Here is a 72,089-nt window from a genome sequence, read left to right as displayed (position 1 = left end):
AATAAAGATAGGTACGAGTAATAAGGCGAAAGGAAATAAGCGGCACCATCTTTTATATATATCGAACTAGGACCACTATCAGTGAAAATTGAGAATTGAGATGAGGGCGTAAAGAATGTGGTTTCAAAAAAAGCGCCATTTTTCATGACTATAGTTGTACGCTGACAATTAAGTATCGGCAAATTAAATTTTGCTGGTGGAATCACGAGCTTGGAAAATACAACCGATTATAAATCTAATTTAATCATGCGCCGAGGTCCACCAATTCGATATCAGGGTCAGCCTAGTCAGTCTTATCAATTTCGTCGGGATAACGAATTCTTTCTAGGCCGTGTACAGTTTTACCCTAGCTATGCTGTTATAGGTGGCTTTAAAGTCGATGAATAGATGGTGCAACTGATGTCCATATTCCAACAGTTTCTCCAGCACTTGCCGCAGAGAGAAAATCTAATCCGTTGCTGATTTGCCTGAAGTGAAGCCTCTTTGGTATGGGCCAATGATATTCTGGGCGTATGGGGCTATCCGGCCTAGCAAGATAGCGGAGAATATCTTATAGATGGTACTCAGCAACGGGATATAATCTATAATTGCTGCACTGTGTGATATCTCCCTTTTTATGTATGAGGCAGATAATGCCTCTTTGCCAGTCGTCAGGCATTGATTCGCTGTCCCATACCTTGAGCACAAATTGATGAACCACTTGGTGTAACTGGTCGCCTTCATATTTAACCAATTTGACTGTAATTCCATCGGCTCTTGGCGACTTATAACTCTTTAGCCGATGAATTGCACGGACTGTTTCCCCTATACTTGGTGGTGGCAGTATTTGTCCGTCGTCTTCAGTCGGCGGGACCTCCAACTCACCGATGTTCTGGATGTTCAGTAATTCAATAAAATACTCAACCCATCGTTCTAATATGCCCATTCTGTGGGAAATTAGATTTCCCTCTTTGTCTTAGCAGGATGAGCACTGAGGGGTATAAGGCTTCATCCTGCTGACTTGTTGGTAAAACTTGCGCGCCTGGTGCGGTACTCCCTGTACTTTCTAGTTCACAGACTTGTTGGTTCCCCAGGCTTCCTTTTTCCGTCTGTGAAGTCGCTTTCCGCTCGACAGAGTTCGTGATAAGTCTCTCCGCGTGCCCGCGTTTTCTGAGAATTCAACATTACTCGGAATGCAGCATTCTTCCGTTGCGTAGCTAGCTTACATTCATCGTCAAACCAGCCGTTCCAACAACCATTTCGTGCGATACTGTTAACTGAATAATCCGCAGTCCGTTATCATTGGTATCCCTATGTAAGCTATGGGAGCCGACATATCGCCTGAATATGGCCTCCGCCCCTACTTAACTGTTTAAATCCCCTAGTATAATTTTGATATCGTACTCAAGACATGCTTCGAGAGTCCGCTCAACTGCCCCGTAGAAGATATCCTTCTCCGACTCTGCAGTCTCCGCTGTAGTTCTGTACAGGGAGCGCACGTTCCATGAGAAAATGGGCAAACCGTTTATCTGTTGTCCGGGGCTTCGTAACATTGGTTTTACGTGTAGGGTTGTCAGCCCAACCCAACCCCCAACCTGGAGGACCAGTTGGTACATTTTTTCCCGTTTTTAGGCACTGGAGACTCGTCTTCATCCTTCTCCATCTGCATTTTTTCATAAAGAAAGAACTCCCAGCGATCACCACGTGGAGATGGAGGTAGGGTTTGGTAGTAGAGCTGTTGGTGTTGATTCAGCAGGCGTTTCCCAGGTTTTATGCTCCATCGTGGGTACCAATCCCCGTTTTGCCCTAGGACCTATACTACAATTTCACCGCTCGTTGTAGGAGGATGTAAATAGCAGATCTACAGTAACTGCAAGTGCAGTGATGAACAGTCGAGACCAGCGGCTTTACTCCGTTTGTGTGCAATGATGCCCCAAATGATTGCTCTTTTGCTTAGAGGAATAATCGGTATCCGCATGTTGGGGTGCCATTTCATCCACAAGAGGGGGATCTTTAACGGATCTGATACGATTAATAACCGTGATGAAGGGATCCTTTCATCTCTTGGACTTTTAATCATCGTGGATTCGAGGATTCGATCCTTAACGTCATTCACAGGACCATCGTAAGATTTTCGACCGCACGCAAGTTCTTTCGTGATGCGGTATATATTTCTGATTCTTAAATCATTGCGTTCCTTGTCATTTTTCGCTTCCCTCACCAGCGCAATAGCAAATTCCTGGGATTTCACACGATATCGGAATTCGATCGCGTCACGCTCGCCATCACTCGCTGCGGTCAATAGAGCCCTCAATCCCTTCGTTCATCATTCCGCTGCCACGATTCTGCAGTCAGGCAAATCTTATGACGCCTCTTCGGGACTTGGGCGACGGCTTGCATAGCACTCGAATAAAGGGCATTTGTGATGGTGGCTTAATGTTCATCGATATACTCAGTCTATCTGTTATGGCTAGTTCTCCACCGTCGAGACACAGCTGGATCATACGATACAAGTAGCCAATGTTGAACTTGGGGGCTCGCAGCACTTCTGCGAGAAGTCACGGACGCAACACGCAAGCGAATACCAAATGGTGATCCCCCTCGAGGCCAATCACAGCGTCTCTCTTGTTGCGCACATCCTGAGGACAATCTATTGCTGATCCCAAAGTAGTTAAACTGGTTGCTCATACGATGCCGATCAGTTGAAACCCAACTGAACTTATCGCTATGCTCAAACAATGTGCCACCAATGTCGAGACAGTGGCAGCTTCTGAAATTCACAAACCTCGTACCATTATCATTGCAGTCACCAAGATCGTGGTTCCCCATCACATATCCGAGGAAGGTGTTGTCACAGCCTACCTTGGCATGCAAATCACCCATAACGATCACAATGTCACCTTTAGGAAGCCTCTCCTGAACTGCGTGTAATTGCTCGTAGAAAGTATCCTCTTCCGCTTTCAGGGTATAGAAGTACATTGCCGGTTAGGCACGGAGTGCCCAGCTTATATTTTTGGAATTCTCGCTTAAACTGAAGAAAGTGAGCATTCTGGGGGTCCTCGATACCGTTGCCACGATCATTGCTGAAAGGCAGGCTAGTAGTAAGTAGAACGTCCTATTAATAGGTTCTGTGTGTTAGACCGAGATCGAGATAGCACGCAAGCTTAAAAACTTCGAGCTTTCGAGTTTGTGCCTTGGGCACGGGTGGGCTTTTGGATGGGTTTGCGCCTTGGGTATGGGTGCTTTAGTTGGATGTGTGCTTTTGGCGGGAGTGTATCTTGAATAGATAGTCTGTGTCTTGGAGATATTAAGCTCTTTTGGTGTTTTTCTGGGACAGGTACTTCTGGTGTGTGAGTTGGATGGCATCAAGCTGTTTTCATGAGTTTCTGGGTTATGGAGTTTTAATGTGCGTCTCGGGAAATGTCAAGCTTTTTGTGTGTTTCTGAGATAGCGATCTTTTTGAAGTGTTTTTGGGGAGTTCCAAGTTGCATTTGGTGACTTTATGGGGGTATCGCCTTTTAGCGTGTTTTTTGGGGGTTATCAAGTTGGTTTGGTGTGTATTTGAGATAGCGATCTTTACCGACTGCTTTTTGGGGAGTGTCAAGTTGTTTTGGGTGTCTTTATAGGGAGGTATAGACCTTTTTGGTGTGCTTTTAGGGTTTATTAAGCTGTTTTGATGTATTTTTCTGGGTATCGGTATTTGTGGTAAGTGCCTTTGTTGATGTTGCGTTTGTAGGGTTACGGCGGGAGGCTATGGTGCGGACTTCAGGAGGTAGGATTCGCTATAGCCTTGAGGCGGTCATGGCAATACATACCACGATCTGTCTAGCATATATCTTCGATTGAAAGAGCAACTCATTAGAGCAAAAGATGGGAAAGAGGAATTGTACAATAAAGCTGCTCCACCAATTGGTGTTTTACATTCGCTGTTCAGACAATGTACAATACAGTTAAATGGTAAGCTAATAGCGCAAACTGACCGCAGTTATCAATACAGAGCGTATGTTGAAAAGTTGCTAAATTATGGGAAGGATACCACCGAAACCCGTTTGAAGTGTGCCGGATGGTATCTCGATGAGAGTTGAATGAATAAATAATTGAAAGTGAAAAGCCATCTGATTCCAAGGATATAGTAAAAGATCCAAATTGCTTGCACACAGTAATGTCGTGGAGTTTATGGGAAAAGTTCATGGATCGGTCGAGTTCAATCTTCTTCGTAGTAAAAAGAACCCGAACATAATGCGCAATACGATTCCAGCTGCCAGCGCTCTTCAGCATCTCTCTGACAATGTTGTCTGGAGAGAGCTCCCCTGCGTCTGCATAAAGCTGCTGGCGGAGGCCGTCCCACCTCTCGCAAGAGAAAAAGATGTGTTCAGCGTCATCCGCCACTCCATTGCAGAACATACAATCAGGAGATCGCGCCTTCCCAATCCTGTGCATGTAAGACTGAAAACCTCCATGCCCACTTAGAAGTTGGGTAAGGAAGTAATCAATCTCATCGTGCTTTCTGTTCAATCATGGGTCTAATTTGTCGATGAGTCGCGCAGTCCACTTGCCCCTTGGCTCATTTTGCCAAGAAAGTTGCCACTCGCTAAGGGTCCGTTGACGTTCTTCACGGGCAACCACTTCTCTTAAGTTTTCGCCCTTACGGCGATAAATAGCTTTGTGCTCCTTGGCAAGGAGGGCAACGGGGATCACTCCCGCAATCACCATCAGAGCCGGTTCGGAGACGGTGCGATAAGCAGACGCCACTCGCAAAGCTGCCGCCTCTGCACTTGAGCGAGGCGTTTACGATGCACCTCCTTGTCAAGGGCATCAGCCCATACCTCGGCACCATAGAGAAGAACGGACTGCGTTGCTCCCATGAGGAGACGTCTCCTAGTAGATATAGGGCCCCGGACATTCACCATTAGCCGACTCAAGGCCGCGACTCCAGCTGCAGCCCTGTCCGCTGCTACTTTGATTTGCTCGAAGAAGCTCATCTTCGAGTCGAGCATTAAACCAAGGTGTTTAATCGCTGGTTTTGACTCTATAATCAACTCGCCGATCGATGTGGGACGCAGGGTCGGGATTCTCCTTCTGGTCAGGATGACTACTTCGGTTTTTCCCAGCGCAAGGTTGAAACCGTGAGCAGCCATCCATCCGCTTACCCGTCGCATCTTCTTCTTTTTCTTCAGCCTTTGTCCCGTTCACAAGCGGGGTCGGCTCGTCGTGATCGTCTTCGCCATTTGGCTCTATCGAATGCCTGATCTGGGTGCAATCTCGAGGCTTTCAAATCCCCATCCAGCATATCATCTGCCTTTTAGTTGTTTACCATCGACTTCGATGTTCAGACCAATCTTGGCAAGTGAATTCTCGTTTGCACGAATTGCGTGACCATACCATCCAAGTTGCGAGAGAGGCGCAACTTTTCCACGATCGGTGCAACCCCATAACGATCGCGGATATCCTCATTTCGGATGTGATCTAAACGTGTGACGCCACTAGTCCAACGTAGCATCTTCGTCTCCATTACCGCAAGACGCCGTTCATTGTCTTTCATGGTCGGCCAACACTCAGAACCATAGAGAGCGACTGGACGGATGACATTGCGGTAAATTTTAGATTTGAGACGTTCGTTGATACATCGATTACAAAGGACACCAGTTGTGGAACGCCACTTCATCCAGGTTGCGTCAATGCGTGAAGCAATTTCATAACGCAGTTCTCCATTGGCTGATAGCGTTGACCCGAGGTATTTAAATCGCTCAGTTCTGGGCAGATCACTGCGGCTGACAGTAATTGTGCCTGTTTCATGGGGATCGGTCGTCAAAAATCCAGTTTTGTTTAAATTCAATCTGAGACCGTGTTGCATGAGGCGATCATTCCATTTTTGAACAAGTTGCTCGAGATCATTTTTGCTATCAGATGCTAGGAAAACATCATCTGCATAAAGCAGTGTGTAGGGCGCTGGACGTTGGATATCCCGTGTGACGGTGTCCATAACAAGGACAAAGAGGAGTGGTGAGAGGGCACTTCCTTGAGGAACACCGACAGAGACATGAAGCGGTTTTGATACACCCGCCATACTTCGAACTTTACTTTTCGGTTCGTGGTAGAGCAATTGAACCCAGCGCACGAGTTCTTCTGGCACGAAGTGTTGTCGTAAAGCATGCCAGATGAGTTCGTGTGGTACACGGTCAAACGCTTTCTCTAGATCCAGAAAGGCAATGTAAAGAGGGCGATGCTTCTCACGGTGTTTCTCCATGAGCAACCGGGCAGCGTGTATTGCGTCAGTAGTTCCGCAGTTCTTGACAAATCCGACTTAATTCACGGTTATTTCAACGATTTCGCGAATACGATTGTCAAGAATGCGTTCAAAAATCTCCATGGTATGGGAAAGTAAACGGATCGGACGGTAATTTGAATATTCTGCTGGGCTACCTTTCTTTTTCCATATTGGAACAGTGGTACTTTCTTGCCAGTCAGATGGTGTTCTTCCTTCCTGAATAACCCGGTTAAAGAATTCACTGAGCCACAGTGTTGGGTTCCAGCTCTTCGCTTTCCAGAGCTCAGATACGATGTCGTCAGGTCCTGTTGCTTTCCCCGATTTCATTTGTTTTATTGCCTCCTCGACTTCAGTTGCGCTGACTGGTGGAACTGCTCCAAATGTCGGTAATGATTGTGGAAGTGGAGGGTGAGCAAATTCTTCAGTTGAAATCTGCTCTAAGTATTCTCACCATCTATCCGTTGCGGCTCGACGGTTGGTAAGCAAAGTACCGTTCTTGTCATTAACACAACAGAAGTGTTCGATATCCTGTGTGCGTTCATTACGGCTTTTAGCAAGTCGATACAGATTTCTCTCGCCATCCCGAGTGTCCAGTTTATCGTAAAGATTTTTGAAATGGTTCGCTTGGGTGACAGTGACCGCTTTCTTTGCTTCCCGGTTGGCATTCTTATAAATTTGCTAATTAGCAGGCATTTTATCGTCGAGAAATTTGTGGTAGAGGCATTTCTTTTCACGGACCTTACCCGTCGCATCAATATGCCAAGTTTGCTTTGCGCCTGTTCAACAGTGCGTCCGACAACAAGTGCCGCAACGTCGTCTGCATAACCGACCAGGCGCGACTATTCGGGTATATCGAGTCTCAGCAGACTATCATAAGAAGCGTTCCAGAGGTCCGGGCCTAGAATGGATCCCTGTGCTACTCCATCCTCCTCTGGCCCTCTAGCGTCTCATAGAGCAGGGAGCGGTCTTTCAGATAATCCCTCAATCCGCAAGAGATAGCTCGGCACGTGGGGCGATGCAAAGACACTCTAAAAAAGCTTATCGATTGCAAGCCGAAATTGCTCACTACACACAAATATATGCGTACACTGTGAGCTGTACTATTCTCCATCAAGAAATTTAAATATTTATATATGCTTATATCGTAACCATACCGGTGGTCAAAGGGTAGTATAGGTCCCAGGGCGAAACGTGGATTAGTACCCACGATGGAGCATAAAACCTGAAAAATGCCTGCTGAACCAACACCAACAAGTCTACTACCAAACCCTATCTCCATCTCCACGTGGTGATCGCTGGGAGTTCTTTCTTTATAGAAAACTGCAGACGCAGAAGGATGAAGGCGAGTCTCCCGCGTTCAAAAACGGGGCAAAAAGTACCAATTGGTCCTCCAAGTTGGAGGTTGGGGGTTCCCCTATTCGCTGGTGACCGCTGGGAGCTCTTTCTTAACGAAAAGCTGCAGACGAAGACGGAGTAGGTTTCTTAGTCAGCCAAAAATGAAACCTGCCGTTATCAGCTTGGAAAGCATAAGCGAACGGCTATGCATTTTGTGCTTGCGAAGCAAAATTAGAAACATAAGCTTCATCAACGTTCACGCCCCTACAGAGGAGACTACAGATTCGGAGAAGGATACCTTCTACGGACTGCGTGTTATTCAATTAGCAGTATCACATGAAATGATTGTTTGATGTACCTAGTTTGCGCGGAAAACGGTCCACAAACAAAGGTGAGCCTTTCCAGACGGGACCACTTTCAACCAAATTGATGACCACACCTACCCGCCATCGTTCGCAGTTACCTGAAATGCGCTTAAGTTCCCCCACCATTTCGCCAAACTGAGAACCTTGGTTTTATTGGTTCATGACCCGGTGAGATAGCAAACCCATGTTATCAGCGTAGACGAAGTGTTTAAAGAAAGATATCATAGTCCAATAAACCCCTTCATGTCCTCTGGACAAGACAACACTAAGAACGTCACCGATAACAAGAAGAAATAATATCGGTGACAGAATGCAACCTTGGCGGACTCCGCGTTCGACCTCAAAATTCTCCGAGATTTTGCCACGGTGCAGTACATGATATTTTCCGCCATCATATATCGCTCTTCTTCTTTTCTTCAGCCTTTGTTTCGTTCACAAGCGGGGTTGGCCTGTTGTAATCGGTTTCGCCATTTGGTTCTATCAAATGCCTGATCTGGGTGCAATCGCGTACCGCACCGTTGTTTCGGCCGGCCCATTGATCACTTGCCATCGACTTCGATGTTCAGACCAATCTTGGTAAGTGAATTCTCATTAGCGCGGATTACGTGACCTCTTTCGTAGTGTTTCTATCATCGATGCAACCCCATACCGATCGCTCTTCGTCTCCATTACCGCAAGACACCGTTCATTGTCTTTTATAGTTAGCCAATACTCAGAACCATAGAGGGCGACAGGACAGACAACACTGCGGTAAATTTTAGATTTGAGACGTTCGTTGATACATCGACCATAAAGATCACCAATTGTAGAACATCATTTCATCCAAGTTGCGTTAATGCGTGAAGCAATTTCATAATGCAGTTCTCCATTGGCTGATAGCGTTGACCCGAGGTATTTAAATCGCTCAGTTCTGGGCAGATCACTGCCACTGACAGTGATTGTGCCTGTTTCATGGGGATCGGCCGTCCAGAAACTCAGTTTTATTCAGATTCAATCTGAAACCGTGGTGTATGAGTCAATCATTCCATCGAGATCATTTTTGGTATTAGACTAGGAAAACATCATCTGCATAAAGCAGTGTATAGGACGCTGGATGTCCCGTGTGACAGTGTCCATAACAAGAACAAAGAGGAGTGGTGAGAGGACGCTTTCTTGACGAGCACCGACAGAGAAACGAAACAGTTTTGATACAACCGCCACACTTTGTACTTTACTTTTCGGATCATGGTAGAGCAATTGAACCCACCGAACGAGCTCTTCTGGCATTAAGTGTTGTCGTAGAGCATACCAGATGAGTTGGTGTGGCACACGGTCAAACACACACATCCAAAAATGCAATGTAAAGAGGGCGATGCTACTAAATGCTAATTGGCGGGCGTCTTATCGACGAGAAACTTGTGGTAAAGGCGTTTCTTTTTACGGGCCTTCATTTGAACCATAGAAACCATTCCAAACCATTCCAAAGCCAAGTATCTCCGTTGATGTACCGCTTGCCGGGCTTCATGACGCCGAGGATTGCAGAGGCCGTTTTGTGGATCGTGTCTTTAATAACAATTAATCGCGTAAGTGTGATAATTTCTTATTTCTTCTCACGAAATCGCCACCATTTAATGCGCGGCGGGCCGGTGCGTTCCTGACGCTTTTTTGTCGGTGGCTTTTTTCGCAGGATGGCAATCAACAGCCGATGGTGAGGTACGATGGTTTCATAGGAAACGGCTTTGCAATCAAATGTAGGAAGATGAGACAATTTTTTGATGAAACATGTGTTCATAAACACAATGTCATGGGTGTCCACAAAATCGATTATACGCTTGCTACCCTCATTGCGCTCTCCACAACCCTTTCCCTCAAGGTACCTGTTACTGTCTGCCTATTCACCTACACGACCATTAAAGTCGCCGGAAATAATGATATAGTCGTCAGCAGGCACGTTACAGGTCTTTCCACCGAGAACTTGCCAGAAGGTGCGGTGCGTACGCGGTGAAGAAGTGAATAGTGCGACTAGCTGATATAACGATGAGCTTTATCAACCGGTCATCAAATCGTTCGACTTCTTTAATGACATTAGAACCGTTTTGAGTTTAGGGGCTACCGAAATAGAGAAATTTATAGCCACTTTTACCGCGTTTGGGTTCTATGTCGCAGCTTTTGTCATCAGACCATCGGGTTTCTTGTAGAGCGCAGATATCAATGCGCCTTTTCGGAAGGGCTCTTGCGAGTTCCTCGGTCTTACCAGATAGGGCGCCGGCATTTAGCGTGCAGACCCGTATTTGTTTTGCTCGGGCTAACTTACTTACTTCCTGACGGGGGCCCGTCCTGCCGCGTTGACTGAGATGGACGCCCTAGCATTTTTCCGAGTCTTGTTACTAGATCCGATCATGTTGTTTCCAAAGACATTGGATTGTCATCAAGAGAGATCAGGTAGGATTCAGCATAGTGGAAAAACTCCAACTATATTTTAATTATCTCTTGCCCTTATCTCAGCATTTTATTTTTGTTTTACTGAGGATAGTACAAAGTACGTTGCCTCCTGCTTTACCTGGGCTTGGGACTAGCATTCTATGTGAATAGCATGGCGGAGTTGTCATCATATATCGCTCTGATAATGGTTATTAGTTGCTCCGGACTCCCCCTGCCTAGAGCACACCGGGTACGCTCCCTGTGGAAAGCCTTCTCTAAATCGATAAAGAGCAGGTGAAGGGAAGATCGAAATTCAGCGCACTGTTCCAAAATATTCCATAGGGCGTCGATATGATCAATGCAGGATTATCCGGAGCGAAAGCCAGCCTGCTTTCTGTTGATCAAGCTTTCGAGATGTCCTTTGATGCGTTCCAGGATTATTTTAGCTATTATCCCAAATTATTTCTCTTCTACTTGGAGTAACAGTCCTTATCGCATGTTACGTTGGCCTCACCGAATGTGATACGGTTAAGGACTGTGCTGAAATGCTCTTTCCACCTCTTCAGTTGCTCGATATCGTAAATGAGAAGTCGGCCGTTTACTTCATTTACACGAGGCGGTGAGGTTGCAGAAATCCACAAACCTCCTACCATTATCAATACGGTCGCTAAAACCGTGCTTTCTCATCGCATATAGCAAGGTGCACCCAACACGATCACAACGTCACCTTCAGGAAGAATCCCCTAAACTGTGTGTATTTAGAAAGCATCCTTCTCCACCGCATTGGAAATCTCCGTTGGTGCATAGCACTGTACAATTGTGATGGTCTTTAACCTGGACCGACCTGTGAGAACCCGGTTCTTAGGAGAAGGGAGCGCGCTTTTCAGTAACCGTCAGAAACAACCCGACGCCGTTTTCGCGTCTGCTCCCACGTGGCTTTCCAAAGTGCAAAAGTATACTGCCGCAAGAGGGAGACACTATTCGCCAGAATTAAAGAACAAATCCAAATAAATCCTCCAAGCGCTCATTTCCGCGGATTGAATAACGTCTAGAGCATTAAATTTACTCCAATTGCAAAATTTGTCATTCTATTTATTAGAGAACTAGCTATTTTTTGAACACCTGTGCATTTCCGCTGCGAGGTAACTTTAGATTTTACCTATTGAATTGCAGTAAGTTGCATTCCAACGGCCAAGAAATAAAGTTTAATTCAAAACCATTCTTGTTTGATTTAAGACACCATAACTCCCACGCTTCCGGGTCATAGAATTTCAGATTTGGGGAAACATTCAAACCGTCACTGGCCACTTCCGAAATCAACAGTACTGCCAATCAAGGACGGATGGTTCGAAAATCCCGAACTGGTCAGCTGTCCTAAGGTATGGATTCGCGCAGCCCACAATCCACAAATGATCATGACGTTTCCCAAATTTGATAGACCATCTGACAAGTCGTCAACGGAGAGAACTTTTTGTTTCGTATCACATCGCCGTATGTCAGAACGTCATTTCACGCGAAGAGCAATCTTGTCGTTTCGTGGTTTGCACTTATTTACCCCAGCCTCTGCATCCTAGACAATGCGACAATCACCCTCCGCGTATCACTGAAGCAAAACACTTAGTTTAAAATAAGGAATAGGAACCCACATGAATGCCAGTACGATTTGTCGTCCGAAAACGACGAAGAAAAAACGAGCAGAGAACCACATCCACAACAGCAACCCGGAAGCGGATTATTGCCGCTGTTTTGTTTACGTGAAAAGTCTGAAAGCTTGCTGTGAAAATATTTACCAAACGGGCGAGGAGTAAAATGTGGTCGTTCTTTTCGCGCGACTCGACAAAAGAGTTCCCATACGAAATCGGGGAACAGGTGCCTGGCTACGAGACACGTTCAATCTGGAGCCTTCATAAGGCCAAACGCAAAGGCACCAACGATGAAGTGTCCGTGTTTGTTTACGACATCAAGAATGGATCCGAAGCGAAATTCGAGATTGCCAAGGCATTCCTCAAGCGCCTGAAAACGCTGCGACATCCGAGTATACTGCAGTTCCTGGACAGCTTGGAGACGGACAAATCACTATACGTTGCGACTGAAGCGATCGAACCTCTCGGCATTTACGTCACGAACTTGCAAACAGATGGACCACAGAAGGACTTGTACTTGTCATGGGGAATATTCCAAATCACTGTAAGTTTACTTGGTTTCCAAATCCAAACTTTTTATTTCCAGAGAACAATCACTTGAAATTAACATGAGCATCTTGTGTCACAAGGAAACAGCAACGAGTTTCCTATCAGAATTCAGCTGTACCTAAGCCAGGAGCTGTGTCAGGTTGTGGTGCTCTTGTGCTGTGAGTGCAAGGGGGTAGTATATTTGGCAACCGATGTGTCAATCGCTGGGTGTTTATGTTCCGCTTATCGAGAGGCTTCTCAACTGAAGGGAGAAATCCCTTTTTGGTTAGATAGATGTGGAGAACGCATTAATCGTCTTCATAAAGTGATTATGATATGAAATCTGTTTGAGGATGAAAAGCAAATGACGCTCGAATGGCCGCTATTGTCCACAGTCATTCCGTATTACATTCGTTGGAACAAATGTACACAGTAAGCGGGTAGACAACCGGTCGTTAATCAAAGTGAAACTACTTTGGCGTTGGTAATAAAATGCACGAGGGACCTGTGTCTCTCCTTACATCTAGGAGGCAGAAGCTAAATTTGGGGCATAAAGCCAACTCCGATTCAAATTTGGACTTCCTTGAAACTGGCTGTTTATTTGATTTTCTGTTGACCGACGTCAAACATGAAGTGTTTGCATTCCGTGCACTTAACAAATAGTTCCATGTAACCATTCCTTTTTAGATAATGTTTACTTACGACAGATTACTAAACGAGGAGAACAAGAGAGTGGTGGTTTCACCCCGAAAGTGATTTCCAATAATTAGAAAGAAACGAGATTTTTGTCTTGATTTAAACATTTTTTGTTCTACAAATGCAGTTTTCGGGAATGAGTTGCTCTTTTATCAGTGCGAGTTCTACTGAAATACTTTGATCATTGGATATCAATATTCAGAGAGAAAATCTCTATTGAAAGTTAGTTCTATTTTTATAAACTTAAATTAGTCAATATAAATAAAAAAACCTAAAACCGTTTCCGTTAACCTGACTAGAAAATTTATTTTTTGCAAATCCTCCTTGGGTGGTTTTCAGAACCTACAATCGAAAAATCTGAAAAATCACAAATGTGTACCTATATAAAATCTAGTCCTCAAAATACATCGCATTCCAATATTTGAGAAATGGTATGTTACTTCTTCTTTTTCTTCAGCCTTTGTCCCGTTCACAAGCGGGGTCGGCTCGTTGTGATCGGCTTCGTCATTTGGCTCTATCGAATGCCTGATCTGGATGCAATCTCGAGGCTTTCAAATCCCGATCAACGAATTGCATGACCATACCATCGAAGACGCCTCTCTCGCAACTTTTCCACGATCGGTGCAACCCCATAACGATCGCGGATATCCTCATTTCGGATGTGATCGAAACGTGTGACGCCACTAGTCCAACGTAGCATCTTCGTCTCCATTATCGCAAGACGCCGTTCATTGTCTTTTATAGTCGGCCAACACTCAGAACCATAGAGAGCGACTGAACGGACGACATTGCGGTAAATTTTTAGATTTGAGACGTTCGTTGATACGTCGATCACAAAGAACACCAGTTATGGAACGCCACTTCATCCAGGTTGCGTTAATGCGTGAAGCAATTTCATAACGCAGTTCTCCATTGGCTGATAGCGTTGACCCGAGGTATTTAAATCGCTCAGTTCTGAGCAGATCACTTCCGCTGACAGTGATTGTGCCTGTTTCATGGGGATCGGTCGTCAAAAATCCAGTTTTGTTTAAATTCAATCTGAGACCGTGTTACATGAGGCGATCATTCCATTTTTGAACAAGTTGCTTGAGATCATTTTTGCTATCAGATGCTAGGAAAACATCATCGGCATAAAGCAGTGTGTAAGGCGCTGGACGTTGGGTTTCCCGTGTGACGGTGTCCATAACAAGAACAAAGAGGAGTGGTGAGAGGGCGCTTCCTTGATGAACACCAACAGAGACACGAAGCGGTTTTGATACATCCGCCATACTTCGAACTTTACTTTTCGGATCATGGTAGAGCAATTGAACCCAGCGCACGAGTTCTTCTGGCACGAAGTGTTGTCGTAAAGCATACCAGATGAGTTCGTGTGGCACACGGTCAAACGCTTTCTCTAGATCCAGAAAGGCAATGTAAAGAGGGCGATGCTTCTCACGGTGTTTCTCCATGAGTAACCGCGCAGTGTGTATTGCGTCAGTAATTCCGCAGTTCTTGACAAATCCGGCTTAATTCACGGTTATTTCAACTATTTCGTGAATACGGTTGTCAAGAATGGGTTCAAAAATCTTCACGGTATGGGAAAGTAACCGGATCGGACGGTAGTTTGAACATTCTGCTGGACCACCTTTCTTTTTCCATATTGTGGTACTTTCTTGCCAGTCAGATGGTGTTCTTCCTTCCTGGATAACCCGGTTAAAGAATTCACTGAGCCTCGACTTCAGTTGCGCTGACTGGTGGAACTGCTCCAAATGTCGGCAATGATTGTGGAAGTGGAGGACGAGCAAATTCTTCAGTTGAAATCTGCTCGAAGTATTCTCGCCATCTATCCGTTGCGACTCGACGGTTGGTAAGCAAAGTACCGTTCTTGTTATTAACGCAACAGAAGTGTTCGATATCCTGTGTGCGTTCATTACGGCTTTTAGCAAGTCGATACAGATTTCTCTCGCCATCCCGAGTGTCCAGTTTATCGTAAAGATTTTTGAAATGGTTCGCTCGGGTGACAGTGACCGCTTTCTTTGCTTCCCGGTTGGCATTCTTATAAATTTGCCAATTAGCAGGCGTTTATAAAAAAACCCTTAAATTCATTCTAGAGAAACGAAATTTTATATGAGTATATAATAAGGCATAATACTGAAGATTTTACTGTTACTAACAAAGATGATCGTTGGCATGGCGTATTCAAATATAAATGTAGAAGTGTAGTGCTTAGCTGTATTAGTGCCACCATAAAGTGCTGCGAAGTTTGTGAGAAGGTGAATATGTATACATATTTACAGACGGTGGCCCAATTAATAAAGCCACTCATATTTTTTAGCTAATTTTATTAAGATGAATTTTTTTCCATTTTAAGAGGGTCACCCCGTGTGAAGGTAGTTTTTTGTTTTGTGGGCTTTTTTAAAAAATTTTTTGTGAAGAACTGGATAAAGATACAAATACGAACTTTTTACCATAGATTTGCATGCATAGTAATTTTCCTAGCCCGATTGCACAGTTCATTATTGAAATACAGAGCTATTTATACACCCATCTCCAAAAAAATGTGTTTTTCTGCTGTCACGCTAGATGACGCTGTGATCATCTTAAAGACAAAAAGTAAACGGCATTCTAACGCACAGAGTTAACTACAGTTCGCAAACTAAGATTATTAAAAAATATTAAAAGCTAAATTTTTGATGCTTTGTTTGTTAAACTTTTTATTGTGAATTTTGGTGCTTTTTCATGACTTTTCCAATGATTAAAAAAAAACTACTTGATGAGTCGCAATTATCCTAGTTTGCGGACCGTAGAAATATAATTTCAAAGAATTTCGTTAGATAGATTTTGGGCTATGGTGGCAGCCACTTTTCAATATGCAGTTTCGAGAAAAACGCATTTAAAAAGTAGAATGCGATTTTTAGCCATAAAACCTTAACTGGCCATTAATCTGCTATACGTAGTCCATAAACCTTAGGTTTCTTCAAAAACCACATGTACAGCCTTGGCTTCAATTCTTGTCCTTTTAGCAAAGTCATTCGAACGTCATTCGGACCGATAAATACGAGCTTTATTATGGCGATCGACATAAATCTGGCATGTGACTTATCACATTTTTAACACTATAATTTCCGAACGACTCCGAATATCAAAAAATCACTTTGCCCATATATTCTACATTATATCTAGAAACAATTGACGCCGAAAAAAAAATCGATTCCACGGATCCGACACACGGGATGATCCCCTTAAGTATGTATCACTTAGTTGCCATTATTATTGTGTTGAAAGATGTGTATTTCTACTACACTTTATTATATTTTTGTTTTTGAACGTAGTTTACAATGAACATTACCATTTTGAGATATAACAACTGTTTGGACATACATTGTTCTGCATTGGTTTTGAGATTATTTAGGCTGATTTTAATTAAGTTTTGTAATTTTTACGACGTCATATAAACAGTACTTATTTATTTTTTTTAGAATAACTTATGTATGACACATTTATATATATTTTTTTTTATTTTATGGTATAAATTTTTATTGCGACGAAAAATTAAGATCTCTCCTGCGACCGCGGTATAGACAGAATCAAAGAAAAATTGTTGTAAAATTACAATTAACACCAAATAGGTGGCAAGTGGGGTCGTAAAACGTTAACCTTGTCCAGTGATGAGCAAAAAATAAGATGTTTGTGTTGAAAACTGAAAAGCTTCTATTATGACCATAATAAGATAGGTCCTTTGTGCCCGCATTTCAATATCAAAAAGGTCAGCTCGATGTCACATGAAAGAATTGGGTTTTTCATATCATCAAAGAAACCAGTTCCCATTCCTGCAATGATGAAAAAGTGGCTCAGTTGATGCAAAAAACATTTAAATTGGATTGTTGATGATTGGAAAAAGCTGCCTTGTTCCCTTCATCTTGACTTTTAGCAATGAAGGGGACAAATGGTTTCCGAAATATCGGTTTTTGCAGAATTAATATATATCACTAGCGAATAGAAAAAAAACAAGTCTTAATTATTTCAAATAACTAGACTTGTTTTTATTAAACTTGGCTTCCACATAGTCTTAAAGAATATTGAATGTTAGGAATAGTCAAGCATTCATATAGCGTTACCGTCTGGTTAATAGTTAGCAGCAAAGTGGAGGGTACCTGCGATTTATCCAAAAGACCATGAAGCAAGACCAATATATAAATGTCATGGAAAACTGTCATATAAAATGACACAACCTGTTGTTGAAGCTGTCTCTTGATACCTGTCAAGAACGTATGCTGAACTGCAAATCTTAATCTCGAAGGATCTCGCCAGTAAATGAAAAAGCTTTCTCTCCGTCCTAAGTTAAACTTTCCTTTTAGTAGAGAAAATAAACTACAAAGGTACGCAGCCTTGCGAGCCATGGTTTGCTGTTAGAACTCGGGCGCTTGGTGATGTGTTTATCTGTGCAGTGTACATACAATCTCCGATTATTGTATTGACATAACAAAGTTCATTTAAATGAAAAGTTTCGTCTTAATCGCTAGGCTAAACAATTAATCTGATATGCGTTTCCGTTAAAACTCTTCTTCCGAGTTTGTTTTCCGGCAAATGATAGGTTTCCACCCGGGAAGTTCAATATGATGCGGACTGCTGTCTCGTCCTCTTTGTTTCCAAGTCTGCATTTTTCGCCTCCATTATCTTACATCGTGTCTAGATTTACTTACTTACTTACTTACTTCCGGCTGCTTCATTCCACTGTCCATCTCATAGTATTATTTGATATGCCTATAGCCCATCATCAATTGCTTAAGCACTCTCCAGTGATCGAAATACAACCTCCCATCCCAAAAGTGATGCTTGGGACCTCTTTCTTGCTAGTCCATCCACCCTCTCCTTGCCAATAGTATTTCTGTGCCCCAATATCGATTTATTTTTTTCATTTTTAGCCACAAGGATTTTAAAATTTTGCTGAGTAACACACGTAACAGTAACACAACGCAAGAATTATAAACTTGCGTAATCTCTCATTAGGAAACAGTGATCTAGGGGTTCCGAAATGTCCGCCTCAAAGTCACCTACCTCATGTATCTCAGCTCCAGTCTTGTTTTGTGATGCAAATCCATCTGTATATTAAAGTATGTGGCTGTTCAGAAGGTCGAATTATGAACACTTAGAAACGTTCATATATTGCCGTTTGAACTGTGAAACAAAATAAGTTATGATTAAAAGATAAAGGAATAAATTTACCCAAAATACATTTTTGTTTTGTTTTAAACATATGTATATATGTATATATATATTTCGGGAGCGACATACCCCCTTCTTCTGTACGAAAGTAAGCTTTAGTTTGGGTAAAGTTACTCCTTTTGTATATTAATTATAGGCTGGACTAGAAGCATCAGACCAAAATTTAATCTCCCAATAAATTATACTTCCAAAAACATAAAATGGCCGATTTTAAATAAAGTACTTGTATCTAAAAGTTATTCAGATTTTATCCATCCACCTTTATTTCATATATACTCTGAACACAGCATTCAATGCGTTAAGAAAGAAGGGGATTGCCCAGGTTTGCTTAGCGAATATCTTGTGCTAAAACTTTCTTCGTAGGGTTTCACCTCTCATAAATCTTTAGTTTTAAAAACTTCCAACCATTTTGAGTTGAATTGATAACAGGAGACCTGGGTGGCCAAGAAGGAGCCACGACGTTTTGATTATACAAAAACCCCTTGTTAAATTTCACGGCATAGCAGGGTTCATTTCCTTACATAAAGATTGTAGAATTTCCATTTACTTCCATTAATTTTAAAGGTTTTGTGTAAAATAGGACTTATTTTCGGAAATTACCCAACCCCTACCTCCCACATGCCCCCCCCCCCAGAATTATTTACGCTTTAGGAAATCTAGGCCTCAAAATGTGTCCTATTCCGATATTTGCTCAAAAAAACTTAATAATAGTCTATTACCAACAACACAAACACACTTCCACATTCCACGTCCTTCAATGCTCATTGAAATGTACATTTACTAACAGGGATTTTTCACAAGAGGAATAGCTTTTTTGGTCCTTAGTCTACTTGAAACCAATAGCCGCCCAAGATTACGTTAACTGATGTACAAGACTTCGCGCATCAGCTGTCGTCGTCTTTTTAAGGTTTTGTGTGGAACAAAACCTTATTAAAATCGATTCATTGTCTGATGTCCCTATGCTATTGTTAATATATTTTAGAGAATTACTCCAAAATCCCCCTTAAGTTCATTCTAGAAGGTCGAAGATTTGTATTCCACATGAATTTGGTGTACTTCAAGACGTGTATGAAGCCATTGTCTATAAAGTGAAATCAAATGAACGCGGCGTGCATTTTAGTTTTCCTTTTTAACTGTTTTAGTTAGTTGTATATCAATTACTCGAGACAGACATATGTATATTTCAATAAAGTTTTTAGATAGTGTAAATGGGAATATTCAGATGCGTGCGATAATTTATATATATACGCATCAGTATGCAGTAATAGGCGATGTTTGTTTGTTTAGGATCAGCATAATATTTACGTCTTCAATATGTACTGGACGTTCGGAAATGTATGAAGAAATATTTTGAATTTTTCCTCACATAAAAGTGGATGGAAATATTCAATAAAAGCCTTCACATATGTAGAAAAAATTGGCTCTTTTTTCCATCTGGAAAATTCTCGAGTTTTTTTTTTGGCGTCTCATTGTGAAAAGCATGATAAACTTCAATTCAAATGCTCGACTTCACTAATTTGTTTTGAAGTCCCTATATGTAAGATGTTCATACAGTTTATACTGACTTTCCCAAACCGATTTCGCAGATTTTGTTTGCCCTCGTATCATATTGGGTTGGGGAAAAAGAAATGTCGTATTTTTGATCGAAATTTGACGCTTTATTTAACATACTTAGAATTATCTGATTTAACTCGAATCTGCGACGTTTTGTTCGCAAATTTGTTGCCACTTAGAAGGCAACTTCATTATCCCCTCCTTATTTGCAAAAAAACTCATACAGCCAATTTCCACAAGCCTCTTTTGAGGCCAACTTAGTAGCACCAAGAGCGTTTTGCATGGACCGGAAGAGATGATAATCACTTGGTGCCAGGTCCGGACTATACGATGGGTGCGATAGGACATCCCATCCAAGCTCCCGTAGCTTCTGACGGGTCATCAAAGATGTGTGAGGCCGAGCGTTGTCCTGGTGGAACACAACACCATTCCTACCGACCAATTCCGGCCGCTTCTGGTCAATCGTCTGCTTCGAACGGTCGAGTTGCTCACAGTAGAGGACCGAGTTGAGCAGCTCCTAGTGGATGATTCCCTTCCAATCCCACCAAACACACAGCAAAACCTTCCAGGCCGTCAATCCGGGCTTGGCGATGATTTGGGCCGGCTCGCCGCGCTTCAACGACGATCTTTTTCGCTTGAGGTTGTCGTACGTGATCCATTTTTCATCACCATTCGCTTCAAAAATGATCGAATTCGTTCCGGTTCAGCAGTGCATCGCAAGCGTTGATTCGGTCCAAGAGATTTTTTTGCGTCAACTCGTGTGGCTCCCAAACATCCAGTTTTTTTTTAATCGAATCTTCTGCAAATGGTTCCAAACGGTTTTTTAGTCTCTACCCAGTTCCTGGGCAATCGAGCGAATGCTCACATGCCGGTCTACTTGGATGATTTGGACGATTTTATCGGTTTCTACGACGATTGGCCTACCAATATGGGGTGTATCTGCGACATCCACTACACCAAAACGAAATCCATCGAACCAACGCTGTGCTATGCGAATCGTTACACTTTTGGGCCCATGAACTTCACACATTTTTTGGCCGCCTTCGTTGCATTTTTAACTTTCAGGTAATAAAAACGTAAAATATGACGAATTTCTTGCTTGCTTGGTGGGCTCCATTTTTGACGCGCTATAACTTGAGACTAAAACGTACGATCACAACACTGTCAAAGAGACCCTTATAGCACAGATTTTCGTCTTCAAATCGCCGTATAGTATGACCCGATGCGATAAGTACAATACAAGATATATTTAAGTGTCGTGATCTATTGACAAAATACAACATTTCTTTTCCCCAACCCAATATTTTCTCTCTCGATTGAGGTCTTATATATATAGTGAAGTTAGTCGAGTCTCTTGCATTGGTTGCTTCCGGATTCGTTCCCCCAAAACTTCATTACTAGTTCATGCTGATTTCAAGTTTTCATAAATGATATACGTTCGTTGTCCGGATGGCCGGTTAGAGCGCAAGGTTGCGGTTCGGATCTCTGGACGAAATCAGAATATCAATCACGAGCGAGCGCAATATTGATCACATGGCCTGCAGTGTATCGTATCCGTGTAATGTACTGTTACGGTCTCGAATGAAGTGCTCTTTAAGGTCCAGATCCAATTGGATTGTCGCGCTAATGATTACTATTTTCATTTGAAATGAATTTTAAAAGGATTTAAGGCTCACACTTTCTGTTGTTGATGATATAGAAGCTGCGTTCATTCAAATATCGGCACACTCTCTTTTTGGTGCCTTTTGACTAGGTTATTAGTATAAATAAAATTTTTTAAACCAAAAACCAATAACATCCAATCGCACTGGTCAAACGAGAATCATAAACATAGGAGGCTACAACTTTAAGTCAGTTGATAATTTCTCCTACCTAGGGTGAAAAATAACAATCGATAACAGCTATGACGTCGAAATCCGCGCACGATTGTTAGCCGCGAACAGAGCCGATTTCAGCTTACAAAACTGTTTCACTCGAAACGTCTTACAAGAAAAAACAAGAAAAATTGCGAACTCTTGGCCACGTTCGAGATATAAATCCTCCTCCTCCTTTTTTGCTGCCTACATGAGAAGAGAAGAGAAGATTCCATAGCCTACATAACGACGAAATCTATGAGCGATAATATGACCGTCTGGTTGTAGATAAAATCCTGGTTAACAGGCTGCGATGATCGGATCACCTAATCCGCATGGATGGGGATGATCCAGTCCGGAAAGTCTATAAGTACAATATCTATGGTAGAAAACAATAGGTGGCAGACCCTGCCGGAGATGAAGCGATGGTGTAGGTCAGAATGCTAGACATCTTTTGGGGATATCGACTTGGTGGGCCTCAGCGCAAAACCGAGATATCTGGAGTTGCTTACTAAGGCAGACCAAGACCGGATTCCAGTTGTTGCGCCGTTGATGATGAAAAAAAAAAAATTAATTGATAATTTTAGTGAAAATTATGTCTGAACAATCGTCCACTAGCTCCATGAGCAGCCTCTAGCAGTGTTTGACAAATGGGACAAACAAATGAAAACTTTTTTAAAAATCCGAGAAAAAACTTTTAACATATTTTTTCAGAATATATCTACAAATTTATTTATGTTAATTTCAATGCCCGAATTCAATAATAATTATTACAGAGAGCCTTGTCATTTTTGAACAATGATGGTAATTTACGGCATAACAATGTGTCCGTATGGTCAGTTTTCGTGAATGCTTCAGGTGAGTGGAAGCTAGGAAGTTTGGAATATGTTTCCCCAGTTGACGGAAATCCTATGCCACCGGTAAAAATTCCGCCAGCTTTAGAGGTCTACGATCCGCCAGAAAAGCAAGATCCGAGTAAATTGAAAGCTGCAACAAAATGGTAGAGTGACATTCTATTAATGAGATTATATCTTTTAAAATGCATTATTTTATTTGTAGTTCGACTGATATGTGGGGCCTTGGATGTCTAGTGTGGGAAGCTTTCAACGGACCATTGAAAGCTCGTGGAAATTTGAAAGATATTGATTCGATACCGAAATCACTTACAGCAGTATATTGTGAATTAGTGGGTGCGTCGCCCGCTAGTCGACCAAATCCAGCTGATATCATAATGCGATGTAGGAAACCTGGAGGATTTTTCAAAAACGATTTAGTTGATTCACTATTATTTCTCGAAGAAATTCAAATTAAGGATAAGGCCGAGAAAAATAGGTTTTTTAGTAATCTTACAATGCATTTAGATAATTTTCCAGAAAACGTTTGCAAGTACGTTTATGTGATATTTGAATATAAGGATTTATTTATATTATAATTTCTTTTTTTTAATTTTTCAGACATAAGATACTTCCGCAACTAATTACTGCTTACGAATACGGTGATGCCGGTTCTGCTGTGCTAGCTCCAATGTTTAAGGTAAATAAAGACCACTTTTTGAATCCTCAGTTCAATGTTTTGCCCATTGAAATTCTCGCCATCATCTTCGGGTCCGAGTGCTTCAGCTCACCTCCGGTTTAACCGAAAAGCTTGCGCTCATCGGCTCTCCGGGAACGTGTTCCATTGCCTGGCATATCACGCACTGTAGTTGTTGCTCTTGCTCGATGTGTGACCTATCTACTCCCACTTGCGCTTTCTGTCCACGATTATTTGGCCGTATACCGACGAAAACCAGAATTCTACGTTGACAGGACGTAAATAAATTGATGAAAGCTTGGAGCTGCCGAGTACATACTACTGTCGGTAAGCTGCGTGGTACAACCTCAAGTTGATGTTGGTGTTCAGATACTTGTATTTTCATATTTTGGACAAAAGGAGAAGAGGGATTTAGCAGTGTTAATGCACGACTGCCTACCTAAATATATGACTCATGCAAATAAGAGCTACCATCCGTGGATCTGGGAAGCTTAGCTAATAGTTTTTCCGAAATATTTCCTGCATATCATTCTTGAAACAGTCACTATTGACTCAAAGTTTTCGTGAAATCGATGAAAATCGGAGGAAAATGAGATCTTAATTCCACACGTTGTTTCACAATAATTTGAAGGTTCCTAATATTTACATAATTATCCAGAACGGAAACCATCCTGCTTTCTGTCAATCAAGCTTTCGAGGTGTCCATTGATGTGTTGCTGGATTGTTTCAATTAATGCTTTGTTATAGCAGAAAATACGCAAATACCTCTGCAGTTATCACACATAAGACATATCTAGTCATCACACGTAAGACTCTTCTTCGGGATCATAACGATGATTGTCATTGCGCATTGAAAAAGATTGCACCTTTGATGACGATGATGATGCCTGCTACTACTTGGCTTTTGAAAGTACAAAAGCACAGTGCCGCAAACTGAGAAGAGTACTCTCCAGGGTCCCAACATCTGACTTCGCACATTGCGTATTCATTGACCGTTTCGGCAACCAAAGATCGTAGCCGTGATTTCAGCCCCTATTCGAGATTTTAAGAAAAGCAGAGAATACTTTGAGCGTATTCTTAAATCTAGCTTAAATAGCTCTGTGAGTATGCCAATATGGTCCAGTTGGATTAATTGTGACATAGCACAGCGGAATGTATACCACCTACTCTTTGAGCTGTTGTTGTAGCTGTTTCTTGCCCATTAAAACTTAGTGACATTCCTCTCCCCCCGTTTCAAGCTGTATAGTGGGAATGTCTAGCTTTTGTTAAATGAATTTCTGAAGGAATGATGATTGTTGCGAAAAATAGCAGTCAGAATTTACATGACGGTTCTCTGAAGTTTAAAAAGGCAAATGTTGCCTTTTAATTCTTAAGATCGGGGAAGATGAAGTATCAACAATACGAAATCAATGAAAAAAGGTTTTTCCAACTGGAACGTTGTTTTGTTTTTATTTTCTAAGTTCAGTAATGTGACTGTTTTCACTTTTCAGCTTGGACGACTATTAGATGAAGTAGAATATCAAAAACGAATAGTACCTTGTGTTGTAAAGTTGTTTGCATCCACTGATCGAGTGACACGGTCGCGACTTTTACAACAGCTTGAATTGTTTATAGCACATTTGCAACCACAAGTTGTAAACGAACAAATATTTCCACAAGTCGCCCATGGTTTTCTTGACACGAATCCTACAATAAGAGAACAAACAGTAAAGGTGAATATTTGGGGAATAATAATTATTTCTCTCTGTAATTTGGTTTTATTGTTTTTCTCTCCACAGTCAATAATACATTTGGCGCTTAAACTAAATTATAACAATCTAAATGTGGAGGTTTTACGACATTTCGCTCGACTGCAGGCTCGTGATGATCAAGGTGGCATTCGAACCAATACAACTGTGTGTTTAGGCAAAATTGCGCCGCATCTTCATCCGCAGGTGAGTGAAACGATACATTACCATTTGGAAAGCAAACATAACACTTTGTTCACCAGGTACGACAAAGAGTTCTAGTATCGGCATTTATACGAGCTATGAGAGATCCATTTCCTCCAGCGCGGGTAGCGGGAATTTTAGCGTTGGCTGCTACGCAGCAATATTTTTTGTTAAGGTACGAACAGAATTAGTTTAGCTTCCAAATTTTCTCATTTTGAATGCTTGGTAAGTTTTCATTGATTAGTTAAACGTTACGTTAATATATGAATTTTTACGAAATTATTAGGTGAATTGTTTTTTATATAAAAAGAGTTACAAAGAATTATTTAATTTTGTAATAAAACGAATTATAACACAAAAATTCATATATTATTTTGCGTAATGATTATCTAACATGATCAGTCGACATTGTTTTTTTATTTTCCTCCGGACATCAGAGGAACAATTCTCGATGTATTAGCTAACGCCATTCTTAAAACACCTTACGCCGTACACCGCAACATCCTCATCTCTAATGTGATCAAAGCGTGTTTTTCCAAGAATTTCGAATTGACCATTATTGAAGATATCTAAATATGAAAGGGGATGATTCTTGATGGACCCGGAATAGAGATTTTAACCAAATCAAGTTGATTTTGGAACTCTAGAGAGTGGAATTTGGAGAATCGAAGGCTGTATGTAAAGCTAATGAGCTGCATATGAAATCTTAACTAGTCATTTTTCGAGCTTTTGAGGGCATTATTGCGATTATTTAGTTCTGCCCGGATTTCGATTTTGCCTACGAGAATTCAGTTTTTTTTTGTAATTCCTTCTCAGTACCGGTTTTATTTAATTCTTCTTCATTAATTTTCGTCGCATTGTATCCAACAGGTTGTACGTTACGTTCTTGTAAAAAAAAAGCAAAGTCGGGACATAAATACTGTCACAAAATTGAACACACCTATTCCAATAGACGAATTGAACATATCCTGCTATTACCACATGGCTTATGAAATACAACTTGTAATTCGTAAATTTGTACCGGGAACTTTCAGCTTTCACCATGGTGTGAAGAACCGTGCCCTTTTATAACTCAAATTCAGTGTGAAATGAAAAAAGTGGTATTTTCAAAACGCTCAGCTTCAGGGTTTCTTCTCATGTTTGTCTATCGATACTGCGATCTGTCAGAGGAGAGTTTCACGCAAAACGTTAAAAAGACCTGGGGATAAGTAGATCCTTCATGAATGATATTTTATTATTTGATTCGAATGTCAATTATTCTCGTTAATTATGACATCAACATCTTATTTGCATGGATTAAAATGCAGTAAATTCGCGGACAAATGATTAGTCTGAACTGCTATAACTTTAACATTAATAGCTTGATTTCCATGCAGCTTGGCACGCATGTGCGCGATACTATCCTCTATGCAATACTTCTAGGAAGAACTTACGGGAGGTTTTCAGTCAATTTTTAAAAGTTGTAGAAGTGGTAATATACTATTAGTAAATTTATTTGGGCAGATATCGAAATCGGACATATTTGGAGGCCTAGACTACATATGAGCGCACCAACCTGGTTTTTTTTTTCGGATTTTTGGGTTGGTTAGTTTCTAGAAATAAGTCCTGTCTCACTTTAAGTGTGTAGATCTTGACTCCTTACTCGCGCTGTTTACAATTCACGTCAAAACTAATATCAGTTTCGAAAGGTATTATCCGAGATCTTTCAGCTGATACCCCACACGGTAAAAAAATGTTAAATCCCTCTTGGCATGTATGGGAAGCCCCCCTTTAAACTCCACCTAAATTTACGTCACCCGTTGAATGCGTGGGATTTCATAGTTTCCATTTGTCGACCAAATTCCGTTCGAATCGGTTTAACCGCTTTGGAGAAAAGTGTATATGACAGATAGACAGATAGGGAGTGAATCGATTTTAATAAGGTTTTGTTTTACACAAAACATTAAAACTTAATATTTAGTGTTGCCCCCTTTAGTTTATGACTGTTTGGAATGCTCTCTACGCAAGCTATGAGCACGCTTCTGTCTCAGGCGCCCCATAATATTATTCATTAAAATTTGTTGATTAGGGTCGTGATCTCCGTAAACTAGCCTCTTTACTTCATTTCACAAATTTTCCACTGTGTTAAAATCAGGTGAATTTCTAGGCCATGGAAGTAAAGGAATATTTCCCTCTAACAATTTTTTTATGGATTCCCTGGTGTGACTTTCAAGCCCTCTTACATAAAGGAGGACAAGGATTGGGCATCACTCAAATTTCGTCAGATTATGTCAGCGCGACTGTCTTCAAAACTTTTTTATATTGGTACTGCCACATGGTCTTCTCGAAAAAATAAAAGAATGCTGGCTCATCAAATTTCTCTTACATACTATCTGAAAAATTATTCAATATTTTTTAGTGTGTTCTGACGAAACGGGTAAAAAATTACAATCAATGCTTTTAAATTTAAGGATTCTGGACAAATATAATAATATAATTATTTACCCTTTTCCGAATATTTCACGCTGAATTCCTTAGCGATAGCAGGTCTTGCTTTCTACATTCTCTCAGTTAAGAGTGGTAGTCTAGTGTATATTATTGGATTTTTATAACTTTAAGAAGAAGGGTTTTTTTTTTTTTTTATGGATGGAGGTGGAAATCTTAGAAAGACGCTGCTGTGCCAGGTTGCAGCAGTGTGTGGGATTCACACCCACTAAAACCACCCCCACTCTTCCGCCCCTCCCCGCGGGACCACCGTGAAGTATTACTTCGCGGGGGAGGCTCTGGTTCGCTATACCAGCTCGTCCATGTCACGTCTCCGTCGCACCGCCTTCCGAGCTCGATCCAACTCCAGGAGTTTTGTCTGCATCACGGCTACTGCCTCATTTACTTCCATTCAGTTTTCCTCCGACTTCAACATTTCTTCCACCAGGTTGGAGGGCTCGATGTCCGCCCCTAAGATGCTGTTCAACCTCCTTTTCTGCTGCAGAAATTTGGGACAATGGAACATAACGTGCTCCGGGTCCTCGAGTGTAGCACCGCATTCAGGACAGTTGGGAGACTCGTCCAACTCGAAGCGATGCAAGTACTTCCTATAGCCACCGTGTCCCGTAAGGAACTGTGTCAGGTGGTAATTCAATTCTCCGTGCTTTCGGTTAACCCATCTCTCGATGCACGGGATCAATGTGTGGGTCCACCTGCCCTTGTCGGAGTTATCCCATCGTTGTTGTCACTTGCCACACAACTCTCTCCTGATGGCTTTTCGGAAATCCGCATTCACCTCGGCTGGATTTGCCTTCCGTTTTTCGTAGAGCCAGTGTGCCTCGCTCGCTAGAAGATCTATAGGGATCATTCCTGCGATAACACACACTGCCTCCGTCGACTCCGTCCTAAATGCGCTGCACACCCTTAGCGCAATTGGCCGGTATGCCGCACATATCTTCCTCCAGTTGACAGCGTGGTTCAACGCTCCCGCCCAGACAGGGGCCGCGTATAGCAGGATCGACCTCACCACTCCCGCGATGAGTAGCCTGCGACTATACTTCGGCCCTCCCACGTTAGGCATCATCTTTGCAAGGGATGAGCTGGCATTTGCTGCCTTCTCTCGCGCATAATCCAAGTGTCCCTTGAAATTCAGCTTGGCATCGATCATCACCCCCAGGTATTTGACAACCGATTTTGAGACGACCTCACGATTACCAACCTGGATGGTAATCGTGTTGTTCTTCCTACGGTTGGTAATGAGGACCGCCTCCGTCTTTTCGTCCGCCAGGTCCAGCTTGGCCATTCGTAACCATGACTTGATGGTATGAATGGCTTCATTTGCATAAAGCTCCACGTCCTCGGGATGCTTTGCAATTGCAACTACCACCAAGTCGTCCGCAAAACCAATCAGCGTTGTCTCCTCCGGCACGCGAAGGCCAAGCACTCCGTCGTACATTATGTTCCACAGCAGCGGTCCCAATACAGAACCTTGAGGCACACCTGCTGTCACAATGTACTCCTTCGGCCCGTTGTCGGTCTCGTACCAGAGAAGTCTGTCCGAAAAGTAACTCTCGATGAGCCGAGCCAAGTAGCTAGGAACACCCAGTTTGGCCAAAGCACCCTTAATCCAGCCCCAGTTTGCTGAGTTAAAAGCATTTTTGACGTCCAGCGTCACCAGAGCACAGCATTTGCCCATGGCCATTGCATTTCGAGCCAATTCCACGACCTTTGCTACTGCATCGACCGTAGAACGGGTTCGCCGAAACTCATATTGCCGCTCCGAAAGACCACCCGCAAGCTCGATGAACGGGAGCAGCCTGTTGTATATCACCCTCTCCAACATCTTCCCCATGGTGTCTAAGAGACAAATAGGGCGATATGAAGAGGGCACGCCGGGTGGTTTTCGGGGCCTCGGTAGCAAGACCAGCTTCTGCCTCTTCCACTGGGCGGGAAACACTCCTTCTGCCATGCACGATTCGAATGTGCTTGCGAACCACCTTGGTCTGGTCTTGACCGCCACCTTCAGAGCCCTGTTCGGAATTCCGTCCAATCCCGGAGCCTTGCTGTCCCCAATACGTCTGCAGATTTCCCAAAGTTCCTCGTCGGTAACATCAGGGATCGAGAAGACGTCCTGCTGAGCTGCCAGTTGGGGTTCTGTTTCGTCCTGCTCCTGCTGCGGGAAAAGAGTTGTAATTATTTGCAACAAGAGCCGTGGGCATGTCACCTGAGGTGATTTTCGCCCGCGGATCTTCTTCATTACAACTTGGTAGGCTGTACCCCACGGATTCGTATTAGCCTCCATGCAGAGCTTCTGGTAGCATTCCCGCTTGGTTCTCCGAATGGCCTTCTTAAGGTGATCCGGCCTTCCCTTTGTCCTGTGGGAAAGTCTCCTCGCTCGGAGACAAGAGGATCTCAAGGCAGCGATCTCCGTGTTCCACCAGTAGTTTGGCCTCTTGCCGTGGTGCGAACGTCGTCGTGGCATCGTAGCGTCGCATGCTTCGGTTACACGCTGAGACAGCTGTGTGACCCTTTCCACCACTGTTCCATCCGAATCATGGGCTCCCTCCAATGCGGCCAGGAATGCCTCCTCGTCGAAAGCTCCGATAGAAGAAGGGTTTCTAGTCAATTCCGTAATATATTCTTATTAACTTAATTTCAGCAGATATCGATATGGAGAGTATTATCAGGCCTGGACACCGATTGTGTAGTTTCTGAGAATTCCTTAAAAAAATAATCACTTTCGACTCAGCACCTTTCAGACAAATGTCAAAACTAAGACTGGCATTGAAACGTACTAATCGAGACCTTTCATCTGATACCCAACATGATAATATTCGGTGAAAAGAAAATACACTCCCCTTTTGCATGTATGAGAAACCGCCCCCCCCCCTTAATCTCCACGCAGAAAGATGTAATTAACTGCATCTGTGGGCGTTCGCAGTTCCCACCTTCTCATCAAATTTGTGTCAACTGGTATAGACGTTTCTGAACAAAGTGTGCGTGATAGGCAGACATCGAATCGATTTGAACAAGGTTCTGTTTCGCAAACCTTAAAAAAGGCTGGGGAGAAATTAATTCTTCATAAATGGAACTAATATTTCGCTCGGAAGTCAACTATTCTCGTTAATTATGACGTCAGCCTCTTATTTGTATGGATTAAAATGCAGTTAATTCGGCTTAAATTGATAAATTTGAATTACTCGTCATTTTGCAATTTATTAATCTTCTTTTTCTTCAGCCTTTGTCTCGTTCACAAGCGGGGTCGGCTCGTCGTGATCGGTTTCGCCTTTTGGCTCTATCGAATGCCTGATCTGGGTGCAATTTCGAGGCTTTTAAATCCCCATCCAGCGTATCAAGCCACCGTTGTTGAGGCCTACCTTTTGGTCGTTTACCATCGACTTCGGTGTTCAGACCAATCTTGGCAAGTGAATTCTCGTTAGCACGAATTGCGTGACCATACCATCGAAGACGCCTCTCGCAATTTTTCCACGATCGCGGATATCCTCATTTCGGATGTGATCAAAACGTGTGACGCCACTAGTCCAACGCAACATCTTCGTCTCCATTACCGCAAGACGCCGTTCATTGTCTTTTACAGTTGGCCAACACTCAGAACCATTGAGAGGTAACTTTAATGGGTGAAGCAATTTCATAACGCAGTTCTCCATTGGCTGATAGCGTTGACCCGAAGTATTTAAAACGCTCAGTTCTGGGCAGATCACTGCCGCTGACAGTGATTGTGCTGTTTCATGGGGATCGGTCGTCAAAAATTCAATTTAGTTTAGATTCAATCTGAGACCGTGTTGCATGAGACGATCATTCCATTTTTGGACAAGTTGCTCGAGATCATTTTTGCTATCAGATGCTAGGAAAACATCATCTGCATAAAGCAGTGTGTAGGGCGCTGGACATTGGATATCCCGTGTGACAGTGTCCATAATAAGAACAAAGAGGAGTGGTGAGAGGGCGCTTCCTTAGTGAACACTAACAGAGACACGAAGCGGTTTTGATACACCCGCCATACTTCGAACTTTACTTTTCGGGTCGTGGTAAAGCAATTGTTGTCGTAAAGCATACCAGATGAGTTCGTGTGGCACACGTTCAAATGCTTTCTCTAGATCTAGAAAGGCAACATAAAGAGGGCGATGCTTCTCACGGTGATTCTCCATAAGTAACTGCGCAGCGTGTATTGTGTCAGTAGTTCCGCAGTTTTTGACAAATCCGGCTTAATTCGCGGTTATTTCTTGCCAGTCAGATGGTGTGCTACTTTCCTGAATAATCCGGTTAAAGAATTCACTGAGTCACAGTGTTGGGTCCCAGCTCTTGGCTTTCCAGAGCTCAGATGCGATGTCGTCAGGTCCTGTTGCTTTCCCCGACTTCACTTGTTTTATTGCCTCCTCGACTTCAGTTGCGCTGACAGTTAAGCCCATGGTGTTTTACGTAGGCACCTGTCGTGAGACTTAAATCCTACGGTCCTCTTAAGACACGGATTGATTTTGTGACCACAATCAGAGCCCCGCTGAGACAAGCAACAACGGTACCAGTCTATACCAAGTGCATGGCTTAGTATTCATACTGGTGGATGCAAGAATTACCTAAATCTCTACCGAACTAAGGAGTACGGCACCCGTGTTGAAACGCAACACCACACCGAGGCCCGAAGGTCTCTTCTCGCTTGAGCATAACCACAACCTCCATGAAACTCCCACTAGAGGAGCCAACCGCAAACAACCGAGCTGTACTCACATACAACAGGAGTTCTACCGAACTATGGAGTACGGCAACCGTGTTGATACGCAACACCACGTCGAAGCCCGAAGGTCTCTTCTCGCAAGCAAATAACCGAGCTGTCCTCACATACAACAGGAGTTCACCCGAAGTATGTGAGCCATTTTTACCGCGTTCGCGTTCAATGTCGCAGCTTTTAGCACCAAACCATCGGGTTTCTTGCAGAGCGCAATTATCAATGCGCCTTTTCCGAAGGGCTTCTGCGAGTTTCTCGGTCTTTCCAGTTACGGTGCCAACATGTAGCGTACAGACACGTATTTGTTTTGTTCGTTTTGTTCGGACTAACTTGCTTACGTCCTGACGCCGTCCATGCTTCAAGAACCCTTGCCCATTTCTCGACAGGACCGGGGCCCGTCCTGCCGCGTCGACTGAGGTGGACGCCCTAGCATTTCTCCGATGCTTGTGACTCAATCCGATCATCATGTTTGTAACGACATTGTATGCATTTTTCTTGGTCGGCCTGTCGCGGGACCTGCCACCAAGAGAGATCATGTAGGATTTATCATAGTGGAATAACTCGAACTATACTCTATTTATCTCTTTCCCTGATCTCAGCATTTTATTTTTATTTTACTGAGGATAGTACAGAGTACGTTGCCTCAAACCCTCCATATACGGTGGAAAACTGTTCACATCTCCCCTTTGCTTGTAATGGGAGCTTTAAACTACACATAAATTTATGTCACTCGCTCTATGCTTGAGATTTCATAGTTCTCATATGTCCATATGTGTTTGCTTGTGACAGGTAGACAGACCGTGAATCGATTTTAATAAGTTTTTATTTTACACAAACCTTAACAAGGACTAAGATTCAAATTGGAAAGTTGTATCATCGATTATTATTATTTCGAATTATTAAAATGTTATTATTTATAATGTTTTTCAGTGAAGTGGCTAATAGAATACTACCAGCACTTTGTTCTCTTACTGTTGATCCCGAAAAGTCAGTACGTGACCCAGCTTTCAAAACAATTAAGGGTTTCTTAGGCAAATTAGAAAAAGTGTCAGAAGATCCCAGTTTACGTGAAACTATGGGTATGTATACCTGAAGTTTAAATATCTATATATTACATTGCTTTTGATTTTCAGAGGCCGATGTTCATACAGCCACACCCTCTATAGGTAATGCTGCTGCCACGTGGGCTGGATGGGCGGTCACAGCTGTTACAGCGAAATTCTATAGAAGTCAAAGTGATACCGCTAGACCGCGGCCGCCATTAACTGGTCGAAATTTATCAAAACCAGCATCGTTAGAGCAGCCATCTAGTAGTAGTTTATCAACGACTACATCGAGCGTGACGTCAATGACATCTTTAGAACATGAAAGCAATGACACATCTGCCTCGGCCAGCGATTACGGAGCCGATAACTGGGATAATGAAAACTGGGGTGAAATGGATGTTAGTTACTTACTGCTGCAATTTTCTAGTAGTTTACTCATAGAAAAAATGATTTTGTTGTAGACATCACAAGATCCCAGCAGTCCAATTGCTGGAACGTCAAACAATGGACAACTCAGTGCACAAGATGCACTGAATGATGTCCGGGATGGCTGGGATAATGATGACTGGGGTAGTTTAGAGGAAGAACCAGTAAGTATCAGAATTTCAAGTCGTTGTCTTCTTATTTCAATTGAACTTCTATATTGTACTTTTTGGATAAGAATGAAGAACAAGAACAACCAGAAGAAACACGGCCTAACGACCTTCCAAATATTAATACCAATTGCAATAATGTTAGTCCTGTGAGTGATAGCCATACAAATAACTCAAATGCAAATTGGAACAGTGATTCGTGGGCGGACGGCGAATTCGAGCCGATTGAGGAACCATTAACAGGTACAATTCTTTCTATGTATTATTATACAACTAACACGTAGTTACTGCTGTTATTTCGAGAAGTTAATAGCAAGAGTCTCAACATTAATTTGCTAACTCTACAGGCAACCCGAAACTGGACGAAGCACGGCGAAAACGGGAAGAGAAGAAAGTGCAACGGCAACGTGAATTGGAAGCTCGACGTGCACAACGTGGCCCGATGAAGTTGGGCGCGAAAAAGCTTTAAAGTTTATATATACAAATTTGTTTTAAATTCTGTCTTTCTATAGGTTTTTTGAAAATGTAGAGAAGAGAGAATTAGTTTAAAAAGGAACATACATATTGCTACTCGCGTATAAGAACATATTTTGGTTTAATTCTTTCCTCTATCTCTATCTATTGTTTTTATTATAACGCTTACGAACTTCTAGACATAGGTGAAATCAACTTCTTTAATGTACTGTATCAGCTATCTGATTGTTGGAATTATTATGATTGTACTTATTATTATCATTGTATATGTATCAAGAGAGTATGTTTAAAGCAACTATAACTATGGAAGAACCGAAATGCGGAAAAAGCAACTTAGAATAATTTTTCGGTGGAATTACATAGAAAGCAACTTAAGATGGTCAAGTTTACGAATTTGGTTTGCATTATAACAGTAAAATTTGTTGTTGCTCCTAACCAAGATTGCAGTGGTGACTGAAGATTGTATCCGTTGCATTTTTTAAACAATGCCGAGTCCTCCCCTCATGTTAGCTATTGTTTTTTGTTCCTATTGTAAAAAGTGGAGATAGACGTCTGTACGACTGTAAATGATTTTATTTTGACGAGAACTTTAAATGTGGTGTGCAGTGCACAACAGTCTTGGAAATTTTATTGGTTAAAAAAAATTCAAATGCGTGCATGCATTGAGTCGAAAGAAGAAAGTATCAAAAATTTTGATTGAATCCCAAGTTTGGGAGGAAATGTTGTCAGTTAGAATACCTTGTAAAAAGTCAGATTCCTTGTATGGGTTGAACGTTGCTTTAATAAACTCAAATATATTGTATTGTATCATCTTTTTGTTTGCATATTAATTTTTTTTATTTCCTAATTGTTATTAAGATGACATAAATTTTAGGTCATATAATTCTTTACTCCTCAATAAATACATATTTTCGATGGTGAAACATAAGTAATTTGTCGAACTCTGGATGTCGGCCCTAGCCACCCTACGAAATCAAGTTTCGCTCTAATTTTTTTTTTTTTGTTGTTGAAAGAAACCTGGAATAGAGTGGATAGTTACAAGCGCTGCATCCAACACGAAGATCCGTATCAAGCCACTCGTCAGGCAATAGCCTAAGAAACCAGACCTAAAAATGAAAACCAATGGTTAATATCAGCCCTCTCGAGCTCATATATATATTCTGCCAACCTGCTGCTATCCTACCAAATCCTATAATATACTCTCAACAGTTTCTCAGAGACACCATTATTATTATATATTCCGTCCATTGTTCCAAAAGTTTTCATTCATTTTATTAGCAAATGATAACTACTATTATGGAATGTTCCTGATCATAAAAAAATAATGCATTCTGGTTGTTCTATTCTAATGATTTCTCTCATTTTATACATTTCAGCTCTGTTTATTCCTAATTTTTTTAATAGTAAAGAAGCAATTGTCAACTCATACTTTGTCCATATTTGTAGTCATATCTATTGAAAATTAATCGTGAAATCATATTTTCAACCTTATCAACATAAGCTCCTGAATCTAAGGAGTCCCTCTTCAAGTGAATGTTTTAAAACTCAACGGAATTTCGAAAACCTTAAGTCCTTATAGTGAATTTGAATATATGAAAAAGGGAAATTTGAAACTGTATTTTTTTGAACGAATGGCCTTTTCTATAATAAGTCTAAAGACAACTAAACTATAACACGTAATTTGAATCACCAACACCGTGAGACTCATCGTGGATTAACAAATTACATACATGTTGAAAACGGGAAGTGTTGTATAGTACGACTTGGAGAAAAATAAACGACTATTATATAGCTAAAACTTCAATGGAAATATTGTAATTTAATAGATAAGAAAATTATCTTATATCTTAAAGTAAAATGAAGGGAAATTCGTAAAATCATAAAAATTTTGCATTCAATTGTTGTAAGATCTTTATTCATACAATAAATACGAAAGAATAAGAAAAAATCCTATAAAATTGATAAAAACTCAAATTCGGTGCAATTATTTGCATTTCTGATTCAAGCCCACATGGACGGGCAGGTAATGCTAAATTTAACTGTGGCCTTGTCCTTGGTGCCCAATAACGACGTCAGTTTTTTCCTATCATTTGCAGCCTGTCCCCTCATTACTATTGGTCGATAATCTCACTGTTGTATCCTTTCTGTTTCTTTCATGTAGGCCAGTTTTGTATTACATCTGGATCTGGTTAAGGGAATATTTAACATCCTATGGATCATGCTGTGGGAGCACGCGAATTTATGTTGATATGAATGGGAAGGAGCTGGTGGGATTGACTCTTTGTGTTACTGTAGATTTGAAGATATCGAATTCGTGGTTTACTCCGAAGATTTTAAATATTTGGTAGAAAAAAAAAGAAAAAAAGTAATTCAAACCCACATTTTAGATAGAATTATTAACAAATCGGAATACTGGAAGCTGAGCGCTTCAAGTATAACGGTTTTGTGTTCACTTTAACTGGGGAACTTTCTATGCACATTTTTCCGTTTATACATAGCTAAGAATTCAAAATTATCATATATTACCAAACTTCAAGATTTATGTAAATTTTAACAACACAACTGTTGTGCTCATCCTAAACAAACATACATTGCTTGTTACCGCATAACGGTGTTTACATATATTTACGCATCTTAATAGATCTTCTACAACTGGACATTTTCGCTTTACTCCGTACACAAAAGCACACATATATATGTACGCAAATTGAATCTCCTTGCTTCTAACGTACATACATAACAGTTGGGCTGAAAACTTCATAGCCTAACATAGAAAAAATTATAGCGGTCATACAATTTTTCGATAGTACGATTTGTCTTCAGCCTCCATTTCCGCGAATGCCTCTTCATCGTCGCTAAATTTGTCTCTAGCGACCATTCTCTTGATATCTGAGAACAGGGAAAAGTCGTTGGGGCCAGATCTGGTGAATACGTTGTGTGCGGAAGCAATTCGAAGTGTAATTCATGCAATTTTGCTATCGTTGTCATTGATTTGTGACACAGTGCTTTCTTTCTTTTTCTTCAAGTGAGGCCGTTTTCCTTCGAATGATGGTTTTTCCTTTCTCAAGATAGTCGATAAATATTATACCATGCGCATTCTAAAATACTGATGCCATAGCCTTGCCAGCCGACTGTTGCGTTTCTGCACACTTTTGAGTCGGTCCACCACGAGCAGTCCACACAGATGACCATAATTTTGATTCTGGTGTGGAATAATGAAGCCATGTTTCGCCCATTGTTGTTTTTTTATGGAAGAAGAGCTTCAAACACTGCTCAGAGTTGTCAACTCGTTTTTGGTCAATTGTGAGCTCGAGTGACACCCACTTTGAAAAGAGCTTTCACATACTCAAACATTCATGCACAATGTGCCCAACACGTTCCATTGGTATCTTTAGAGCCTCAACTATCTCGATCAACTTCATTTTACAGTCATCCAAAACTATTTAGTGGACCTTTTCGATGTTTTCGTCGGTAACAGGCTCTATGGGGCGATCACTGCGTGCATCGTCTTCGGTACTCATTTCACCTCGTTTAAACTTGGCAAACCACTTATGAAAGCCTGATCTTCCTGGTACAAAGTCCAAATAATTCATATTCATATCAAGCCAAGTCTTAGTTTCAACAGTATTTTTCCTCAAATAAACACGAAATTTCCTTTTACCCACTTTAAGGTTAAGGTTAACTAAAAATCATGTGTCTAATGCCAGTAGCGCCATCTGTGTGTAAGCCTTTTCAGCCTTCATTAACATATACATATGTCTGTCTCGAGTAATTCATGTATATTTTAGATTGGGTCTATTTTGATTAACACTGTGGTCGCGGCAATACTGTGATCCCACAGTATTTTCCAAGATTCTCTGCGGAGTATACTTATAATAAGGATGGTAGGTTACCACTAAGTTATACTTCAAAGCAAAGTTTTGATGAAAAATCTTTCAGACAGAGGTATGACGACTGGAGTACTCGGTATTGCTCAACATTCTCCACGCAGATGTTATGTGCTGAATGCTCTCCGCTTCACAGTTGCTGGAGCTGCTGATTGAGGAGTCGTGAAGAACGTACCGTTTATAATTTTTTGTTGTCAGCGAAGCATCCTGAATTGAAGTATGCTTCGGTCTCATAAAATAGCACACCATTGGTCAACCAAACAAATTTTCGATATGACCTCCGTGAATGGGTTTCTCTTTCCACATGTCGATCTTCTGTTGGACTGAAGTAACATTCAACATGGGATCCCATTGTCTGCTTCTCAAGTACAAAGCAGATAATTTATGTCATGAAGGTAGCCTGATGTATTTGGCTAGAGGATAGTTTTTCATTGAAAAACTCACGAAGAGAATGCACTTGATTGTAGTGCAATGTATTTAAATCAAGTACCCTTCTTCCTCCCTGGTGACGTGGGACGGTAACCTTCAGTTTTTCGGTAGCTCTATTGTGCATGTTGTTGTTTATAAGAACTACCCTTACCCGTCATAACAGATTCTAAATCCATGTTGCTCCACTCTATCACACCGAAAGGATATAGAAGGACGGGAATGGCGAAAGTGTTGATTGGATGGAAAAACTGTTAGAATATGGATGTCAGTTGCGCCATCTCTTCATCGACTTTAAAGCCGCCTATAACAGCATAGCCAGGGTAAAACTGTACACGGCCATAATAGAATTCAGTATCCCGACGAAATTAATAAAACTAGCTAGGCTCACCCTGTCCAATGTGCGAGCAGCAGTATCACTCTCGAGACCATTCAACATCAACAACGGACTGAAATAAGGAGATGCCCTATGATGCGTCTTCTTTAACCTAGCCCTGGAGAAAGTGATTCGCGATGCAGACGTAAATGCGAGAGGCATCATCCTCTACAAGTCCACCCAATTACTGGCCTACGCTGACGATATTGACATTATGGGGAGAACAACCCAAAATGTACAGTCTACCTTCATCCAGATTGAGCAGGCGGCGCGAGATCTTTGGCTGCACATTAATGAAGGGTCGAAAATCACAACCGATAACAGCTATGATGATGAAATCCGCGCACGTTTGTTGGCTGCCAACAGAACCTATTTCAGCTTACAAAAACTGTTTCGCTCGAAACGTCTCACCATAGGGTCAAAACTCTTACAGTACAAGACTATTATCTTGCCAGTTCTCATATATTCCTCGGAAACCTGGGTTCGAGAGAAGAATCCTCCGAAGAATTTTGTCCCCCTACATGAGGATGGGCGATTCCGTAACCTACATAACGACGAAATCTATGAGCAATACCACGACCGTCAGGTTGTGGATAAACGGGTTGCGGTGGGCGGGTCACTAATCTGTATGGAGCAATATCTATGGTAGAAAAAGAAGACGAGGCAGACCCTGCCTGAGATGGAGCGATGGCGTAGGTCAAAACGCCAGACAGCTTTTAGGAATTTCGAGTTGGTGGATCTCGGCGCAAAACCGGCTTATCTGGAATTCCTTATTAAGGCAGCCCTTGGCCGGATACCGGTTGCTGCGCCGTTGATGGCGATGAAAATCACAGCGCCAAAGACTGATTTATAATCCATGTAGGTTGTTGAGATATTTCGCTTTTGGTGGATAGCCTGCTTCACAACTACTATATCCTCGGGAGTCTTTTGCGCATCCTTTTTGCTCCTCAGCTATGATTTTATGAATATCAAAATGTTATGAGACATCCGTGCAGAAAACTGAAGTGAAGACATTTTGAAGGGCATGAAGCAGCCTGTTCCTTGGGGATGAGAAAAGTTATCCCCTTGGTGAAAAATTGTGGAACTAATTTTGGATCGACAATCATCTGATTAAAATGATTTGCAGCCAGAAGTTATGGATCTTATTAACTCCTGGTGTCTTCCAATTACCTGCCATTTCAAGGGCTGTTTCTACCTCGACTTCAGTTATGTTAGGCTTTATCATTTCGGGGATGGCCTTGCATGACCGGATAAGGTGTGGGAGCCACATTGCTTCTAAACTGCAACGGCTATATTGGCTCCAAAAACTTCTCCAGAAGTTTTCTGCCTGATCCATCCAGATCGAGGTTATTTTCAGGACCTGGGCTAGTGAAATTTTTATAGAATCCCCGTTGGTTCTGGAAGAAGAAGCTGCCAATCTCCTTTCTCAACTTTTCCACTCTTTTCTTAATTCGAAACAGTCACAAGATGTTGATTATGGAGACGAATGTTGCAGTAATCTCGCTAGCCAAACGATCAGCCAAAATTCTGAACGCGTCATGGAATCGGTGTCTGTACTCTGATGAATTCCGTTCCAAATCCGTGATACTGTAATAGGCGCGGACGATAAATTCGTTGAGTTGGTTCGTCCATATGACGCCGAGGTCCTCTGTCCCTGGTCATCCCAACATCCAAGGGCGAAGAGTCACTCTTCGTGTCCCTGGGGTCCCATTAAAAGAAATACTATACCCAACTTTGTTCCCATGGCTAGTGAGGAAGGAGTCAGCCTCGCAACAGAGCCCCAATGTTGCAATGCCTGGGGCACCATGGGTTACCTCCAAAAGTAGGGAAGTTATTTGGAGGGGAGCCCTTGAAACACAGTGTAACGTCACTGCAATTCATCCGTTAGGCGCGTCGATTCCTTCATCCCATGTTACGGATTTGTTACCGAGGTTTACTCCACCAGAAAGGAAAGAATAGGTTAGGGAAGACGAACACAAATGGAAACGTCCTGCTTGTCCGCGGCTACTTGTTTACAATATTAACCTGCGATATTCGTAGCTGACCTGGCGGGTCATGTCATTATCCGCGACCCATGATACACGCCTGGCTGCATGCAACTCTATGCTTGGAAATCAGGTCGGGATTAACCTAGTGCGCCAGCGGATTTCGCAGTTCCTCCCCGTCCACTAAATTTCGTTTGAATTGGTACCTGTTTTGGAGAAAAGTGATCGAAATGGGAAATATTTTATATCCTACCTTTCGTATAAAGGAATGGAAACATTGAATGAATAGTTTTCATGAGGAAAGGTAGTGTTGGTCTTATAGTAGTTATTATCTAGCTAAATGTTTTTTGTGGGTGTTGGTGGGTGAAAGCTCAAGATCGTTAGTATGTGATCAGGGAAGAGTATAATCTTTCGAGAATTTTTGTTCGGCTCTACACTCATGTTGAAGGTGCATTGTCATTTTTTTTCTTTGTTCCAGTAATATCGGAAGCTTTTAGGATTAGTGGTTAAGGTAATGAATGGGTTAGGGCATGTGAATATTGTCAAAACGATATTGAGGGGCATGTGCAGCAATCACTTCTACAAGCTCACTATATATACTGTTTGTTGATGGAAATGAAGTGATAAAACAACAGAATAAAATTTATAAAATAATATTTTGAATATTTTATTTGAAGAAATCCATTTATCAATTGGAGTTGAAACAAATTTGAAAGATGTAAAACAACCTTGATCATAGCGAAAAGCTAAAATTTATGTTAAATTCTTTAGAAGTTTTTAAGTCAGTTTTGATTTTAGCATATAAATGGCTTAAATAATTAGAAATTGTTTTCCAAACAATTTAATAAAATATAATATTACTTGCTAGTACTGCCTGATGATGGTGAAAACATTCGCAATCATCAACAAATAGGAAACAAAAAGAGCTAACGAGTTCCAGTTGACGCCCAACGAGAGACGTGATTTCTGCATTCATCCATAATATTCTCAGAATATAACAATTCCGTTGTTTGATGTTAGTGATGAATACGTTTGGAAGCTTCTTCTATTTCACAGTTTGCTTTTAACGGCAGCACCAGCGGCTAATTGTCAGAATGGTTCTTCTGCGGCAACATTATTAGCAGCGACTTTTTGTTGTGAGTTGAATCGAATTCTCATTGAATTTGAGTTTCCGGCTTCACAGACATATCCAATCGACTCATAAAACTTGATAAGCTTGTCCTTGCACTCAAGACTCATTTTATAGCATCCTAAATGCTCAGCTAATAATGTAACGGTCACGACAATCCTGAAGGGTGGGACAAAAATGGGTATTTTTAACAGATGTATGAGTGCCTAGTGTTTTGATTCTACAGTTCATTTTTCAATATAGCTCACATTTCAAATTTTAAAACCAGTTGTGTGGAGATTTGTAGAATTTCCGTACGCTTTACTTACAATTTTCCCAGCTGCTTCCCACGATAGGTATCGTTCACAACCACGTCTTCTAATTTACCTTGCTGAAATTGAAAATGTCCATATCGCAGCTTTAGCTATTGTTATATTCATTCTGCATGAAAACAAGCTTTACAAAGGGTACGGCAACAAACAAACTTTTCAATGAGTGTGATGATCACAATATATTATATTTCCTGTACCTTCAATCTTATAGACAAGGAATCTTACACTTACCGATCCACAACCGTGTATGAATTTATGCTCGAGAACAAGCGTTGCTGCGCCAATAATTTTCCTTATTCTAGTATCTTCAATGACCGTAACATAATAATCGCCACTAGCTCTCATTTGAGCAAATCGGTCTACAATGAAATACAGATATGTATATCAACGGTATTTTAAAAAATATCCGGGTATTCGGGTCAATTGTGTTACTTACTCAGAAACTGGGAACGACTCACTTCCCCCACTGTTGAAAGCTGCGATAATAGCTGCAGAAAGCCCCTGTCGTAATCTCCATCTTGTAATGGTCGGACTTTGAGCCAAGTTTCACCTGGTGCTGCGGCTGATATGAACGGATTCAATTTTGCAGGTGATCTATGAAAGTCCAATTGGAAGAGTAGCTTGGGATCATATAAGGGAATTTCCCCCTAGAATCACATGCAGGGAAAATTTATTATTTTAACTAAATGTACTTCTCCTTATTTTTATTAAATTGAAAACGCAATTATCAAGAAAGGCGACCAGGTAAAGGAGGATGACTTAATTCTATTTAGTTTCTCGTGAAGAAACGCTATCTGAAGCAACATCCTACCATGTTTTTTTTTGACCTAGAAAAAGTATTTGTTGTGAACTCGACCGCTGGCTTAAACAACTTTACTGCGACTCGAAGAGAAGAGTTCGAAGTTCGTCAAGGAAATGCCTTCTCACCAGTGTTTTTGTTCTTCCTACAGACCTGTAGGACATCCAATACCCAGCGCCCTATACACTGCTCTACGTAAATATACTCCTAGCGCCTTAGCACAACGTGCATAAAATGGCTTTTCACCACTGGCATCCCTCTATGGTTTATGGTTCTGAATGCCGACCTGCCACCAAAGACAATGAACGTAACCAGTTGGTGGTGGACACACCGATTCTGCGGTTGGATGGGCGGCATAACTTACTACGATAACGCCTAAAATAGTGACATTCGCAACCAATATGGGAATACCCCCACTGTTGGGAAGTTACATTATCAAAAAATAAGTAAACAATTAACCATTATTGTTGTAATTTCCCAAGAAAAGAAAAATAAACGCGAATTCGATTTTGAGACTGCCATGTTGGGTTGGAAGGCAACGAGGCAGGGATGCCTTTACACGGGCCAGAACCCTTCTGTGGAACCGGAAACGGTTTCATGGCTATGAATTTAAGAAACGAAGAGAAACGCAGTCCAGGGTGCTTATTGGGGAATACGAACCCAGGCGTACAAAGGATTGCTTAAATCTCACCAAAAAGAACCTCCGAATCATAGTGGGAATTCTCACTGGTCATTGTCGGCTGAACTATCACCGAGGGAAGCTAGGGATATCTACGGACACTGCCTGCAGGTTTTGTGAGGAGGAGGACGAAACCTCTATGCACGTCCTGGGACAGTGTCCGGCACTTGTGCAAAGTAGGTCGATACATCTGGGAGAACACTTAATACCAGATGCAAAGCTGAAACATCTGGAAGTGGGGAACATACTAAAGTTCCTAACGGTTACAGGCCTGCTTGAGATACTATCATCAATAAGTACACTATAACCAGTAAAAGGGGCACAATAGTTCTTGAAGGACGCGGTGCGACTTTCCCTTAACAGAATAATAATAATAATACCAAACGCTTTCTCATATTCTGGGACCCGAAATCAGACAGAATATTCACTGCGGAATTCGGCGGAACGGAGGCTGTCGATGCAGAGAAGGAGTATTAGTAGAGTAGTAGCGACGCACTGACTGTTTTTATTATTATTTCTTTCTTCTTTTTTTTAAAAAAAAAAAGCAGAATTGTCCCTTTAAGTCAGTGAGTTATTTATTATCCTATATACGCATTTCAGTAGCAACTTGTTACCTTCATCAGTGGGTCATGAAGGTAAACACCAATATTTTATTACATTTATACCTATACCTAATGCTTAATCCTAAAAGTTGTGTAATTCCACTATCTTGATAAGTTTATCATGGAGAGCGGGGAATGCGTGTTTAGAAGGGTTACCTGCGTTTTTCTATCTATGAGGAAACTTTCGTAAGGGTCAAGCTTTGCCTGCTTGACCTCTTTCAGTATTTCTATCTCGTCCATTACATGCACTTCTTCTATTATGTGTTTTGCCACGGATGATCTTATGTGTTGCCCACTCTGGCGGACTCTGGACTCTGGATTGTTGCGCCAACGATTATTATTATTATTATTTGATCTATCATCTGGGGGTTAAATCCGTTTCTTTGTTGCGGTATCTCTGACGAACATTCCTTCTTTGTTGTATTTTTCATTGGTTAGGGGTACTGTTAGGAGTCTGAAAGATATGCCGTCGACTTGCGTTGGTATGAGTGGTGGTATGTGGTATGAGAGAGCTATCACATTTTATTTTATTGTTATAAATTACCTTGAGATCGGAAAATGGGATTTCTCCTCCTTCGTCTACCATCATGGTGAATTTGATGTTGGAGTGTATCTAGTTCATGTTTTGTAGAACTGTCTCCTTTTCGCTTAAACTAAAGTAAGTATATCGTCAACATACCATGGCAGCCATTCTTTTCTCTAAGTTAGCCATCTCTCTATGTTTCGATGGATTTAATCCCACTGCAGCATAACTTTGGGAACAGGAGTGAAGATTTTTGTCTTTCATAAATATATGGAACAGATTGAGGTGTTTAGATAAAAAAAGTGAAGCGATGACGGCTTTACGGTTTCTTACCAGGGCAGAGGCAAATCGTCAGACGCTGCCTAACCTCTGCTCTGGGAGCGGCGTGACCGTAGCGGCTCACAGGTGTTGAGTGCTCCTTTATATAATTCGTAGAACATGACATGAGTACGAATTATATTGAGCGTAAATCCGCCTTATTGACCAGAGCTTGGCCAGAGCTGAAATATTCGTTTTGAGAATGATGGGGTCCTAAGTCCGCATCAACTTAATGCTAGACCGGACTAAATGGGGAGCAACTTACTCCCTCTTTCCTGGTCCACGGACCCCTCACTTAGGGCTTGCTTGTCAATAAGGCGCATTTACGCTCAATATAATTCGTAGTCATGTCATGTTCTACGAATTATATAAAGGAACACTCAACATCTGCGAGCCGCTACGGTCACGCTGCTCCCAGAGCAGAGGTTAGGCAGCGTCTGACGATTTGCCTCTGCCCTGGTAAGACACCGTAAAGCCGTCATCGCTTCACTTTTTTGAAAAGTTTGGGTGCAAGCCCTAAGCGAAGGGTCCGTGGACCAAGAAAGAGAGAGTAAGTTGCTCCCCATTTGGTCCGGTCCAGCATTAAGTTGATGCGGACTTAGGACCCCATCATTCTCAAAACGAGTGTTTAGATATTCGATGTATCTTTCGTGCTCTAACCAGGAAAGTATTCTCAAGAAACTAACATATTAAGCGATATATAATGGCACAAAATGCCACGTTCTGCACCAAGACAAGATCTCGGACGAGTTTTTAGTTCAAAGCGGAGTACGCCACCTTGCCAACGATATTATTTCTTCTTGTTATTGTTGATGTTCTTCATGCTGCCCTGTCCGGGTGAAGTGGAACAGTTCAATGGACGATGTCATCTTGCCTCAATCATCTCGACTACATTGACGACATCTGTTTGCTCTGTTCACTGTTTAAAATTTGGAAATGCAGTTACCTCAGCACTAACATCAAGTTGAAATTGTTCTGTGCTAGTGTTCTTTTCGTCTTGCTATATGGGTGTAGCACATGGAAAGTGAACCCCACTGTTACTCAAAACCTCCGAGCCTTTGTAAACACCTGTCTGCGTCGTATAATCGGAGTACGCTTGCCCAATACCATCTCAAACGAAAAACTTGACACTCTTACGCACTGTGATCAGAAGGGGAAAGTGGCAGTAGGTAGGTCACACATCAAGGAAGAGCGCCAATTGCATTATTGGCTACACCATGCAGTGGAATTTACTCTCCTAACGGTTGGTTCGTTCTAAGGGCACTTGGCACAGAATAGTAGAAGAGTTCAAGCGCCTCAGGAAAAGGGAGGGGGTGGTTAGAGAATAAATGAGTAGGGATTCAGGACACTCATCATAAAGCCATATTTAAGATTGATTATTTTATTAAAATTTAAATACATCTGTGCATTATCCGTATAAGGATATTGCATTCGCATTTTAGTTGCAATCACAGGTATTCCCTTTGGAGACTTCTCCGTTTGTGATTTAACATCTGATACGTATAACGTGACACTAAAGTGTTTGATTGTTCGTTTTATTGGTATTTATAGAGTGAATTGTGGCATTTTATTAAGGTCAAAATGGGCGATATAAAGAGTTTATTAATACCGAAATATATTCTAATCGTGAGATTGATTCTGTCTGAAGCTGGTGTACTCCAATTAAGAGGGTTATCCCGTGTGTCGGATCCGAGGAATCGTTTTTTTTTTCTGGCATCAATTGTATCTAGATATAGTGTAGAATATATGGGCAGAGTGATTTTTTGATATTCGAAGTCGTTTGAAAATTACAGTGTTAAACATGCAAGATGTCACATGCCAGGTGGCATGTGGATCGCCGTAATAAAGCGCGTATTTACCCGTCTGAACAATAAAGAACGACTTCGTTAAAATCATAAGCATTGAAGCCAAGGCTTTACTTGTGTTCCTTCAAGAAACCTAAGATTAATGTTCAGTTCAGATTATATGGTTAAAAACCGCATTCTACTTTTTAAATGTGTTTTTCTCTAAGCTGCATGTTGAAAATCTGCTGTCACCATAGCACAAAATCTATTCAACGAAATTCTTCGCAATTTTCATGACTTATTCAGAACATATTTCTACGGTCCGCAAACTACGAAAATTTGCAATTCATTCGGTAATTTTTTTTATTCATTAAAGAAGCCTTGAAAAAACACCAAAATTTACAAAAAAAAATTTAGCAAGGCATCAAAAATTTAGTTTTCAATATTTTTTGATTATCCTAGTTTGCGGAATGTGTTTAAGTCCGCATGTTTAAATGCCGTTTACATTTACATTACATCTTTAAGATGAGCACCTCATAGCGTGGCAGCAGAAAAAAAGCACCTTTTTTGGAGATGGGTGTATAAGTTGCTCTGTATTCCAATAATGAACTATTTGATCGGGCTGGAAAAATTACTACGCATGCTAAAAATATTAATAAATGTATAATGGAAAATTCGGATTTGTATCTTTATCCAGTTCTTCACAAAAAATTTCTAAAAAAAGGGAAAAAAAGCGGCCTTCACACGGGATGATCTCCTTAAGAAAAAATGGACTCAGGTGAATGCTGAATGAAGTAAGATTTCACGCCAAGAACCGAAAAGTGTCTCAACAAAATTTATTTAAAAAACAGATCTTTTGAAAGATGCAAAGCGTATATAGTCAGCGAAGTACTGGTCTGATCAATGTTTAATTTATTGTAGACAGCACCACCATCATTTCTTAATAAAAATAAAAACATTTTGTTAATTGTATTTTTATAACAATGAATTCAAATTTGAGATTTTAGCGAAAGAAAAATCAATTTTTGTTACCCAGCCAAAAACTCTCCACGAAAATAACCAAATCATTATTGTCATCCGTAATGAGGGCATTAACGCCTTCATTTTGTAAAAAGGATAATGAGGTATGACCAACATAAAGAATTCCTACAAAATTAACTACTGGCGGAAATCAAAAGGCGGTTTCCGAATGGGGAATCATTCCACACAACCTGATCTGCAAAAAACATATTCTCAAGAACAAAATGCCATAATTCAGGTAATAACCGCGGCATGAACCCAATCGAGAACGTTTGGGAGCTGATGAAAGGGAAAGTAACTAAAGATGTATTCACAAATAAAGCAGAAAACAATTTAAGTGTGGAATTATCATCCACAAATATAGAACACAGTAAAATCCTACCTACACAGTATGCCGCGTGAAATTGTGGCGGCACAAGGCAAAATATATATCAGTTGATTATAATTTGTTTTCTGACAATATAAGCAAATATTTTTTAAAGGAAGATAATTTTCTATTTATGACAAAACTTTCATAATAATTAGATTCAAAGTGCGTCTAATAATTTGACTAGCAACCAAGGAGATGGGCGTGTACAAAGCCAAATGTTAAATCACTTTCACACTTGAAGCAAAACAAGTCGGGAAACCGGAAGTTGGACGCTTCAAGTATGAAAAGTTTTGTATATTTCTTTTATAAGGATATATATCATTTGAGTGTGCATTTGCCCCATTAGTACGTAGCACCTAATGTATACATATATTATGTGAGAATATCCACATTCAGTCTTGAATTTGACAAGAAGCGACAACTTCGATCTATTATAACTTTGTTACTAATAGAGGAATTTCCACCAAACTTGGTAGGATAATCCTTTATGTTATAGCCTACATTTCCTCATGTAGGATGAACTTAAGGGAGTTCTGCAGCCAATTACTAAAAATTATAGTAATATATAATACTATTATTCACTTTATTTGAATAGATATCGGTATGGAGGGTATTTCGGAGCATTGTGAAAGGCTCACCTAAATTCATTTCTTATAAATTTCGGCAACACCTAGAAAACTCGTCCAGCGCACAAGAATTACGCGATCCGAAGAGTTAAGTTCCAATTTTGGAAGGTATATCACAACCACTTTGTATCTTCGTTGACTTTCACCGAGGAAGCACCCTGTCGCCACTCTTTTAATTCTTCCCGCGGACATTGTCACATGGGACATGCAATGTCATTCACTCTGTTCTATGCAGATGATGAGAACTGCATTTCTAATATCTCACAATAAAATCAATCTCAAGCAACTTGTTCTTCCCGCGGACATTGTCACATGGGACATGCAATGTCATTCACTCTGTTCTATGCAGATGATGAGAACTGCATTTCTAATATCTCACAATAAAATCAATCTCAAGCAACTTGTTCGAAAGTGCCCTCTTGCAGCACGATCTGAGACTATATCTGAATAAAACAGAATTTTTGACGACCGACCCCAATCAAGCAGACACTTCCACAGTGGGTGGCCGCGACTTGGAGAGAACTTTACGAATGGAGAACTGCATTTTAATATTGTCACAACCTCTATGAAATGTCACACCACAAATGGCGTTTTTGCGATCGACAACGTCAACGAACCTCTCAAATCCCAAATCTACCGCAATGTTATCTGCCCTGTCGTTCAATGTCGTCTACGATATGCTCATGTAATTCGCACTGACGAGGACTCACTAGCTAAGATCGGTCTAAACATCCACCTCAAGGAGCAAAGTGTAACTTGCTCCTTCGAGTTAGAATCCTTGAGGAAATTGTAGTATTTTTCTGGTACATATAATTGTTGTTAACCCCTAAATTGGAGCTACCACATCAACCAAACTTATGCGCATTCATTGCCGGTTTACCGATATGTGTATTAGATCTCTGCAGGATTTCCTGTGAAGTTCGCACTAACAGATTCACATTCCATAGCCGGCATTGATACTCAGCAGCCGCCACAGCCACTTCTGCTAGGAAGATCTATATGCTGTATCTAACGATACATTACACACATCAGTCAGTAACCGACGACGTCAATTACCAAGCGAAAACGCTACAAATCAATAATTTCTTAAGACAAAGAATCTGTATCCCCATATTGATATGCACTCGCCGACCGCCGAGTCACCTACCTATCTCTATAGCTTAACTACGCTTTCTGAATAACACGTCCACGAGTATCTCTTCAGTCGGGGGCAGCTTTTCGTTTTGTGTCAGGTTAGAGTACGACGCAGACGAGTGTTGACAAAGGCTTGGAGCTTTGGAGTAGCAGTAGCGATTAGTTTCTATGTGTTGCTCTAACCAACTTGATGGTTACATTTTAAGATTTTGGACAGCACAGTGATGGGGGAATTAGTCCTGCATGAAATGGTGGCATCTCCAACTCAGCGGGCCAATTCAATCGGGAATAAAATTTTCGTTTTTATCACAATGAAAGCGCGCGGTGTATACCCTCTTATATATACAGTATTATCTATTTAATGAGTTTTTCTTCGCCCTTCCGCTTTGTCAGAGGGCACCCTACACACTTTACGGAATTTATCACAGTACCAGAGCACGACTGCATCACTTTCGCCAACACTTGTATCAAACAAAGGAACTATCAACTCCCTGTGGTCATTGATCCATTTTCATAGTCCGTCAGGCTTTACGACACTAATTACAAACGCGCCTGATAACCTCAATAGCACTACCGAAAACAACATTGGCCGCTCAATGTTCAATATACTAACTAACTTCCTGTATTGACAGTAAATATTGTTAGTCTAGATTACGTTTACTCCCACTTACATCCTGAAACTCTTAGATATTGCACTGCCATTCAGGCTATAGTGACTCTTCCCTTTTCCTCTCTCAAACGCGATTGGGGCTGCTTATGAGTTATAAGTTTTAACTGAGGATATTTGGAAATGAGCTTCATTCTCAGGAATGTAATTGTCAAGCATGGGAGTGTAGATAACATACTGAACATAATCGGACTACTGTTCTATAAGCTACTACACATATATACATTACTGATCGGTAAGATACCAAAAGACCTGCATTTCAACTGCAATAATTGAAAAGATACATTAATTTCCAATCACAGAATCATCATCATCAACGGCGCAACAACTGGTATCCGGTCTAGGCCTGCCTTAATAAGGAACTCCAGACATCCCGGTTTTGCGCAGAGGTCCACCAAATTGGATATTCCTAAAACCTGTCTGGCGTCCCGACCTACGCCATCGCTTCATCTTAGGCAGGGTCTACCTCGTCTTCTTTTTCTACCATAGATATATATTGCCCTTATAGACTTTCCGGGTGGGATCATCCTCATCCATACGGATTAAGTGACCCGCCCACCGTAACCTATTGAGCCGGATTTTATCCACAACCGGACGGGCATGGTATAGTTCATAGATTTCGTTGTTATGTGGGCTGCGGAATCGTCCATCCTCATGTAGGGAGCCAAAAATTCTTCGGAGGATTCTTCTCTCGAACCCGGCCAAGAGTTCACAATTCTTCTTGCTAAGAACCCAAGTCTCCGAGGAATACATGAGGACTGGCAAGATCATTGTCTTGTACAGTAAGAGCTTTGACCCTATCGTGAGACGTTTCGAGCGGAACCGTTTTTGTAAACTGAAATAGGCTCTGTTGGCTGAAAAGAACCGTGCGCGGATTCGAATCGAATCGAATCACAGAATATTCCAAGCAAATACCACAACCTCTCGAACAGTTCTATATTAACCACACGAACGCCTTGTGGACCATCATAGAACATTGCCCGATATTTTGATTTTTGTTCCAGATTCTCTTTAGCTCTAAAATATTCAGTATGCCTACAAAGTCCTGAATTCCAGCAAAGCTTAAAGTTGGTATGACTGATTTGCCTACGGTTGTTGTAAATTCTAAACAACTAAAGTGGTGAGCCCGGAAAATATGTATAGCATTTACAACGTATGTATATGGTCAATAAATTACAGAGGTCAGGTATATGGTCAATAAATTACAGAGCACTTGTCCTTGGTGTAAGAAATAATAACCATAACTTTCGAAAAAACTGAGCCTACAGCCATGAAATGACAAAGGGGGCAAAGAACCTACAAACAAAAATAAACTGAATAAAGTTGAATTTCGAGCTCATAATTTTGGCAAATATTTTGTTTTTTTTTTATAAAGCGACGTTAGAGTGTTAGATTTTAATTTCCGTTTATTTTAAGGACTTATTATAAGCTGTCTCGCAGATATATTTTTTTAAGTGACATCTATTGACTGCTTTCCGCATCATTAGCATTTGCCGGTGATTTAAAAAGTATTATGCAGAAAAACGTGTATGGAAAACATGGAGAAGGTATATTTTAAACCTCCATCTTTATTTTCGAAGTATTGCTATAGTTTATTTCACTAAAAGATTTGCAATTTCCCAGGCATTTTTAAGTCTGAGTTTGGTGTCTTGGATTTTGCTCCAGTACGCTTTAACATTTCACCTCACAATACACTTTCTATTGTTCAATACAATCCGTGATCCATTTTTAATCTTTAATAGTTAATGATATTCCCTTCCACGACTGCCTCTAATTCAGTGGGTTTTCAGAAATATTCATATTTACCTTTCACTTTGAAATTGCAATTTAATACACCAAAACACAAACATTCAAATTATTTAGATCAACCACGAAATGCAAGGGCCCCTAAAACTAAAACCGAACAACTATGTTCGCCAACCCAAGAACCGGAAAAGCAGGATGTTATTAATATAATGATAAGATGCTCACTCTACTGACTGATAAAAAAGCCCACTACAATGTGAATACAATCTAATGGAAAATATTTATCGCAATGTTTTCGACGAGTGGAATGCTGCCTATCACTAAATATAAAGCACTTTCTCTTAGCTTACCTGCGGAACTAGCACCATATCGTTATCTAGTAAAATTGCACACGGTAAAATGTCTATTTTGGGTGAATTCACGCTTAATTGGAACCTTTCCCGACCAATGTCAAAACCGAAATGAAAGTGAGCGTGGTCGATGCGAATGAAAGGTCTGCGGGAACCAGAAATATTTCAATAATGCCGATCGGAATGGAGACTAAAAGTGAGCATAACAGTCGCGCTTTTGGTTTCACAGACCTTGCCTAGTCTAGATCTACTGTGTCAAGAAACAAGTTCTACTGATCATGTTTAAACTGCAATACGAAATAGTATACAAACCTGAACGCGTAATGCCACATCAATAAGAACTACCAGTATATATTATACATCTACCACAGAATGACAGGAATATCAACTTTACATGTCTACTTCCGTATAAAGGAACATTCAGATAGTTTTATTCTTCTGAAGCCTTCATGCTCGCAATAGTGAAGTGAATTAAATTTATTTAATACTTTGTATATCCTCTTTCGTAAAGACGAAACGTAAAAGATATTTTGACTGACATTCCATACCACGACTTTTATAACTTTTAAGTTCAGAACGTTCATAATAACATATGGAAGAAATTGCTGGACTGAATTGAATAAATTTACATTTTGCCACTTTCACTCCCAAGAGAAAGCGATTTGGTTTATATTTTACTTGGAAACGGTTTGGGTTGAAAATCCATAAAGAATCACGAAGTAAATTAAAAACAGAAGGCTTTATAAAACTGTTTTCCTAGTCTAGTCTTCCACTTTGTGGAAAACAACCAAAGAGATTTGTATAGTTGGATTGTCGTTTGCGAGCGACTAACAATCACTGTTACAGAGAGGAGAGAAATAACTGCGTATCTGGGCTGAAGCTTGGAATATGAACGACTTATTGGATGCCTTAGGCTGACCTTGCACGATTAATATTTCACAAGTCTGGCGTCAGTCAGAATGACAAAATTATAGAAAACTCGTCGTATCGGGTATTTCTATGACAATGGCGGATGATGACTTGAGTATAATGCAATTGTCATTATGTTGTTAATCGAAACATGACTTCCGAGTGGTCCGGATTTTTAAATGCATGGAACGGAAATGGTTTTTTTTCCGTTTTGTTTATACCAAACACGTCAGTTTTTCATCAGTCCATTTTTGATGGATTGACTTATCATAAAATAATGAAATACTGATGGTGTAAAGTCAGCCATAAGGGGTTACATAAAGCTGCGTCGGTGAAATCAACATTTTCTCGATTTTTTTGACACCTTAGTTAATGTTTATTAAACATGTCGGGATACCGGAAGCCCGGCGCTTCGGATATAAAGGTTCCGGGTTAATCTTATGTGTGAAGCTCTGTATGCACCATTTTCCAATCGTAAATAGCTAAGAATACAAAATACTCATATTTTGCCAAACGCCAAGATACACATATGCAAATACAAATCAACAATACTGTTTTCACCCTAAACAAACAACAAGCATTTTCACTTTACTCCGTGCATAAAAGCATACATATACAGGGTGCGGCAGCATAACTTCCTTTTTTTAAAATGCGCGCCACTCAGTTAGTTGATGTCATAGCGGAGCGCTAGTGATCTCGTTCAAGGGATACTGTAAAGTTTTGTCCCGACACGGTTCAGTCGCCATCATGCGTTGGAATAGTGAGGAGCGTGCCTTTGCCGTTGAGGTTTACTTTTCAAGCGGATGTTCGGTTATTGCAACACAGCGTGCATTTCGGAATCACTTTAATTTAGCCCCGTTGGCTCCCGTCCCATACCGCAAATCAATTGTTACATGGGTCACTACATTCAGACAAACTGCAAGTGCGACAAAAGAAAGAACTGGAGTTCCTCGGCCCGTTAGATCACCTGAGAACATTGAAGCAGTGAGAGCGTCAATGTTGCGATCGCCACGGCGTTCTGCGCGCAAACACGCATCTGCCCTTGGACTATCCGATCGTTCTGTGAGAAGAATTCTTCGCGATGATCTTCATTTTCATCCCTATAAGATGGCGATAGTGCAGGAACTTTCAGAACGTGACTTCAATTCACGGATGAACGCGTGTGAGCTTCTTCTTGATGTCGTTCCCGAGGGTGCTATTGTTTTTTTAGCGATGAAGCCCATTTTCATTTGTGTGGGTCGGTTAACAAACAAAACATGCGCTACTGGGCTGACACCAACCCTCGAGTCACAGTGTGGTGTGCAATTTCCTCAGCTGGAATTATTGGTCCCTGGTTTTTTGAGGAAAATGAGGTTACAGTGACAGTGAATTCGGACCGGTATGTAAACATGCTACAGAATTTTTTTTTCCCACGGCTAGAAAATTTGAATTTGGGGGACACTTGGTTCCAACAAGACGGTGCAACAGCACACACTTCAAGAGCATCGATGGCTGTTTTGAGGGAACAGTTTCCAGAGCGCCTTATCTCAATTAGAGGCGATTTGGAATGGCCGGCACGCTCTCCCGATCTGTCCCCTTGTGATTTTTTTCTATGGGGTTTTTGAAATCCCGTGTTTATGTGAACCGTCCAAGAAGCCTACAAGATTTGAAGACCAACATCCAAGAAGAAATTGCCAACATAACACCTGCTATGCTAACAAGAGTCATGACAAACGCCAGAAATCGGTTTACGCAATGTATGGAGAATGGGGGACGTCACCTAACAGATTTGATCTTCAAAACAATGTAAATAAAAACTTTAGACATGTACCTACATTATAAAAAATAAATAAATATTTTCCGATGCATACAATAGTTTTTATTGAGTTTTGAAAAAAGGAAGTTATGCTCCCGCACCCTGTATATGTTACATACGTAAATTAAAGACCCCTCGTAACCAGGTACACACACGCCTATTATATTGGTTATTACTCGCAAGCTTTATTAATATATACATATCCATATATGTACATGTCTACCTGCAGTAATTGACACTGAAATGCAAATAACTAAAAAAAGCCAAAAAAGGAAAACTAAAACGTCCCCATTGAGCCCGCCGTTCAGATATATAAGTGCACTTTATATGTTCAAGTTCAAATTCAATTTATTTCAATAATATTTACAGCTTTGCAAGACAGTTCAGTATTTTAGTGTTCAGATATGATTATACCTATCTATACATCTATTAGATAAAACTGAAATATTATATTACTTAAAAATATTAGACATCCAAGGAAAATGTAAAAACCTTGCTTATAACAACTTATGATAACTAACAAACTAACTTGAGGGGTGACTATTCTTACAACTGTATACTCGGAGCAAACACATATATAAGTGGTATTAACTGTGTTGATATAGTGACCTGATGAGAGGATTCTTATTATTTATGCATGACATTTGAAAGCCAATTGTTCTTTTACGAGTAAGGTTTGTTAACATTGAAACATAAACTTCTTGATGGATTGTAGCGGTACGAAAGTACTTGAAGTTTCTTTTTATGTGACGGGGCGCAACATGCCCACGTCGGAGCACCATATAAGATCATAGGTTGGATTACTATTTTGAAGATCAACAGTTTGTTCTCTCTTGATAGCCTCGAATTCCGATTTATTAGTGGAAATACTGCATATTTACATTTATCGACTTTTTGGCAGATTTGGCTAATATGACCAGCGAATAGCCTCTCCAAGGAAGGTAATTCTATGATTGGGGAGATTTTTACTGCTTCGTTTTCCCGTGAAGAACATAGCTTGTGTTTTTGCTGCATTTATTTTTATCTTTCAGCGAAAGTTGTACTGGTATAATCGCTGTAATTGAGACTTAAGATCAGAGACTATGACGTAGGGGTCCAAAGATGATCGGTAAATTCAAATGTCATCAGCGAAAGCTGCCATCTTACAATTATATATTTAAGGGAGTCGGCAGTATAAATATTAAATAGAGTAGGACTCAGGCAAGAACCTTGAAGCACCCCTTCGAGAATAACTTGAGTTTCAGATTGGGCTCATGAAAGATTGATCAGAAATGATCGATTCGACAAATAGGAGTGAAGCATTTTCACTATATAGTCTGGGAATCGAAATTAATCAATTTATAGAGTAAACCATCGTGTCACATAGTGTCAAAAGCCTTTTAAATATCAAGCGAAACTAAACCAGTTGATTTACATTCCGTGAAGGATTTCTTTATGTCGTTGTAGACTCTATAAACTTGATGACCCGTGGAATGGCGCTTACGAAAGCCAAATTGGAAATCTGGAAGCAAGTTCTTTTCCGCAATTGTCTTCTCGATTCGCGCCAGAATAATCTACTCAAGTATTTTATCCAGAATGGGCAGGAGGCTTATTGAACCGTAATTTAAAGGATATTTTGGATCCTTCTCCGGTTTTTGAACTGGGATAACTATTGCTTTCTTCTAAGAAGTGGGGGAAACTAAGTTTCTGATAATCGCTTTCATTTCGCCAGGCCTGGATAAATTCTGAGCATTAAAGTCGGTAGAGATAGAATCTAACTTGACAGGGCTGGAGTTTACTACATGGTTCAATGTAGTAGTCCCTAGATGCATAGAAGTGAGGTGATTACTATTTTTAGGAAATGGCCAGGCCTGATTCCGCAATTGGAATAATCTAGTGATTATTACTCTGGACAAGCTACTATATAGCTAGCTATATATTTCGCTTTGGGTATCCTGTTTCTTTACCATATCTGTTTATATTTACTACTTATTCAAATAAGAAATTTAATATGATTGTCAATGTCATCTGACTTATGAGACTCTATAACAACTTTCGTTGTAGAGCGGTTGATAGCCCATCCGAGTTTTGATTAAAATTTGTCTACCATGTCAGCAATTTGTCTGGAATATGTAATATCATTGAGATTAACTGATCGAAGGTCTGAAGACTGAAACTTAACTAATTCGTTCCGTTGAAGTTGAACTTACGCGTTTTGGATAAAATTTCCAGTTGTGGATTCCTTACAAAAAATAAAACGGGAAAGTGAGGCGAGGATAACTGGTTAAGCGTCGAGAGACATACCTTTGTTGATAATTAAATCAAAAGTAGAATCGAAGCCCCTAGACGGGGAGTAGGTAGGTTTGTCTAGAAAATGTAAGGTCATACCATTATTGGTCGTTGTCTTTAAAAGCATGTTACCTGCCTTATTTGCGCGGTAACAACTCCACTGACGGTGTTTTGAGTTGAAGTCCCCGCATATAAGAGATTTATTCCGCTAAAAATAAACTTCAAATCGTCCTCAAAGAGCCCATACTTATAGGAGTTCATTCTCGTGCCAAGAAAATACGCAGCTGTAATAAATATTTCTGCTTCTTCTATCTTCAAGGTAATCGTTTCAATAATTTTTGTTTTCAACCCCGGTGGAACAAAGTACTTAGTATATTTCCGTATACAGATGGCTACACTGCCTCCTCCTTTTTCTTGTCTGTCACCTCTGTAGATGTAGAAATCAGAATGGGTAGGTTTTAGCCATGTTTCTGTTGAAACTACAATATCTAAGTTTTGCTTTACAATTGAATCATCACTTTATATGATTATGACGTCATACATGTCTTGGGCGCAATATATTTCCCTTAAGTGCGAAAATTGACCTTCTATAACTTTGTTAATAATGGTCGGGTTGCCTTCAAACTGTCCAGAATTATCATCTATGCTTAAGGAGGCTTTCCGGTAAATGGTAATATACTATTATTAACTTTCTTTGTGCAGGTATTGGAATGGGATGTATTTTGAGGCCTATATTTCTTATAGTTGCATCACTGTGATTTTTTTTTCAGATTTTTCGGTTGGGTAGGTTCTGAGAACGAGACCTTGCTTCACTTTTTGGGGCCCACACTTTCTGCCCTATCTCCCCTATGTTTTACCCAATATCAGAAATAAGATCTGTGAAAAAAAAAATTACACCCTCCCTTTCACATGTATAGGGTATGTCCCCTTTGAAATTCAACACAAAATGACGCCAATTGCTGCATGTAAAGGGACACATCGATAACATATTCTCACTAAATTTTGTAACAATCGGTTTGGACGTTTTCGAGTAAATCGGGTGTGACAGACAGATAGACAGACGGACAGACAGACATTGAGCCGATTTTAATAAGGTTTTGTTTCACACAGTGTGCGAGGCCAGATAAAAGCAGCAGCATCACTCTCAACACCATTCGATACCAACAACTGGGGATGCCTTATTATGCGTCCTCTTTAACCTGGCCCTGGAGAAAATGGTTCGCGATGCTGCGGTAAATGCGAGGGGTACGATCCTCTTTAAGTCCACCCAAGGCAAAATATATGGTGCCAACGTCAGCACCTAAAACCAACCAACCAACAACATCAAACCGCACTGGTCAGCCTATTTCAGCTTACAAAAACTGTTCCGCTCGAAACGTCTGAACATATGTCTATAGGGGCAATATTTTTGGTAGAAAAAGAAGACGAGGCAGACCCTGCTTGAGATGGAACGATGGCGTAGGTCAGGACGCCAGGCAGCTTTTAGGGATATCGAATTGGTGGACCTCGGCGCAAAACCAGGATATCTGGATTTTCGTATTAAGGCAGGTCTAGACCGGATACCGGATACCGGTTGTTGCGCCATTGATGATGATGAAAGTTTCAAGTTTGTGTTTTTCATAAACAAAACAGGTATGAAAGGTTTTGTGTATTTGGTGTGTAAGTATAGTTGGGTACAGAACTATTTGATTTGTACGTACCCCGAAATGTATATGCATGTTAGACTGCTTACTTTAATCTGATACTGATATTGAGTTTTTTCGGTTACAGTAAATTTGCACGGAAGAGACAATTTATTAAGGGCCTATATCGGTTTGAAGTCGCCCAAAAATGATATAACTTTTCAAAATCATAATAATATTCTCACTGATGGCCGGGGGAATTGTATCGTGATTTGAAGTCGAATACCAGTCGACTCAGCTGTGAATTAGAACCTGAGTCAAATCAGGGTGATAATCTCGAGCGAGCGCAATGCTGACAACATTTTCTCTTACAGGCTATCTCGTAGTGCATCGTTACGGTCTTGAATGAAGTGATCTAACACACTTCAAGGCCTCATTCAATTGGATTGTTGCGCCAACGATTATTATTATTATTAATATAATATGGTGCACAATTTTTTTAACTTCACTCTGCTATCACAGAGTCTTACAATTACCCTTCCGTAACCATCTTTTGCTTTTACAGTTCTTTTATGGTTGTTGCTACGAATCTCTTTGCCATATTGAAAAGTGTTTTGTGGATTGATTGCGGTTTTCTTTTTAGGAGTTACTCTCCTCCTCTTACTAGAGGAACTAATTTTAAAAACACTTCTAAGTTGTTTTTCTTACAAGATTGTTATTGATTATGAATCTAAGAATGTTTTGACATATTTTAAACCAATAAAAAACAGGCAGAAAAAAAAAATTCCAACGTCTGTCTGCCACACCCGATTTATTTAGAAATGGCTGAACTTATTGTCAAGAAATCTGGTGAGAACGTGTATTTTATGAGTCCCTTTCAACCGTCTCCGAGAAAAATACGTGTGACAGACAAACAGATAGACAGTAAACCGATGTTAATAAGATTCTGTTTTACACAAAACCTTAAAAATCACAATGATGTATCTATACCAAATCTAGGCCTCAAAATATATCCGTGTGCCAATATCACTGGTGGCAGGGGGATTTATTATCGTGACTGGATATCAGATACCAGTCAACTCAGCTGTGAATAAGTACCTGAGTCAAATCAGCGTAATAATCTCGTGTGAATACTGACCACATTGCCTCCTACAGTATATTAAAACATACTTCAAGACCCGGATTCAATATGTCAACGATTATTATTATTTAATTGTATATTACCATATTTTAGAAATTTACCCGAAAGCAGTGCTTGAGTTTATCCTAGAAGTATTGGTATAAGGGATAATATCAGGCATAATTTTGGGAAGTTTCAATGAAATCCAACTAATGTTAACAAATTTATAGATTTTATAGTTCAGTTAAATACGTACCTTAGTATACCACCGATATTCAATATACATACGTACTGTACTCTTATATATACATATGTACGCTTTTGTGCACGAAGTAAATCGGAAATATGTGTTCGATCAATTTATGTACGTACATGAATATGTGCAGTATTCGGTAATAGGCAACGTTTGCTTCTTTAAGATGAGCATTATATTTATGTCTGGAATATGTACATACATATATTGGAGTTTCAAAAAAAATATGAAAGAATATTCTCAGCTATATACGAATGGAAAAACGTGCACAGAAAGTCTCTCGCATACAATGAACGCAAAATCTTTATACCCGAAGCATTCAGCTTCTGGTATTCCGATTTCTTTTTATGTTATAGTGAAGAATAGTGGAAACGATTCCCGAATAACAGTAAAAATAATTAACTCACTGCTTGCACTCTAGCGTGAGTGACAAAATTTTGTTAACATCGGCGATAACAACATAGTGTTAAATGTGAAGTGAGTAGCGCAAGAACGCAACTTTTTTCTTAATAACTGGCAGCGAACATTGTGAAAATTGATAGTTATAATATAATTTAATCATATAATCATAATACCATTTAATCACAATTTATGAACAATTCTGTTTTAGGGCAAATTAAAAAATGTGAAAACATCGAGCCCCGTTCTGAAGCTGAAGCTAGCGTAAGGGGACGAACTTTTTCGCCACACCGTTTATAGCATTATTAGGAAAAATTTAAATTTAATTTAAAAATCAGATCAGGTAGGAGGCGTCTAACCTCAGCAAGGCAGGACCGCATTATTTGTGGAGGTGAGCAAGAGATACTCGGAAGAAGATATAGGCAATTAAATTTGAAAACTCAAACTGCCTGAAATGTAACCGAGATCTTTTCTATCAACAAGAAAAAGGTTTGCGGTTTCCAAACTATTGGAAAAATATTTTGTGGACCGATGAGGGTTGGTCCATATTCCATCGACATTATAGAAAGCAGCATATACAACTACGTCCAAACTTGCGGAAGGTAATAGATGTAAATAATAATCCGATTGAGTTAGGGCTGTGTTAGAGCACTTCATTCAAGACCGCAACAGTACACTACCGGATTACCCTAGTTGGACTCAGGTACTCATTCACAACTGGCTCGACTGGTATCCGCCGACAAGTTATGATACAAATCCCACTGCCATCAGTGAGATTTGAACCGCGACCTTCCGTACGACAGTCTAGAGCTGTAATAACTGAACTATCCGGACACACCAACAACGCAATGGCTGTCAATACAACACAAAACCGTGATGGCATCTCGACCATTTTTTTTTGTGGATGCATTTCGACAAACGGTATAGTGTGCTAAATAAAGACGATTCAACATGATAATGCAACGTGCTAGAAAGGAAAGATAGTAAACTTATTTAAATGGAGTTGAAGCCCAAACATTAAATTGGCCTCCGCAAAGTCCCGACCTAAATATTATTAAACACATTTGACTACACATAAAACACACATAATAAATGTGTAGCTGATATAACGAAAAATTAAACTGAAACAAAAGAAGAAGTTAAAAGTATCTGGGTCTTAGTTTCAATCATTTTCCAACATAATATAATTCATACCCAAACGATTACAACCTGCAATTGATGCAAAAGGGAGAGAATACGGAATACTAATTGGTTAGTTAACAGATAAAATAATTTAGTTTTTGAATAAAGTCTTGATAATTGCTTTTGTTGAAATAATTTTGCCACTCAGTAATATCGCTAAAGCGCACAGCCAGGGAACTTATTATTTTTACTGCTATTCGAGAATCGTTCCCAATCAAGGTTAAAGAGCGCATATCTAACACACATACAATGAAAACATTTATTCCCACGTAATACTGATAACACAAGGAAAATGAACATAATCGAGTGAAAGAAAAGTATTGACACGGCAAGAAAAATAAATTGATTCTAATAAAAAATCAACCAAATTCGAACTTCAATTTTAATGATATGTACGCAATTACAACTGTAAGACAACAATGCATCGAATTCGGAAGGTATTGAATCACACCAGAAGAAATTTCATTCTTAGCTTCCTAAATATAATACTTTCCAAATCATTTTTGGAGGAGATATATCGTATATAGGCCTGGAGTAAAAGCTACAGATGTTCGTCCATATTAAGGTTTACCGATGGGAAGGCATATACAGGCCCGATGGAATTTATACAACAACCATCCTCGTGCCGAGAAGGAAATGGAATTGTTGTCCTACTGGAAGACAAACGCTCATCCTCATTAGAGTATATTTAGTTCTTTTTCATGTTCTAGTCAATAAACACATATCTATTCAATCTCGTTGCTTTGAGGCCCCAACCAATTTCCTTACTGCTTGAGGGTTGCGTATATCTCGTGAGTTTTAAGCTCCATATTGAATCCTCACTTTACTTTTGCCAGACCACAGAACTGAAAACAAGCAGTCACAGATTTTGAAAACACGCTCTTTCACAGAGATAAATTTTCTCGGTTATTTTCATGGATGAACGGTTTTTTACGCGAATTTTCAATGACGTCTCGTTGTTGTCGAACTTCCAGTTCTCTCAGTGGGCTGTTCTACTTAGGGGATTATTTTATACCTCTTATGACTTTGTTTCTGCGATGTTCCGAAAATGTTGACTTATTTCACGAAGTGACGGCAGGCACAGAAACATTACCAGTTTAACTTCTTGGTCATTTCCTCGTCTCCTGACATATTGCTTGAATTTGCATGGTGGAAGAAAAGCATTGAATATGTTCGTTATGGTATTCTTCAATCACTTGCGCATGAAAAATTCCACATGTTTACTATAGTGTTAGTGTCGTGTATTCGATGGGGAAACATACACAAGAAACCCCCTCCCATCTAAGGACATTGGCTCTGCAAGTGGAGACGGACTTTGAATCCACTCGTTACTATAAGCAAGCATCACGTTCATGTTCTCATACGCATAAATCTTTGAAGAACATGCTCTCTATTTCAATCGAAAGCCTACACTTCATACTCGCGGCGCAGTGAGTTAGAAAGGAGGGTGCTGTAATGAAGAAAGAAATTGGAAACTCGACTACAGCCCCCACTACATGCCAAATTTTGTCTGTCAGAACCGCCTCGTCTGCCCCTACTAATAAACGTGGAAGAAAAGGAGACTGGGGATGTAGACACAACAAGCTTAACACCGGATCGTAAAAAAGAACGCTTGCGGATCGGGCACCGTGGATCTGGGAAGAATCCCAACCGACGACAAGGAAAGGCACTGTGAAAGAAAACGAAGCGCCTTGACAATGAGGACGGATGTCGAGGAGAAGCTACATAGTTTTATTTTATATATAAAGAGAGTTTTATATCTGGATATTTTGAAGACAAACCTTAAACGAACCGTCCAAAAATTCCAACTTGTTGATACTGCTTGTATATGTTGTACAACAACTGATCTGAAGCATAAATTCCGTTTGTGCATGACTTGGTTGCTGTATAACTATACCAAAACTATCAATTCTTCTGTCCAGAGCCCGGGCTTGATCCCAAAAGAAAATTTATGGGGAAAAGGGTGAGCAGAGAGACCCCAAATTCAATAACGACTTAATTACATTTTTTAAGGGAGAATAGGAGCATATTCCTAACGGTTACGATCTAGAAAAGCTCATCAGATCCATGGAAAACATGCTGCACACTAGGTATTAGAGTTAAGTATTTTTTATTTTCTATTGTATTCTACTATATTTATTCATATGTCGTAAGATTGTGACAACAATTATTTAAGTGTTTTTATGCGTACAAATTAAAGACATAAATATTGTGCGCAAAATTTATCTAACGCATGTCTACTTTACTCTGTGATCGAAAGCATAGATACATGTCCATCTTATTAGGCACTACCCGCAAATTTCATTAGCATATACCTATACATACACGTGCTTGTCACCAGTAATTGATACTGATATTCAAATAACTAAAAAAAGCTAAAAAGGGAAAACCAAAATGTCTCCAGGGACCCCACCGTTCATATAAATTCACTTTATACATATGATGATGACGTCATGCACCTTCTAAAATGCAATATTTTGACTTTCAGTAACTTTGTTAATAATAATTGGATTACGTTCAAACTTTCCGGAGTTATGTCTTCTATTATCATCATCATGAACGGCGCAACAGCCAGTATCCGGTCTAGGCCTGCCTTAATAATGAACTCCAGATATCCCGGTTTTGCGCAGAGATTCACCAATTCGATATCCTTAAAAGCTGTCTGGCGTCCTGATCTACGCCATCGCTCCATCTCAAGCAGGGTCTGCTTCGTCTTCTTTTTCTACCAAAGATATTGCCCTTATAGACTCCTGGGCTGGATCATCCTCATCCATACGGAGTAAATAATCCGCCCACCGTAACCTATTGAGCCGGATTTGATCCACAACTTGACGGTCATAGTATCGCTCATAGATTTCGTCGTTAGGTAGGCCAAACATTTTTCCCTCGAACTGGCATCATAATGTTTCGAGCGAAAACGTTTTTGTAAGCTTAAAAGGGCTCTATTGGCTGCCAACAACCGTGCGCGGATTTCATCGTCGTAGCTGTTATCGGTTGTGATTTTCGACCCTAGATAGGAGAAATTATCAACGGTCTCAATGTTGTAGTCTTCTATATTTATTCTTCCCGTTTGACCAGTGTGGTTAGATGTTGTTGGTTGGTTGGTTTTCGGTGCAGACGTTGTCAACATATATTTTGCGCGCACCGTCTGCTTGATCTGGATAAAGGCAATTTGTACGTCTCGAATCGTTCTTCCCATGATGTCGATATCGTCAGCATAGACCAGTAGTTGGGTGGACTTAAAGAGGATCCTACCGCTTGCATTTACCTCAGCATCATGGATCACTTTCTCCAGGGCCAGGATAAGGAGGACGCATGATAGGGCATCCCCTTGTCGTAGACTGTTGTTGATGTTGAATGGTCTTCAGAGTGATCCTGCTGCTTTAATCTGGCCTCGCACATTGGGGTTAGCCTAGTCAGTTTTATCAATTTCGTCGGGATACCGAATTCTATCATGGCCGTGTACAGTCCTACCCTGGTTATGCTATCATAGGCGGCTTTAAAGTCGATGAAAAGATAGTGCAACTGATGTCCATATTCCAACAGTTTTTCCATCGCTTGCCGCAGAGAGAAAATCTGATCTGTTACTCATTTGCCTGGACTGACTTTGGTATGGACCAATGATGTTCTGGGCATATGGGGCTATCCAGCCTAGCAAGATAGCGGAGAATATCTTATAGATGGTACTCAGCAACGTGATACCACTATAATTGCTGTCTGTCTTTCACGCCTTTTTATGAATGAAGCAGATAATGCCTCTTTGCCAGTCGTCAGGCATTGATTCGCTGTCCCACATCTTGAGCACAAGTTGATGAACCACTTGGGGTAATTGGTCGCCTCCATATTTAACCAATTCGGCTGTAATTCCATCGGTTCGTGGCGACTTATTATTTTTAATGAATTGCCCCGATTGTTTCTTCTGCACTTGGTGGTGGCAGTATTTTTCTGTTGTCTTCAGTTGGAGGGACCTCCAACTCCCCGATATTCTGGTTGTTCAGTAGTGCATCCCTCTTTATCTCGGCAGGATGAGCATCGAGGTGTGTAAGGCTACAACCTGCTGACTTGTTGGTAAAACTTGCGGACCTTATGCGGTTGCTCCCTGTACTTTTCCGAGTGTACAGACCTGTTGGTTCTCCCAGGCTTCCTTTTTCCGTCTGTAAAGTCGCTTCTCCGCTCACCGGAGTTCGTGATAAGTCTCTGCGTGTGCCCGCGTTCTTAAGAATGCAACATTACACAGTATGCAGCATTCTTCCGTTCCGTTGCTAGTTTATATTCATCGTCAAACTATTCTGACTCATGTGGCTAGGGCCAAGTATGCTTGTAGCCGTATTTATGATAACGTTTTTCAGGTGATTGTGAAGATCATTTGTTGATGCTTCATCTCCAGGATCTCTGTTGACTGCGGTTATTGCGGCATCCATTTCCCTCTTATAGGTATTGCGTAGGGCTGTGTTGTGAATAGCTTCGGCATTCACTCTCACTTGATTGTCAGAGGGGATTGTAGGTGGTGTCGTAATTCGAGCTCGAAGCACTATGCCAACGAGATAGTGGTCCGAGTCTATATTGGCCCCCCTATATGTTCTGACATTCATCAAGGCTGAGGTGGCGGCGTTCAATCAGCACGTGGTTAATTTGGTTGAAAGTGGTCCGGTCTGGAGAGGCCCACGTGTGTTTGTGGACCGCTTTCCGCGCAAACCAGGTACTTCAAACAACCATTTCGTGCGATAATGCTAACTGAATAATCCGCAGTCCGTTATCATTGGTACCCCAATGTAAGCTATGGGAACCGACGTATCGCCTGAATATGGGCTCCGTTCTTACTTGACTGTTGAAATCCCCAAGTATGATATTGATACCATACTTGGAACAGGATTCGAGGGTTCGTTCTACTGCCACGTAGAAGGTATCCTTCTCTGACTCTCCAGTCTGATCTGTAGGAGCGTGAACGTTATTAAAGCTTATGTTTCTAAATTGGCCTCGCAAGCGCAGAGTGCATAGCCGTTCGCTTATGTTTTCAAAACCGATAACAGCAGGTTTCATTTTTTGGCTGACTAAGAAACCTACTCCGGGCACATGGTTTACTAGATGCCCGCTATAATATATGGTGTAGCGACTCTTCTCCAGCAAACCGGTCCCTGTCCAATGTATCGGCTAGCTGCTTGGTAGCTCCATCTCTCTACAGGAAGCGCACGTTCCATGAGAAAATGCGCAAATCGTTATTTCTTTTTCGTTGCCTTGTTCATCGTTGTAAAATCCATGTAGTCAAAGGCTCCTGTGGAGATAGGGTTTGGTAGTAGAGCTGTTGGTGTTGGTTCAGCAGGCGTTTCCCAGGTTTTATGCTCCATCGTGGGTACCAATCCACGATTTACCCTGAGACCTATCCTACCCTTTGACTTAATGTCTTATATTATCGCCTAAACTGATGCCAAATTTGGTAATTCTAGGTTCAATTTGAGAGAGGTTTTCGATTAACTTTAAAAATATGGTAATATACAAGGTGTACTCCTAATTAATTTCCGTTTTTTTTGACAGATGGCGTTCCATGTCTTGTGTCGTTGTTGGGCGCACATACCTGTCATTTTGTTCAGTTATTGTCGAGTGTCTAAACTGCGTTGACGTTTCCCCAAAAAGTTCCTCCAGCAAATTTTTATTGCGCGTCAAAAATGTCAGCGTACGTACCGAATTTCGAGCATATGCGCCATGCATTGTTTTTTATGTTCAATCAAGGAAAAAAGTGTCCGAAAGCCACTGTGCACTTGCGGAAGTTTATGGTGATCGTGCATTAACACTTCGAACATATCCGTTCCGAAAATTCAAAAATGGAGATTTCGACTTGAACGACGTCGCACGCTCCGGCAAGTGAAAAACGTTTGATGACGCCGAATTGCAAGCATTATTGGATGAAGCCAACATGCAAACGCAACGACAGCTTGCAGATACGTTGGGAGTTCAACAGCAAGCAATTTCGAAACGCCTATGAGCAATGGGAAAAATTCAGACGAGTGGAAAATTAGTGGTGCATGAACTAACCGAGAGACAAATGGAGAACCGAAAAGTGACGTGTGAAATGCTGCTTCAATCGTACAAAAGAAAGTCTTTTCTCCATCGTATTGTTACGGGCGACCCTACACGCAACAAATCGTGGGTGAGTCCAGGTGAAGCATCGACATCGATGGCATGACCAAATCGTTATGGGCGGAAGGTCATGCTGTGTGTGTGGTGCGACCAGGCCGGTGTGATCTACTTTTAATTGTTAAAACTTGATGAAACTATGAACGTCGTTCGCTACAAACAACAAATGAAACATTTGAGCCGAGCGATTGCGGAGAACCGACCAGAATATCAAGAATGACAGAAGGTGATTTTGCTCCACAACATTGCACCATCGCATAAGTCGAAAGTCGTTCGCGACACGCTGGGAAAACTCAAGTGGGAGGTGCTTAACCATGCGTCTCACCAGACCTGGCCCCATCGGATTACCACCTCTTTAGGCCACGCATTTTCTCAGAAGCGCTTGGACTTCTACGAAAATTTGCGGAAATGGCTCACTGAGTGGTTCACCTCCAAAGACAGTCAATTCTATTGGTGTGCTATTCACAAATTACCAGAAAGGTGGACAACATGTGTAGAAAGCAATGTAAAATATTTCGAAAAAAATAACTATTACGGTTACTTTGGAATTTTGTGTTTTATTCACAAAAAAAAACCGAAAATAATTAAGAGTACACCTGGTACTATTATTAACTTTATTTGTGGAGATATCGAAACCGGATATATTTTGAGGCCTAGATTTTGTAGAGATGCATCAGTGTGATTTTTTTCAGATTTTTTCGGTTGGATAGGTTCTGAGAACGAGATCTGTTTCACATCTTGGGACACACATTTTGAGCCCTCCCTCTCCTATGTTCCACATAATGTCATAAATAAGATCAGTTTCGAAAAGTAGTAATCGAGCCCTTTCATTTCACCATATTCTGTCCGGATAGCTCAGTGGTTAGAGCGTTGGGCTGTCGTACGGAGGGACGCGGTTCAAATCCCACTGGTGGCAGTGGGATTTGCATCGTGACTTGCCGTCGGACACTAGTCGACTCGCTGTGAATGAGTGCCTGACTCAAATCAGGGTAATAATCTCGGGCGAGTGCAATGCTGACCACATTGCCTCCTAGTGTACCGTTACGGTCTTGAATGAAGTGCTCTAACACACTTCAAGGCCCTGATCCAATATGGAATTGTTGCGCCAACGATTATATTATATATTCTGTGAAAAAATACACCCCCCTTATGCATGCACCCTTGAAACTCAACATCAAATGGCACCACTCGTTGCATGTGTTGTGTTGTTATTAGCTATAAAAGTGAAAATAATTTGAAGTTTTTGGGTGTGACAAGAATTATTTAACAAAATGTATCCGCTCATTGGATAGTGGTAGAGTAGCTTAATCTGACTCATGAGTGTATTCGGCATTAGATGTTATCGCTGAGCATATCAAAAGATTTGGCAGAAATTACATTAACGATAACTGCTTTTACTGGTATGAAGCAAACGATACCAGGCGAAAAATACTAGTAATTAATTAATATTAACGAAAACGCTGCTAAATATTTTTTTCGGAAAACCTGAACCCACCCGCACGCCTTACCTTTTCAACAATTTCTGTCGTTTTCAAAAACTAGGTCCAGTAATTTGTTGCTGGATTTGTTAAAGTATGGCGGGAGTATCAAAACAGCTTCATGTCTCTGTTGGTGTTCATCAAAGTAGCGCCCTATTACCACTCCTCTTTGTTCTTGTTGTGGACACCGTCACACAGGATATCCAACGTCCAGCGCCCTACACACTGTTTTATGCAGATGATGTTTTCCTAGCATCTGATAGCAAAAATGATCTCGAGCAACTTGTCCAAAAATGGAATGATCGCCTCATGGCGTGACACGTTTTGATCACATCCGAAATGAGGGTATCCGCGATCGTTATGGAGTTGCACCGATCGTGGAAAATTTGCGAGAGGCGTCTTCGAAGGTATGGTCATGTAATTCGTGCTAACGAGAATTCACTTGTCAAGATTAGTCTGAACATAGTAGTCGATGGTAAGCGACCAACGGCGGCTTGATACGATGGATGGGAATTTAAAAGCCTCAAGATTGCACCCAGATCAGGCGTTCGATAGAGCCAAATGGCGATACCGATCACGACAAGCCGCCCCCCTTGTGAACGGGAAAAAGGCTGAAGAAAAAGAAGATTAATTGACTAGTCAAGAAGTTAGCTACTACACAGAAGATAAACAACACTGACCATAACTAGAACCACAATGGATTCATATAATTGCACGATTGCATAAACCGTAATCTCCATCTGTGATTATGGAATAATGGTGTTATCACTAAATCAAAATCAAATTATAATTATGCTTTAGTTCAACTTTGCTATCTATTACGATGATCTGTATCAGTGCCTTGAAGCTATAAAACTGCCAGAAAAATGAAAGACATGCTTTTTTTACAGGGTCGGTATGAATCCAAAATAGAATTTATGTTTGTGTCAGGAGATCCAAAAAGACTTATCCGTACTATCATAAGGAGCATGGTAGGATCCTCTAGAATCCCACACTTTAACCTTCGCGTCGAGCTATCCGAAAAAAAGGCCAGCACAGACAACCATTGGCCATTAGCTCATAGCACTGCGACTTCTTAGCCGGCAACGAATTCAACCAAGTTTCTCTTCGAAAATATTGATAGAGGTTCAGTTTTCCGAAGACTTTAACGTATAAAACTCTGCCCTGATCGTTGGCAAACGTAATAAATAACCAAATCCATTTCACTTGGATCGCTATTCAAACTAACACTTACTTGCGGAATCATATTTGTACCCATAGTGCTTGAACTATAAAGTAATTAAGCAAAAAAGGCAAACTTCGGTTGACACCCCCCAAAAGCTATCAACCGCATATACACTCCGACACAAGACAAGTTGACAACGTCAATGCAAATAAACTGACAGTCCTATTTAACTGCAGTTAAGTTGGTTGTGATAATCTTCTGCTTTGAATTATTTCCAGTTTGAGGTTTCTTTAGACCAATGCATAATAAACGCGAGCGGGCGGCAACCCATATTGGTCACATCCTGTAATCATAAGCCACACATGCATTGATAAGAAATTTGCAAGATAAACCGACAAACCATTCGTGTTGCCCCATATAGTGATAA

General features: G+C 40.8%; 2 protein-coding genes and 1 long non-coding RNA gene across 5 annotated transcripts; 1 reads left to right on the top strand and 2 right to left on the bottom strand.

The window, feature by feature from the left end:
• Nucleotides 1-11,777: 11,777 nt before the first annotated feature.
• On the top strand, nucleotides 11,778-35,412 carry LOC119651434 (N-terminal kinase-like protein). Of its 2 annotated transcripts, none has more exons than XM_038055033.1 (12): nucleotides 11,778-12,534; nucleotides 22,603-22,826; nucleotides 22,886-23,212; nucleotides 23,281-23,359; nucleotides 24,847-25,068; nucleotides 25,135-25,290; nucleotides 25,347-25,462; nucleotides 33,425-33,573; nucleotides 33,628-33,938; nucleotides 34,002-34,130; nucleotides 34,196-34,376; nucleotides 34,481-35,412. In XM_038055033.1, exons 1-12 carry the CDS (start codon nucleotides 12,157-12,159, stop codon nucleotides 34,600-34,602), a joined length of 2,394 nt encoding a protein of 797 aa, XP_037910961.1. In that variant the 5' UTR covers nucleotides 11,778-12,156; the 3' UTR covers nucleotides 34,603-35,412. The 2 variants fall into 2 exon arrangements, with proteins under 2 accessions (XP_037910961.1, XP_037910962.1); XM_038055034.1 differs by having other exon boundaries at nucleotides 11,779-12,534; nucleotides 34,202-34,376.
• A 6,506-nt stretch (nucleotides 35,413-41,918) lies between these two features.
• LOC119651412 (probable glucosamine 6-phosphate N-acetyltransferase) lies at nucleotides 41,919-71,881 on the bottom strand. 2 transcript variants are annotated; one of them, XM_038055005.1, is made up of 5 exons: nucleotides 71,732-71,881; nucleotides 43,158-43,368; nucleotides 42,953-43,080; nucleotides 42,719-42,780; nucleotides 41,919-42,569 (listed from the first exon to the last, which is right to left on the bottom strand). In XM_038055005.1, exons 1-5 carry the CDS (start codon nucleotides 71,753-71,755, stop codon nucleotides 42,371-42,373), a joined length of 624 nt encoding a protein of 207 aa, XP_037910933.1. In that variant the 5' UTR covers nucleotides 71,756-71,881; the 3' UTR covers nucleotides 41,919-42,370. The 2 variants fall into 2 exon arrangements, with proteins under 2 accessions (XP_037910933.1, XP_037910935.1); XM_038055007.1 differs by lacking the exon at nucleotides 71,732-71,881 and adding an exon at nucleotides 53,340-53,554.
• LOC119651413 lies at nucleotides 57,926-58,735 on the bottom strand. The gene is made up of 3 exons (XR_005249456.1): nucleotides 58,444-58,735; nucleotides 58,327-58,389; nucleotides 57,926-58,264 (listed from the first exon to the last, which is right to left on the bottom strand). It is a non-coding gene; the product is annotated as an uncharacterized LOC119651413 (long non-coding RNA).
• Nucleotides 71,882-72,089: the final 208 nt, after the last annotated feature.

This window comes from Hermetia illucens, chromosome 3 (genome assembly GCF_905115235.1).
Source record: "Hermetia illucens chromosome 3, iHerIll2.2.curated.20191125, whole genome shotgun sequence".
Lineage (NCBI taxonomy): Eukaryota > Metazoa > Arthropoda > Insecta > Diptera > Stratiomyidae > Hermetia > Hermetia illucens.
This window is presented reverse-complemented; position numbering and strand designations above follow the sequence as displayed.

What these genes read in the sequence shown, in the direction of transcription:
- LOC119651434 (XM_038055033.1), top strand. Translation starts at nt 12,157, where the DNA reads ATGTGGTCGTTCTTTTCGCGCGACTCGACAAAAGAGTTCCCATACGAA. An exon ending in CGCCGCATCTTCATCCGCAG is followed by an intron (nt 25,291 to 25,346) that starts GTGAGTGAAACG and finishes TTTGTTCACCAG; the next exon opens with GTACGACAAAGAGTTCTAGT. An exon ending in AAAACTGGGGTGAAATGGAT is followed by an intron (nt 33,939 to 34,001) that starts GTTAGTTACTTA and finishes ATTTTGTTGTAG; the next exon opens with ACATCACAAGATCCCAGCAG.
- LOC119651412 (XM_038055005.1), bottom strand. Translation starts at nt 71,755, where the DNA reads ATGGGTACAAATATGATTCCGCAA. An exon ending in GTACAAATATGATTCCGCAA is followed by an intron (nt 43,369 to 71,731) that starts GTAAGTGTTAGT and finishes ATGTGATTCTAG; the next exon opens with GGGGAAATTCCCTTATATGA. An exon ending in GAGTCGTTCCCAGTTTCTGA is followed by an intron (nt 43,081 to 43,157) that starts GTAAGTAACACA and finishes ATTTCATTGTAG; the next exon opens with ACCGATTTGCTCAAATGAGA.